Genomic DNA, 72,089 nt, shown 5'->3' with positions numbered 1-72,089 from the left:
TGAACGTAGAGATACATCAGGTGAAAAAGCATCAAGTAAAAGCACAGGAACATTACAAGATGTGATTCATCCAGAGATAGGAAATACAGATTAATTCCACAATGAAGTCTGAATGTTCAAAGATCCAAAGGATTACATAGACAGTGGCTTATTCTAGCTACTTCTGTTAGCTTTTACTATTCCAAGAAACAGAAAGACAATAAAATATTTGACTAGTTAAACTGTGCACTTATGCACCTATAATCTTTGACCACATCTTTTTAAATTATTCAGGAATAGTCCTAAAACGCTTAAGGCACTTTACCTGCAAAATCTTTGAAGGTGTTTCTACTGCTGTATGTAAAGGTTCTCATTGAGTTATCATTACATTCTTTTACCAATCCCACAGTTTCAGCTCCCAGCAGCAGCCTTAAGTGAGAGGCTCCAACAAGATATAAATTTTGATTTCCATCTATTTTTCCTCCATCTTCTTTTACCAAAGGTTTAACCAACAGCTGGGCACCTTTAATGAAAGGCAACATAAAGTAAGGAACATATAAAAGGCACATATTAAACATTATGATTGTAATACTTATCACTCAATAAGTTCCAATTCTGTGAAGTGCTGAGAACCGACAGTTCTCATTATAGAGACAAGGTGGGTGAGGTAGTATCTTTCATTGGACCAACTTCTGTTGGTGAGAGAGAGAAGCTTTTGAGCTAGGAAAAGGTGGCATGCACATTTGACTTTTCCAAGCTACTTCTGACCCAGAGCCCATTGCGACTATTTGCTCTGCTATACATAAATATAACTTTAAACCATTTTTATGCAATTGTATTTCTACTAAATTTATATAGTACAAGGGAAAGGGGTTGGAAACAGGGACTTTATTTTGCTTTTTTAACCACGTAGAAAATTCCAGCTCACATAGCTAGAACACTACTACATACAATTCTCATTATAGTCAGTGGAGGCTAAAGAGGCATAGCAACTCGTAAGAGGTGTTAACTACTTTGCAGGATTGGGCCCTGATTTAATTTAGTTTCTGTAAACACCTGATCCAGTAGGACTAGCAAGAGAATAAACACTGCAATTGACAGCCTGGCACATGGAGGACAGTTAGGAAGTTTCAGTCTACTCCTATAAAATGCATACACCTCTACCCCGATATAACGCAACCCGATATAACACGAATTTGGATATAACGCGGTAAAGCAGTGCTCCAGGGGGCGGGGCTGCACGCTCTGGCGGCTCAAAGCAAGTTCGATATAACGCGGTTTCACCTATAACACGGTAAGATTTTTTGGCTCCCGAGGACAGCGTTATATTGGGGTAGAGGTGTACTTACAACATAAGTAATCCTTATTTATGCAAATAGTTCCACTGACTTTAGCAGGCTACTCATAATAGTAAGGCTTGCATGATCAGGCCTTTTGACATAATCATCATCCACCTACATGTGACAGGCCTAGAAACTAGTTTGTGGCCACAATCCAACATCAACTCAAGTCTTAATGATCAATTGATTTTCTACCTGTGTCAATAGCAAAATAAAGTCCCTGTTTTCAACCTTTTTCCCCTGTACCATATACATTTAATAGAAATCCAATTGCATAAAAATGGCTTAAAGTTATATTTACGTATAGCAGAGCAAATAATCACAATGGGTCATGGGTCAAAAGGGAGGTTGGGAAATTCAAATCTTCATGTCACCTTTTCTAGCAATACAGAAGATAGATATTTCATACCATATCTAAAATCCTGTGAATACAAATTCTTTCAACTCATAACTTTATGAAAGAGCTATTACTATGCTACTGATAAATGTTTTAAAGTTGAAAAGTTAATGTTCCAAAAAAGATATTGACATAATTAGAGCATCATCCACAAGCTCTAGCTTAAATTTTGCTTTAATAATAGTTATAAAAATGATGCTAAGTGCAAATTACTTAGTCCCACATTACTTCACTAATTTTTATTTGCAAAATACACCACTTTTATCCATTGCTTAGAAAATGTTTCAGGGAAAGAAATGTCCTAATTTTAAGACGTTTACTAAAATTTCCATTCATTTCTGAAATCCTAATGATTCTGTTGCCTACCTTATATGTGTTTATAATAAACTACACCAGTTTTCCTAATATGGGGAAAGTAAGAGCAACAGACTTAAATGTTGAACTCTGGGAATAATATTTGCATCCTCAATTTTTAAAGCGACATGCTATCTACACTATTAATTTTGACTACAAAGAATTGTTATATCAAAATATTGGTTTACTGTCAGAGAATTATCTTAGTATTTGGTTACTTGTATTAGACAATCAAGATGCAAACCTTACCTAACATTCTAATACTTTCTTCCTCCATGTCTCATTCTTCTTCAGATTCTTACTGTTCCCTAACCTCTCTCTTCAATGACCCACTATGTTACCAACAACCATCTTATCTGTCTTAGCTCTACAGTGAAGTTTTGCAGTCTAAAATCAAGTGTTTGGGGGATTCTGTGGTCAGCCATGTCCCCAACCTATGTGATATGTTAATAATCCAATATGATGGACACATCATAAAAACTTCAAGAACTCATGAAAGGTAGGGGGTCCATCTGACCTGTAGTGTTATCACACACAAAAAAAAAAAAAAGGAGGAAGTGATCCCTCTCCAAAGGTACATTTATTTTTAATTTAAAAGTTTCTCGTTGGCATGGGCTTTCTTAAAAAAAAGGGCAATTCAATCACTGGAGTTTTTCAAGATGCGTTATCCTTGTGTGATTTCATTTGCAGGTGCACATGGGCCCAAATCCGAGATTATTTACTAGCAGTGTCTGTTTGGTCCAGGCATGTGCCCTAACTATCTTTGTGCCCTTTACCGAAGGTATAATCACCACTCCAGTTCCTTCTCTACTGCAGATCACAGAGAGTATAGCAGGAATCCAAAGGAGTGAGTAAGGGAAGCAGGGCATGGAATTCACACCAGGACAACACATCTCAATGAACTTCAGTTACTGTACAGACAAGTAACTTTCCTGTCTTCTTTTGAGAGCTTGTCCCTGTGTGTACGCCACACTAAGTGATTCGCAAGCTGCCATCTAACTATGGTGGTGGGTGTTTGGAGTCCTGTTTAAGCCAAAATGAACAACTACTCCACAAAACTGATGTCTGATGAAGATGCCTACATCAAAGCATAGTGTCTTGTAAAGGCATGTATTGAACTCCATGTGGCAGCCTTACAGACAACATTTTTCAGAGAGGTAACCGCAGTCATTTGAGCCCTTATTCAATGAGCATTAACGCTGGTTGGAGGAACTAATTTAGCTAATTCATAGCACAATCAAGTTGCAAACCTTACCTAACATTCTAATACTTTCTTCCTCCATGTCTCATTCTTCTTCAGATTCTTACTGTTCCCTAACCTCTCTCTTCAATGACCCACTATGCTACCAACAACCATTTTATCCGTCTTAGCTCTACAGTGAAGTTTAGCAGTCTAAAATCAAGTGCAAAATCCACTTTGCCAATTCTGTGTGGATATCTGAACTCCTTTCATTCTTTCAGCAAACAAAATGAATAATTTTGGGGACCTAGAGAATGATTTCATTCTTCGGAAGTAGGTTAGCGCCAATCTAAAGTATGTAACCTGACTTCATCAAAATGAATGGGGGGGGGGTGGATAAAATTCCAGTAAAATGTGTAATCCAATTCAGGTGGAATTTGGACATTATTTTGTGTAAGAGAAACTTTGTCCCAGTAAAAGACTGTGGGACTGGGGGTGGGGGGAGATCAGCCATGAGAGATTCTGACTCTCCCACCTCTTCTCACAGATGTTATTGTTAAAAAAAGGTTTTCACGGACAGATATAGAAAAAAACATGAAGCCAAGGGTTCATACAGACCTGCCAAAACAACATTAAGATCCCATATTAGGGTAGATTCTACTACAGGTGGAAATATTTTCATTAAACCTCTCAAGAACCTAGATGTGGAAAGGTAGAAAAATACTGGAGAGCTATCCAAGGTGAGGGGGAAGGCACTAATAGCTGCTAGATGTACCCTCAGAGAGCTGAGTGAAAGACTTGAGGTCTTCTGCTAAAAGATACAGTCTACAATGTCAGGTATCTGAGACTCTGGAGGTGCCAATTTATATTGCTCACACCAGATGGCAAATCTGTTTTATTTTGCACAGTACACTTTTCTTGTAGAATCTTTTCCACTGCTGCTCAGGATGGTTTGCACCTCTGAAGAACATGATTTTTCTAGCTCTGACATCTATTCAAAAACCAAGCAGTTAAATGGCAGGAGGACAGATCAGAATGATGGGTCATTCCCTCACTCTGAGACACAAGATCCAGCATGAGAAGCAATCAGATTAGGGTGTCCTGATAAAATCGGGACTGTCCTGATATTTAATCCTTTGTCCCGCATCCCAATCAATGTACAATCGGGATGCCATTTGTCCTGATATTCAGGTAAGGAGGCGAGCGGGAGGGAGGTGCCGACAGTATGCCAACATTTTTATGGCTGACTCCAGGGTTGGAGCACCCACGGAGAAAAATTGCAGCCAAGCTCCCCCACTCCTCGCCTCCTTCTCCCCCCCTCCCAGCGTGCCACGTCCCCGCTCCGCCCCCCTCCCCCGTGCTTCCTGCCACCTACCAGCTGTTTGCCAGCGCTTAGTGCTTTCCAGGAGGGAGGAGCGGGCACCCGGCGCACTCAGGGGAGGAGGCGGAGAAGAGGCAGGGCAGGGGTGGGGTAAGAGGCGAGCGGTCGGTGGGCAAGCAGTGGGTGGGAGTCCGAGGAGGGACGCAGCAAGCCAACGGCAGGCTGGGGGATGAGGAAGGCCGCAGTGGAGGGGCCGAGCGGGGAAGGGGCAGGACCTGGGGCAGAGTGGGAGCAGAGCCTGGGAGGAGCAGGGATGGACTGTGGGCGGGGCTGATGGCACCCCAATGTGTCCCGACATTTTAGTGTGGTGATCTGGTCACCCTAAATCAGATTGGAGGGCAAATGGACAAGTGAAAAAGTTGTGGGGAACAGTATTGCCTCAGCCATATAGAAGTTTATAATCTTTGCCTTGTCTTGTCTGATTTTCCTTAACACCCTCAGAAGCAATGGAATTGGAGGATAGGCATATGTGAATACGGGATTAGGAATGCATCTGCCAGGGAACCTGGGCTTTGACCTCCTCTGGCACAAAATATCCAACATCTCTTGTTCTTATCTATTCTAAACATTCCCCTGCTGCTGGCCCTTCTGGTGGAAAACGAACCAAATCACCAATTTGTGGATTTCCCATTCATGGAGAAGTGCATGTTGAGATTGCCTGCTAATGTGTTCTGGAGAACCGTTAACAGACTGCTGCAATTTAGTTTGCACCAGTTCCATAACTTTACTGTCTCTGCAACACACAAGGAATGATCTCACTCCACCCTGCTTGTTTATGTAAAAATCTGCAGTTGTATTATCTTGACATAATCTGAACAGACTCATGAATTACCAGCAAGAAATGCATTTTACATGGCTCTCAGCTCCCGGCCATCACCCTCTGACCCACTGAGGGTTACCAAAAGAAACTACACCATTTGCTCAAGAAACTCCCTGAAAAAGCACAGGAACAAATCTGCACAGACACACCCCGAGAACCCCAACCAGGGGTATTCTATCTGCTTCGCAAGATCCCTAAGCCTGGAAATCCTGAATGCCCCATCATCTCAGGCATTGGCACCCTGACAGCAAGACTGTCTGGCTATGTAGACTCTCTCCTCAGGCCCTACGCTACCAGCACTCCTACCTATCTTTGAGACACCACTGACTTCCTGAGGAAACAACAATCCATTGGTGATCTTCCAGAAAACACCATCCTGACCACTATGGATGTAGAAGCCCTCTACACCAACATTCCACACAAAGATGGACTACAAGCCATCAGGAAGAATATCCCCAATAATGTCACGGCAAACCTGGTGGCTGAACTTTGTCCTCACCCACAACTATTTCACATTTGGGGACAATGTATACCTTCAAGTCAGCGGCACTGCTAGGGGTACCCACATGGCTCCACAGTATGCCAACATTTTTATGGCTGACTTAGAACAACGTTTCCTCAGCTCTCGTCCCTTAACGCCCCTACTCTACTTGTGCTATATTGATGACATCTTCATCATCTGGACCCATGGAAAAGAAGCCCTTGAGGAATTCCACCATGATTGTAACAATTTCCATCCCACCATCACCCTCAGCCTGGACCAATCCACACAAGAGATCCACTTCCTGGACACTACAGTGCTAATAAACAATGGTCACATAAATACCATCCTATACCGGAAACCTACTGACCACTATACTTGCCTACATGCCTCCAGCTTTCATCCAGACCACAAGATCCATTGTCTACAGCCAAGCTATAAGAAACAACCGCATTTGCTCCAATCCCTCAGACAAACACCTATAAGATCTCTATTAAGCATTCTTACAACTACAATACCCACCTGCTGAAATGAAGAAACAGATTGACAGAGCCAGAAGAATACCCAGAAGTCACCTACTCCAGGACAGGCCCAACAAAGAAAGTAACAGAACGCCACTAGCTGTCACCTTCAGCTCCCAACTAAAACCTCTCCAGCACATCATCAAGGATCTACAACCTATCCTGAAGGACAATCCCTCACTCTCACAGATCTTGGGAGACAGGCCACTCCTCGCTTACAGACAGCCCCCCAACCTGAAGCAAATATTCACCAGCAACCACACACACACACACACCCCACACAACAAAAACACTAACCCAGGAACCTATCCTTGCAACAAAGCCCGTTGCCAACTCTGTCTACATATCTACTCAAGGGACACCATCATAGGACCTAATCTCATCAGCCACACCATCAGAGCTCGTTCACGTGCACATCTACCAATGTGATATATGCCATCAATGCCCCTCTGCCATGTACATTGGCCAAACCAGACAGTCTCTACGCAAAAGAATAAATGGACACAAATCAGACGTCAAGAATTATAACATTCAAAAATCAGCCAGAAAACACTTCAACCTCCCTGGTCACTCAATTACAGACCTCAAAGTCGCAATTCTCCCACAAAAAAACTTCAAAAACAGACTCTGGTGAGAAACTGCAGAAACTGGAATTAATTTGCAAACTGGACACTATTAAATTAGGCTTGAATAAAGACTGGGAGTGGATGGGTCATTACACAAAGTAAAAACTATTTCCCCATGCTGTTACTCACACCTTCTTGTCAACTGTTTGAAATGAGCCATCCTGATTATCACTACAAAAGTTTTTTTCTTCTGCTGCTAATAGCCCATCTTAATTGATTAGTCTCATTAGAGTTGGTATGGCAACACCCATTTTTTCATGTTCTCTGTGTATATATACACACACCTTCCTACTGTATTTTCCACTGCATGCATCCGATGAAGTGAGTTTTAGCTCACGAAAGTATATGCCCAAGTAAATTTGTTAGTCTCTAAGGTGCCACAAGTACTCCTCGTTCTTTTTGCTGATACAGACTAACACGGCTACCACCCTAAAAGATTCTTCTGGAGTCCATTTTCCCTAAGCTAAATGACCACCCAGATGAACTTCCCAAACCAGTAAGGATGCATCTATCACTATTGTTCCTATTGGAAGAGGGAAAGCCATCTTTCCACCAATCAAGGATGCAGAGGATGTTCTGTGGAATTTACACAAGTATGTCCAGACTTTGTATGATCAGGGTGTATGCCGTCTTCAACCCAACTTGCATACAGTGGAGATGTAGTTTGGCATGCTGCATCACAAAAGTGCAAAAGGCCATGTGACCCAGTAGACAGAGACAAGATCTTACTGTTATTCAACAGCTCACTTTAGGCTGATTTATCAGACTAGACATAACCAGGAACATCTTGAGGTAAGTACACTTTGGCTGTCCAGGAATTCAGTTTTTCTCCAATAAAATCCTGTATACTGTATTAGTATCAAACTTTTCTTAATTTAACCTATGATCAAGCGTCTGGAAGAGTTGAACCATTCTCATGGAATTTTGAACATCTTGCTAGGACATTCCTTTGACTAGCCAGTGGACCAGATATAGATAGACCACTATAATTTGTTGTCATAGGCATACGCTACCACTGCTAACAATGTCATAAATACCCTTGGTGCCACTGACAGACCAAAGGGAAGAATCCTGTATTGATAGTGATTTGGACTGACCACTAATCACAGGAATATCTTATGTGGAAATAAACATCCTTGAGGTCAAGAACAACAAACCTATCTCCCAGATACAGCAACTATATAGTAAAGGCCAGGGTAACCATCCTGAATCTCAAATGGCAAATGAAAGTGTTGAGCATTCTGAAATCCAGGATCAGCTTCTCATCTCCTTTTTTTCTTGGGTATAAAGAAATATATTGGGGATAAAAACCTTTCCCCTCCATATTGAGGAGGAAGAGGTTCTATTGTGCCCAGTTGAAGGAGAGAATCCATGTTCTGGATGAGAATCTTCTCATGAGAGAGATCCTTGAAAAGGGACAAGGAAGGTGGGTGGGGATGGATACAGTGTGAAACTGAATCACATAGCCAGTTGTAATAATTGCTAATACCCATTTGTCTGATGAAATAGCATTCCATACTCTCTGAAAATGGGAAAGAAAATTTACGAAGGAAATCAGGGAAGAATGGGGGAGTAAAATCTGGAGGGATGGTCATTCTGAACCTCTTGACAATCCCATAAAAAGGGATGCTTGCTGGTGACCACTGTGATGAGAAAGTAGAAGCATCAGGTGGTCTTCTCTTTTGCATCTTTTGACATTTCCTAGGATGCTGTGCATAAAAAGAGGGTGGAGTTAACCTCGGTCTTGGGTAAGATTGAGGCTCACTGCGTATTCTTTTCATTGCAGGGCTGTAAATACTTAGGGAACATCAAGTGGCCTAGAAGTCTTTAAAAGTGTGGAGAGACTCTTCCATTCTCTCACTGAAAAGATTAAGGCCCTCATATGGAAGGTCCTCCACTTTGGCCTGGACTTCTCTTGGAATGCCTGAAGATTGGAGCCAGGACAAACAACTCATTACAGTGGAAGTTGCCACAGAGCATGAAGCTGTATCTGCAGGGTCTAATGATGCTTGTAATGAGGATCTTGCCATTAATTATCTTTACGCTGTTAGTAATTAAAATTGTTTCCTATGCTCCTGCAACAACTTGTCAATAAAATCCATGAATGTATTATAATTGAGATCGTCATCATTTGCCATATGAGCTTGGTTATTAGATATATGGAACTGCAAACTTGCAGAACCGTTTTTCCATCTCAAATAGGCCTAAACATTTTGAATCATCAGAGGGGGTTGAATAAACAGCACCATTCTAACACCCCTCTTTAACTGCGCTACTACAAGGTACAGGGTGTGAGTACAAGTACCTGGCTCCTTTAACAGAAACATTTTTTTTCAGTCTTTTTTGAAGTCCGAGCAACAGCTGCAGGAGTCTGTCACAGTTTTTGTCCAAAAGAGCCTCATTAATAGGAACAGCAATCCTCTCTGGCATAGTGTTGTGAAGGACATCCAATAATTTATGAGCCTCTTGAACCTCCTCTAAAGGGATCTGAAGTGAAGCTGCTACTTTTTTCATTACCCCTGAAAGTTTTTAAAGTCATCAGGTCATGAAAGTGAAGCCAGTGTCACTGCCTCATCAGGAGAAAAGGAGAGAGGATATAACTATGCCTCTGTGGGTCACAAATGAGGATGCCTAATTCAGGATGAACTGCTGAGAAATGGGGCAGATACACTCCAAGACTGGTGGCTAATCCCCCATAGGACATACCAAACCAGCCACACAAATAAACTTCTGTTTCGCCACACTGGCTAACAAAAAGTCATAAAAGAAGTTTCCTTAGGCATTCCAGTCCTTGTATTACCACCAAAAACACCAGACTTAGAGATGAGTGGTTCCTTAAAACCAATCTCATCAAATAAAAGGTTCTTCTGATCCCAAAGGACCAACCACACATCCAGGTCAATATACAACTTAGATCTTACCCAAAAAAATCACACTGTTGCAAATCCTTTAGTATCTAAAATCTAAAGGTTTATTCATAAAAAAAGAGAGAAAGGTGACAGTTAAAATAGGTTAAAGGAATCAAATACATACAGTAATTGCAAATTGCAAATACATACAGGAATCAAGTACATACAGTAATTGGTTTAGGCTTGTAGCAGTGATGGAATAAACTGGTGGCTTAAGTCAAGTCTCTGGCTGTTTCCAAATCATTGGAAGGTCCTCAGTCCATTGGTTAGAATGCTTCCATTAGTATAAGTTCATAGTACAGAGGCTGGAGCAGGATAGAGGCAAAATGGATGGATTTCCAGAGCCTTTTATATTTTCTGCCATGTGGAGGGAAGCCTATTGTTTTAAACAAAAACCTCAGCACAGCTAGTGGAAAATTACAGGTGACAAGATAGTGTTTGGAGTCACATGGGCAAGTCACATGTCCATGCATGAAGGTTTAGACACAGTAGAAGCCATTACCTCAAACAGCATGTTTGCAGGACAGCTCATTCCATGTAGATGGGCGTCTCCCATAGTCCATTGTCAAGTCAAGTGTTTCTTGATGAGCCACTTAATTTGAATAGTCTCTCCAAGATGTGCTGGCTAACTACCTTGCAGGCGTTACCCCAGGAGCAAACATTTGAAATACAGGTATAGAGGCAATATTCATAACTTTAAGTACAAAACTACATGCATACATATAGCATAATCATATTCAGCAAATCATAACCTTTTCATAGACATCTTACATGCCACATTTTGTACAAGATATATAATAGAGGTTGCAACAATGATCTATATGGTCATACTTTAATCAGATAAAGTCACAGAGGACTATGAAAACTGAACTTTCTCAACAGGGTTGATCTTGCTCTTTTGAGGGCTCTTCCTTTTGTTAGATCTGCTCAGGAGACTCATAGGACCAGGCTGATGTCTCTCTCCTTTACTGTCTGGAAGGGTACCTGGGAAGTCATTGTATGAGTGGCGAGAAGGCTCTCGGGCCATATGGGAACTCTATCTCTAAATGACAGAACAACCTAGACACTCTAACTGAGCTTAAAGTTGGGGAATGAGCTCTAGGAGAGTATGTGGGTGAGTCACTCTTGCTTAGGGTTACCATTCGTCCGGATTCCCCCGGACATGTCCGGCTTTTTCGGGTTAAAAATAGCGTCCGGGGGGAATTTGTCAATGTCCGGACTTCCCCTCCCTCCCTCCCTCCCCCCATGCAGAGCGTGCGCACGGCTTACAAAGCAGCCGGTGCTCCAACAGCCAGAGTCAGAGCTGCACTTCCCCCCTCCTCCCTCCTGAAACTTGACACCCCCCCTCCTCTCCCTCCCTCCCTGCACTCACAGATCGCCGGCCCTTCGCCGTCTGGAGCTCCGACGCTGCTGCCCTCCCCCGCTGTCGAGCAGCACAGTAAGGGGGCAGGGGATCAGAGAAGCGGCAGGGAGGTTCTGGGGGGGGGGGAATCAAGAGACAGGGAGCAGGGGGGAGGGGTTGGATGGGTCAGGGAGTTCGGGGGGGGGGCTGTCTGGGGGTTGGGGGTGTAAGGTTTTGGGCAGAGTACAGGTGGGGGGTGGGTCCCAGGAGGGGGCAGTTAGGGGACAAGGCACAGGGAGGCTTAGGTAGGGGATGGGGTTCTGGAGGGCAGTTAGGAGCAGGGGTCCCGGGGGGGGGCGGCCGGGGACAAGGGGGGGGGGGGGGGTCGAGAGTTCGGGGCAGGCTTTCTGGATGGATAAGGTTTGGGGCAGTCAGGGTACAGGTAGGAGGTAGGGTCCTGGGGGGCAGTTAGGGAGAGGGGTCTTAGGAAGGGGCAGTTAGGGGATAAGGAACAGGGAGGCTTAGGTAGGGAGTGGGGTTCTGGAGGGCAGTTAGGAGCAGGGGTCCCAGGAGGGGGCAGTCAGGGGACAGGGAGCAGAGGGGTTTAGATGGGTCAGGAGTTCTGGGGGGGGGGGCTGTCAGGGGATGTGGGTGTGGATAAGGGTTGGGGCAGTCAGGGGACAGGAACCTAGGGGGCCAGTTAGGATGTGGGGAAGGTCTCAGGAGGAGGCAGTCAGGGGACAAGAGGCAGGGAGGCTTAGGGAGGGGGTGGAGTCCTGGGGGGCAGTGAGGGGACAAGGAGTGGGGGGTAGGGTTGGGGATTCTGAGGGGGCAGGAAGTGGGAGGGAGTGGAAGGGGCAGGGGCGGGGCTAGGACAGGACGGGGGCGGGGCTAGGGCAGGGGCGGGGCTAGGGCGGGGCTCCTCCCGTCCTCTTTTTTGATTGTTGAAATATGGTAACCCTACTCTTGCTATGTGATGGATATGATACATCAGACTCCAGAGAAGGATCAGCAGGGATAGGAGTGGTATGAGGCTGATCCTGTCTTACAGTCAGTACCAGAAAGGAAAACAGTACTAAGGAAGGCATTGATTCTAGTACCAGAGGGAAATTTAAGCCTCCAGATAATAAGGGGTATTCGGGTTCATTAGAAACCCTCAAATCAGTGTATCAAATCAGTACTGAAGGTTGGAGAGCATTATAACCATGGGGCATACTTGACACCATCAATGTAGTGCTCTGTACTAACCTGCCCTATACTGCAGAAACAGTCAGTGCCAATGATGAGGAAGCAATCAGTGCACACTGGGAGGGTGCCAAGGGGAGCTCCATACCAAAAGACTCAGTGCCAGGCACAATTACAGAGCCCTTTGACATCAAGCCAGTGCCCTGCTCCTTCAAAGCAACATCTGTACCTGTACCAGGATGTGGAGTCTTGCTTGACTTAGAGGAGAAAGGCAATTTTGACCTATTTTTTTAAAGAGGATTTATGAGGAGATGTATCCCTCTTTTCATTGGGAGGATGCTTAAATTTTCCTTAAACACTTTACAATGGCTCTTCTTACCAGATTCTTTCAATGAAGTCTTAATTGCATGCACCCTGGAGCTAACTAATTCAGGGCTCGAAGGGTCGCTCTTTGTTTTTTCTGGATTTTGTACAAGCATCAAAGGGAACAGAAGCTGAAGCAGCCCTCACAGAACGATCCAAAAGGAAAATGTTTAGTCTCCCTAGAATTCCTTATTCTCCTGAAGAACAACCTACAAAATGCTCACTTTGAGGGGGATGTACAATTCCCCCAAAATTTAGAGGCAACCAGTGTGATCTCCATTAATTGGGAAAACTCACAAGCTATACAATATTTAAAACTGGGGGACTTATGCATAATCATATCTCAGACACTAATCAAATATACAAGGTTGTAGGCGGAATGCTGAGGAAAAATAAATTCCCCCTGAGTCTCGTAACTATAACCAATGGACAAGTACACTAAAAACCATAAATTACTAATTAATCTAAACTGTCCTATATACAAGAATGAGAAGCTAAAGTAAAGCTGCTGACACTAAAGCACTCCAGGTCAGGCCAAGGGTGAAAAGAAGGAACTGAATTAGCAGTTGGTCCCACACTACTTTTTCTCCCTTGGGTATGGGACACAGGGATAGTCAGAGAACATGCACAGACCAAACAAACACACACTGCTTACCAAAAAGCCTCTAACCTAAGCACATGCACCCCTAGAGTGGAATATACAAAGGGACAAGCACTAAGAAAAGTTTATTCTTCCTTTGCTGCAAATCAAATATATTGCTAAACTTGTTTCTCAACACGTCACTTTAATTTTACTATAGCATCAAGACATTTATTTACAATAGACTACATCAACCAATACAATTTCAAAATCTCTGAAAAGGAACCATTGTATTCACCTCCATTTTTCTTTTTGTCCACAATTCTTTGAGTGAGCCATTCTTTGGTTTCCTCTTTGGTGTCTTTTGCAAGCTCAATAATTACCAGAGGCCTGAAATGAGGTTCAAACGTGTCGAATGCAGACCAGCTTTCTTTCATCCTTTTACAACTTGCTAAATACAAAAGACAACAAACATGCCAATGTTAAAAATATTAGAGGATACACTCTGCAGAAAAAGAAACTTTGCTACAATAAGTTACCCTTTGTTTGTAGTTAGCACGTGAATGGAGGCATACTGTGGGTAGCGCGTTCAGTGCCTGCTGGAGGGAAGTGCTACGCAGCACTTGAATAAACTCCACTGGTTGTCACCCAACGTAATGTTGCCTGCCTTTGGTTGAGCTATATCCCATTCTCTTTATCTAGGATGACTGTTGCCACCATGTATAGCACATTGCTTCCTCACCACCAAAAAAAAAATCAAAATAAATGGAAGAGAAAAATAAAGGAGGACGCCGAGGCCATCTCCCTTTCCCCAACAGAGTAAAATCAGTGACAATTGTTACTAAATGAAGAGACGTTATAAGAGCCTGAAAATGTTAATTTTGTACATTTGTCAGAGAATTTAAAAATGTTAATAAAAAGAACACTAATGCATTTATTCTGTAATACAATATATTTTGCCCTTAGACAATTGAGAAAAAAAAATTGACAGACAGGTGATGAATAACATCGCTTGATTTTTAATGATCTCGATAAGGGTGGGTAAACAGACTAGGAGCCTGAGGTGATAAGTTTTAATGAAAATTTTGCAAGCCTTCTTTACAAACACTAATTAAAACTTCACAGCACCTCTGTTAGGTAAGTAGGTAAATAGTATTCCCATTTTACAGATGGGTAAAGTAAGGCACAGTGATTAAGAGACAGCAAGATAGTGGCACAGACAGGAACCTAAAGTTAGGTTGCAAAAAATTAAACATGTGCATAGTTTTACATGAGTAGTCTCACTGACTTGAACTGAAGTTTTATGTTAACATTATTCCTTAAGCACTTGGATAAAATGTGCTACAAAAATAAATATATATTTTTTCTGTATGCTTCACAGAGCAACTTAGGAGTCACTGTCAAAAGAAAAATTGGTCAGTCATCTGCCTGCTCAGTACAAGAGAACAACAGACTAGATATAATCTCACTGGAGGAAATTTTGTTTTGCTACTGATTTGAATGGGGCCAGAATTTCATCCATTGTCTTTGACTGAAAGTATTGTTTCTCTCTCTCTCATTCAAAGTCAACAAGATTATATCAATCCTATGCAGAATGTCCATTTTTCACAATAGCTTCTCTGGATTTCTCCATGAAGTATATAGGAAAGGGTATTTCCAGTATAGGTAGGGCTACAAATTATAGAGATACAGTCAAAACAGCTCAATTTAAACAATAATTTCTTCCCTATCTTTTTAAAATATTAAAACTGAAATCATGTTTAAACATCTAATTTATCATTTATTAGTCGGGTCAGTTTCAATTGTGTTTGAAGTCAGTTTCACTTGCTAGTTCTCATGCATAGCACAATCCTGTTGCATTTGGCGTTCACAATGCTGAAATAAAATATGTACATTTTAAGTTAATATATTATGAATGATACTAGGTTCATAAAAATGTAAATCTACATTTTAGATGTAAATCTGTACAAACAGCATGATCTAGAACAGGGGTTCTCAAACTGTGAGTCAGGACCCCTCAGGGGTTACGAGGTTATTACATGGGGTCACAAGTCCTCAGCCTCCACCCCAAACCCTGCTTTGCATCCAGCATTTATAATGGTGTTAAACATATACAAAAGTGCTTTTTATTTATAAGGGGGTCGCACTCAGAGGCTTGCTATGTGAAAGGGGTCTCCAGTACAAAAGTTTGAGAACCACTGATCTAGAAGAATGAAAATAGGACTGGAAGTCAGGAATTTTAATCTTGGTTCTGTGACTAACTCAGTGTTGTTTTAGACAAGTTACTTCAACTCTCTGCCTCAGTGTTCCTATTTTTAAAATGGGGGTAATACTTGTCTGTCCCCAAGGGATGTTGTGAAAATTAGTCAATGTTTGTAAAAAGCTTTCAATATGATTAGCACTGGATAAATGGTAAATTTTATTAGGTGACAGTATCTTTTATTGAAAGACATATAGTTCTGCTCCAAAAGTGTCCTGCATAAAAATAGCAGCTTCTTATTCACAAAGATCTGCTCCTTTTATGTATTCAGAGTTGTATTTTCTCATTTTAGTCACAAAAAGGATTTCTTACTCCTGTTAGCACTACAGAACTGAGTAATTAGGAAGATTCTATTCCAGGGGTCGGCAACCTTTCAGACATGGTGTGCCAAGTCTTCATTTATTCACTTTAATTTAAGGTTTCGCGTGCCAGTAATACATTAACGTTTTTAGGTGGTCTCTTTCTATAAGTCTATAATATATAATTAAACTATTGTTGTATGTAAAGTAAATAAGGTTTTTAAAATGTTTAAGAAGCTTCATTTAAAATTAAATTAAAATGCAGAGCCCCCTGGACCGGTGGCCAGGACCTGGGCAGTGGGAGTGCCACTGAAAATCAGCTTGCATGCCGCCTTTGGCATGCGTGCCATAGGTTGCCTACCCCTGTTCTATTCCATATTGTGCTTTAACAAAACCATTGAATAAATTCCAGTCAGTTGCTCCTGTTTGAGATGGCACAAGTGTCACCAAAGATGTTATCTGGAAGCAATAGGGTTACACAGATGTCACAGAGTATAACCTGGCCTGCAAAACCTTTACTATTTGTGATGATGCACAACATAGGGGGAAAAAAAACATCATATTTGATCAAGAAACTAGGGACACACAAATATGGAACTCCCTTACATCCTTCCAAGCAGAATTGTACTCAGTTTGTGTGCAGAAGGTGTGTGTACAGCAACTGGCACACAAGTCTCAACACAAATAATGAACATCCTTCCTCTATCAACTACTTGATGGTCCAAGGGGTACATCTAGAATGTAGTATGGAGTACAGTTGATATGCCCCAGAAAGGCATGCCACATCCATTAAAACATATCACAAATAGCAGCACTCTACAGGTAACAGAAGTAGAAATGCAATTACTGGTTAGCTGTTACTGTTAGCGTACAGAAAGTATGCAGACCCTGTTATAAATCAACTCTTTCATGATACTTTGGAATTGAAGAAAATATAGAATACAGAATATTATTTTTATTAATGTAATACATTTTATTGAATATGTTGAATAGAAAGGTTTTCAGGCCAAAAAAAACCAGTATTTGTTTTCCAGTGAAAGGACTGTGTCCACATTATCTGCTTCATGTTTTTATTCATGAAGTGCCATCAGTATGCTCAGTTTTCAAACAAGGAGATGTAACTTTTGCTCCAAGGAGAAACGATGATCTAAATATTAATATTGTATTGTAATTCAGAAGATAGCATTGCACAGATAAAAGGCAGCTGTGAAGGGCATTAAAGTATATCTTTCACACTTCAACACACCTGTGAGTGATTCAGGCATAGAGGGGGGAAAAAGTGCTCTGGTTATCACAAAAACTAGCAAATCCGAGAATCAGTCTAATTCACTTGCTCACGTTCAAATTCCAATGAGCACAAACCAATTCTATGATGTGAAAAACCACGGGACCCACGTCGAAAGGAAGACATTTGATACTCATTAAATGTAGGTAACAACTAATAATCTACTTCCTTTGCAAATCTGCAAAATGCAATCCGGGCCGTCCCGCCCTGCCCCACCCCGCACACAGCTCTGAGAGGGACAGAGGAGAAGGCACAGTCGGTGCAACTCTGCAGGGCCCTAGACGAGAATAAGTGTACGCGCAGAATCCACCCACTACCAACGCCCCAGGACTCCTGTACCCCTGACGCCTCAGCCCCTTCCCCCTCCCCAGTGCCCAGCTTCTCTGGGGTCCCAGCCGTGAGCAGACCCCGGGCCACTCAGGGATGGGCGAGGGAGGCGCAGACACGCCGGGGCGGCAGGGACTAGCGGAGAGCAGGGGGCTCGCACTCACCCGCTGACTCTTTATTCCACGTCCGCAGGGAAGGGAGGGAGGGAAGGAGGGAGCAGAGCGGCTGTGGGTGACGGGAGGGGGCGTTAGACCCGCCGTAACAACAGGGAGCGCGCGCCGGTGATAGGGGCGCGGCTGCTCACGCCAAAAGGGCGGTCCCCAAAGAGACGCGAGGCGGGGCTTAGGTTAGGAGGAGCGCTCAGGAGAGACCGCTGGGGCAGCACGCGCCAGGAGGCGGGACTAGGAGGGAGAAGCGCGCTTGCGCGCGCTCAGAAACGAAAACGGAGGGGGGGAGAGAGCGGACTGTCCGAGCCAAAGGGCGGCGCTATAACGTTGTCTGAGAGCTGCCCCTCCCCCTTTCTCAAGAGCGGTTGGTCGGCGGTTGGCCCCAGCGGAGCTCGTTTATAGCTCCCCTCGAGGGCCTATTTCAGGCAGGGGCTTTACAGGCCTCACACATCCATGACCAATGGTCCTGCCTCTCCTCCCCCCATTACCCGTCACGCCATGGCTTGGCCTATCTGGCAGCCGTGTAGCTGGGCAGCTGCTGCTGCTAAAAATGGCAGTGCCGCAGGGAAGGCAAAGGCTTTGCTTGGGAGCGTAGAGAGCCTTGTATGGTACACCCCTCCCCTCCCCCCCGGGCTGCTGTGTGTCTGTACACGCCTAAGCAGTGCCGCCTCGCTAACCCGCGCTGCTAGTTGCACCCGTACTGGGGTGGGGAGTGCAGTGTATATGCCACACGCGGCCTCCAGCGTAGACCGGCTGCATGTTGCTCTTTAGCCTCAGAGTGTGGGGAAAGCACCAGGGTGACCAGATGTCCTGTTTTTATAGGGACAGTCCTGCTTTGGGGGTCTTTTTCTTATATAGGCTCTTATTTAGGGTTACCATACGTCTGGATTTCCCCAGACATGTCCGGCTTTTTGGTCCTCAAATCCCTGTCTAGGGGGAATTTCCAAAAAGCCAAACATGTCCAGGAAAATAGGGAGGCATAAGCCAGGGTTCGCCCGGCCCCGGCATGACCCGCCGGGTCCCCAGCCCAGCCGCCCCAGCTACATTGTAGCACGCTCAGGCAGGGGGAGGAGGGGGCGAAGCCCCAGAAGGCGGCAGAGGGGCCGCTGCTGCCCCCGCAGCCCGGGCAGACCGCACGCCCCACCCGAGCCCGCAGGACCATGGGGAGGCCGGGCCCAGCCGGCGGCTCGGGATTCCCTCGTGGGCGGGGACCCCCCCAGCCACTGGGGGACCCTTCCTGGAGCCCCATCGCCCCGGGAGCTGTTTCCAGAGGGGACAGACAGGCCAGGGATCTGTTCGGCAGCGGCAGGAAGGAGGCTGCGGGGCGGGGAGTGCGGCAAGTGCCGGGGCTGGAGGGACCCCTGCCGCCCCGGTCACCGCTGAGCGTCCAAAGCCCCCGCCAGGCAGAGGCTGCCGGGTGAGCAGGGCAGGCAGGGGGATTCATAGATTCTAGGACTGGAAGGGACCTCGAGAGGTCATCGAGTCCAGTCCCCTGCCCGCATGGCAGGACCAAATACTGTCTAGACCATCCCTGATAGACATTTATCTAACCTACTCTTAAATATCTCCAGAGATGGAGATTCCACAACCTCCCTAGCAATTTATTCCAGTGTTTAACCACCCTGACAGGATGCAGAGGCTGCAGGGCAAGGAGGAGCAGGGAAGGCAGGAGGCGCAGAGGCTTCAGGGCGAGGAGGAGCAGGGCAGGCAGGGGCATAGAGGCTGCAGGGGCAGGGGGGCGCAGAGGCTGCAGGGGCAGGGGGGTGCAGGGGCTGCAGGGCGAGTGGGGAGCTGGGGTCACAGAGGCTGCAGGGGCGGGGGGAGTGCAGGGGCTGCAGGGCGAGTGGGGAGCAGAGAAGCACTTAGCAACCCCCAACCAAGATCAGAGCGGGAGGGAAGAGGTAGCAGAGTTGGGGCAGAGACTTTGGGGAAGGGGTTGGAATGGGGGCAGAGCCGGGGGTGGGGAAGGGGCAGAGTTAGGGCAGGGCCAGGGCCCCCATGGAGTGTCCTCTTTTTTCAGTGTTGAAATATGGTAACCCTATCTTATTACCCCCCATCCCGATTTTTCACACTTGCTGTCTGGTCTCACTAGGCAGCACCTCCGGCTTGAAGTGGTTTTCATCAGATGGACTGTTTACAGTTTTGTTCAATGGCTTTCAGTATCCCCACTATACAAATTGTTCCAATGCCCCTGCTCCCCACACTGGCATCAGAGACCTACATAGTCATTTGTGCCCATCTCCCATGCCCACATGCACCGCTTCTGTCATGCTGCTCCCTGCCATCCACCATATCCTGCTTTTCACCCTGTAACTCCTTCTCAGATCTCATGGCTTCCAGCAGCAGTAGCTATTCTAGCCTCCTGTACTTTCAGCAGTATCCATTGTGCAATAAGAAGTTAAAGAAAACAAGCTACTTCCTAATACATACATGAGCCTCCCACTGGCCCACAAAATCTTATTTTCCCCTCCCTTATCCTACCTCTCCTTGCTTTGTTGTCTCCTGTTTGTTCTAGTCTTAATTTAAGGACTACCCCTGCAAACCTGTATTACACGGTGTAGTACATACAACCCATTGATTTCAGTGGGATTATTCACAATAGTAAATGCTAAATCCATTTTATTTACCTATTGTATAATTTCCTGCAATCTAGAGAGCAGTTTCTGTTTGTACAGGCATTTAAAGAGAACAGTACAGAATATAGTTAATTTTTTAATATTTCCAGTATCAGACTTCAAAAAAAAAAAAAAAGGAATTGTCACTCCCTTTTCTCCCCCAAATCCTCAGGAAATTAAAAAATTGCAAGGTCCTTGCCCAGAGAAAACTCTTTTCTGACCCCAAATTTGGCATTCAGTTTAACTCTGGACATATGAGAAAGAATCAGTCATTAAGCACGTAATTCTGCTGATACATCAAAATTACTACTTTTTTCCTTGAGTCCTAGTAAAAGGTGGATTCTGTCAATATGTCAAGGCTCAATTAAAAGAAAATGTAATATAAAGGCTGAACTGGCAAGAGTCACTCCATACAAGCAGGAATTGTTGCTGGTAGCTAAGGATAACAACAGTCATGTTTAAGCCATCTCAAACATGAGAGACACAGTTTAAATAGTTACAAAGAGGATTTTGGTTGCTACAATGTGGTAAACATTACAAGAGCCATTGACCCTAGGTCCTGCTGTGGGAGGGAAGGTTTAGCTTATCAAAACTTGTTCTGGTCCCAGTCTCTAAGTGGACCCCAGTGTGTTGAGCGTTATATAAGTACTTTTCATCTGTATATTTACAAAGGAAGGTAAACACTATTACTATCTTCATTCTACTGATGAGGAAACTGAGGCACAAATAGGTAAAGTGACTTGCCCAAGTCATACAGCAAGCCAGTAGAAGAGGAGGGGATAGAATCTACATTCATTATCACAGCATAGAGACCATTAGGTCAAATCTGAATCTTATTACAGCTGTAGAGGAAATTACTTTTCCAGTGATATGTAGCCCAATTTTCACATGCTAGCAGTTGTATTTTCCTTGATATTATAGGGGTTTGCAAGAAGCAGCTCCCATAGACAGACAGCAGTACAGAAACAAAGGCTGGGAAATGGGAAGTGGCTACCTATTCTGTGTGCATGAGACCCAGTGGGTTTTTAGCCAGAGAAGAGGGGAAGTTGCTGGGAGAGGAGAGTGACTGACATTCCTGGTCAACCAACTGCACCCAAAAATGTCTGCACATGGCTGAGACTCCCAGTTATGTGCATCCAGCCCAAACATTGTTTGGGAGGAAAGTAGGGGAGTTTACTTTCACAAGTAGAGACAGATGAAGTTGTTCAGTTGCTCTCTACATGGTAGAAGAGAGGTAAATCCCTTTTAACTCCTCAGTCAGCTATTCCCAAAACAGCTTGGCTATAGCAAGCATTGGGCAGAGAAAAGTCTGTCCCTCCACTCAAGCAATCACCAGCCAGAAAATAGAATCAGCAGAAAGAGGAGGCCAACATGCCCAGGTGTGGACAAAGGGGAGAGGAGGGAAGCAGCTCTCAGATTACTATCCAGAAGGAACAGATAGAATGCCAGTCTCACCTACGAGGCCTCCCTGGTGCAGGAAGTCAAGGGAGGATCAGTATTTGAGCAACACAGAGACCTGCTCTCCAGTCCAGAGAGTTATCTGTCTCACAGTATGTTACTGTACAAATACTGGGTGTGTCTATACTTTGGGCTGGAGGTGTAAATTCCATTTTGACTTTGAGGACATATACCTGGATGGGTACATACTTGGAATGGCTAGCCCATCATGCAGCTGCAGCTACATTCTATTTTTAGCATGGTAGCTCCATCAGACAGGTACATCTACTCAAGCTGGAATTTATACCTCCAGCTCCAGTGTAGATATACCCAGTGAGTATTTTCACTCTATTCTTAGGGAAATACGCAGAGGTCATTCAAGACCTTGTCAAAGGGCTGGTCTACACTTAGTCCGGACTTCGGACTAAGGTACGCAAATTCAGCTACGTTAATAACGTAGCTGAATTCGAAGTACCTTACTCCGGACTTACCGCGGTCCAGACGCGGCCGGAAGTCTCCCCCCGTCGACGCCGCGTACTCCTCTCGGCGAGCTGGAGTACCGGCGTCGATTGTGAGCACTTCTGGGATCGATCCCAGAACATCGATGGCGTGCCTCCGGACCAGCCGGTAAGTGAAGACTAGGCCTAAGAGACTCAATTAAGTTTGGTGTAAAGACAGGTGAAGGATTACAGAGAGTTGAAGGATAGTATCAGCACCCAAATGATGGTCAGGGCTCTGACATAAAAACAACTGCAAGTTTACTTTTCTTTAATCAATCCTAAAGAGCTCTAACACAAGTGACCGTGTGTACATACTGACCAACTGAGATCTCTGTGTAGACTTTAGGGTTGGACCCTCTTTTCTTTTATATTGTTTGTAGAATTCAGACTGTATTTAATTATTGGAAAATATGTGATTATTTGAGGGAAGGGGTGTTTGATTATTGTTGTGGAGTTAACACTTTGGTATCTCTGTTCCCCTTGATTTCCCTGACCTTTCCTTTTATCCATGGTTCCTACTTATCCCCCGTTCTTTTTATGTAACCCAAACCCCTTTCTTAAATGTTGGGAGGGATTTTCCTACAACTTTTTGTTTCTTGATTCCTATTAACATATATTGTTAATGTCCTAGGTATCAGAGGAATTGTATATAAGCATGTATTCACCTGACCACTAGATGGAGGCACTATGCATTCTATAGATGAACAACCTTAGGGTACATCTACACTACAGGGGGGAGTCGATTTAAGATACGCAAATTCAGCTACGTGAATAGCGTAGCTGAATTCGACGTATCGCAGCCGACTTACCCCGTTGTGAGGACGGCGGCAAAATCGACTTCTGCGGCTTTCTGTCGGCGGCGCTTACTGCCACCTCCGCTGGTGGAGTAAGAGCGCCGATTCGGGGATCGATTGTCGCGTCCCAACGGGACGCGATAAATCAATCCCCGAGAGGTCGATTTCTACCCGCCGATTCAGGCGGGTAGTATAGACCTAGCCTTAGGTGTGCCATTAACCCAATGCTCCTGGGACAGAGAGTTGCTTAGAAGGGAAAAGCACGTGGCCTCTTTGGGCATGTCTATACTGCAATTAAAAGCCCCTGGCTCAGGCTAAGGAGCTGTTTAATTGTGGTGTAGATGTTCAGACTCAGACCGGCGCTGGGGCTCTAGGACTCTGCAAGATGCGAGGGTCCCAAAGCGTGGGCTGTAGCCTGAGTCAAACATCTACACCACAATCAAACAGCCTCGTAGCCTGAGCCCCATGAGCCTGAGTCAGCTGGCATGGGCCAATCACAGGTTTCTCATTGCAGTGTAGACATAACGTACCCTTCTACTCTTAAGGACAAGGGGTGCACTTGGAGAGGGCTACACCAGGAGTTGAAATATTGTAACAAACCCATATACTGCAATCAAAAGATTATTATTATATAAATAATCCCCAGTGGTGAGCTGTGACTAGATCTCTCATTTTCCAGCTATAAAAAAAAAAAGAAAGCTTTACCATTTAAATCCTAATAGATTCCTTATCCGCTCTGTAAATTGGCCTCTAATGGGCAACATCTAATCGCCTTTAAGGGGCAACAAACCATGAAGTGCCTAATCCTGCAAAAAGGTGAGTACCTCCTAGAAGGTTCTGTGCTTTCTCACTTCTCACTGAGTTCAATGGAGTTGAGGATACTCTGCACCTCTTGGGTGGGACTCTATCTCGCAGGATTGGACCCAAAAAGCAAGTATATTATAGTCTGGCTATTCATACTGACTTACATCCAGAATTCCCCAAATTGTAATTCTCACTGGTTGTAATAAATCTTACTGGTGAAAGGAGATGGTTTGGTAAAGGTACCTTTATTTTATTCCTCTAGAGTAGACTTTTTTTTAAAACTGTATCAAAACTTGCAAGAAAATCTCACAGAAATGAGCACATCAAATTGGTTAAGTGTGGATAAAATAATGGGCAACTTTTAGCTAGTATTTATATAAAAGTTTTAAAACTTTTTGTACCAATTATCAATTCTATTTTAGAGTTATCAAGGAAAAAACAGAAATTTTATTTTCTACCAAACAGCACATGAACATTTTGCTTTCCAGACTTTCTTTCTCATTATCTTATTTTTGTTACTGTTGCAAAAAATGACTATAGAAGTTCTAGTTAGTGTAGAAGTATTTTGCAAAATAAGGAATTTTTTTCAAGGGTCTATTACATGCTGTGTGTGACTAAAGGAAGATCAGCTGCAATCAATAAAAGAAAAATTGAAACTTTAACTGACAGATCTTCAATAGCCATCAATTCAGAAATAGTAAAGACCACATATTTGTAGATTTAATTACATTTTCCATAAATTCTAATTTATCTTTCATACTGCTAAGTGGTCCTCTTAGAACATTTTTACTATCTTTCTGTACAGCAAAATCTTTAATATTGTCATTTGACTTTGTCTTCTACATCTGGAGTGTGTTAGTCTAAAATCTTATTTGAAACAGAGCATAATTTATACACAAATGTTTCAAACTTAGTTTGAGGAGCTTTTATTCCAAACTGTAAACCCTGTATATGATGGAAACCACTGTAAGCCAGGGGGTGTGGTAGCACCCTCAGCATCCCTAGTTCCAGTACCTATGGGGTCCCCCCAAGGATCTGTACTGGGACCTGTATTGTTTAACATTTTCATAAATGATCTGGAAAAGAGCGCAAACAGTAAGATGGCAAAGTTTACTGATGATAAAATGTTACTCAAGTCCAAAGCGGACTGTGAAGAGTTACAAAGGGATCTCACTAAACTGGATGACTAGGCAACAAAATAACTGATGAAATTGTCAAAAAAGCTAACAAAGTTAGGAATCATTAGGAAAGGGATAGATAATAAGACAAAAAAATCATAATGCCACTATATAAATTCATGTGACGCCCATGCCTTGAATACTGTGTGTAGTTCTAGTCCCCCCTCTTCCCCCTGCATCTCAAAAAACATATATTAGAATTGGAAGAAGTACAGAGAAGGGCAACAAAAATTAATAGGAGTATGGAACAGCTTCCATACAAGGAGAGATTTAAAAGACTTGGCCTGTTCATCTTAGAAAAGAGATGACTAAGGGAAGGGGAAATATGATAGAGGTCTATAAAATCATGAAGTATGTGGAGAAAGTGAATATGTGAAGGGGTAAATAACATTTGCCTAACACAAGAACCAGGGATCACACAACGAAGTTAATAGGCAGCAGGTTTAAAACAAACAAAAGGAAGTATTTCTTCACACAGTGCACAGTAAACCTGTGGAACTCATTGCCAGTGATACTGTGAAGGCCAACAGTAAGTGGGTTCCAAAAAATCTGCCTGCATCAGATGACTGACACCCTTTTGGAGGAAGAAATAACACAGGCAGGGATTCAGGTGGACTGCTGAGCTGCATGGAGAATGGGAGTGGGGGAGCATTGGAGGAAATCCACAAATCCCCTTTGTCTAACAGTAATGTAGCTAAATTTGACCCTTTATTTCTAGATATTAGTCAACAAATATTGTCATATGCTCAGTATTACATCATAAACAACTGAAGAGCAAGTGAGGGCTGTGGAATCAAACTCACAATTTATAGTGGTTACTGACCATCTCCAGAAATGTCAGTAACAAACAGTTCATGGAGCACATTTTGATAGGAAAATTTTCCAGTCCAAAAATTTAGACCAGTTTTAATCACTAAAGCACCGTAAGCATTTATAAGACCGTACTGTCCTTTAGAATAAGTCTCCTTTACATCACTCTGGCAACGTAAAGGAGCCTTTAAAACTTTTACACCTGTTTTATATTCATGGGGGAATTCATTAAGAATAATGTGAACAATTCACTAAGCAGGCAGGCTGATCCCTCAGCCAGAGCAGAATGTGACAGAGCTTGCCCCACGCCTACCTCCTCAGAAACATTCCAAAGCCCTGCCTCTCCATGCGGGGTGCACTGTGATAGCAAGCGAGAGGGCCAGAGTCTCTCTCACTTGCTCACCCAATCCCACTCCTCCAGTGATGATTTACATCTCCCCCATCTGCTCCAGATGCCCAAACCAATGTGCCCGCCCTGCCCGAGAGGGGCATGTGATCACTCTTGCAGCTTCCTTTTGCTTCCCTGTCAGAATTCATTTTTCTGCAGGGAAGCAAAAAAATCTGCAGCAGACATGAATTCTGTGCGTGTCCAGTGGCACACAGTTCCCCCAGGAGTACTGTATAGTCATTCTTATGGGGGGTTTTAATATATATGGTTACACTGAGAACTTGAGTTTCATGTGAGTGGAGTGAATTTTACCCAATATGAATGAGGCTGTGAGATGGTAAGGGCTTGATCCAAAACCAAGGGAAAGACTCCTTCTGACTTTCCTGATCCTTGGTTTAGTCCCAGATCTTCAAAAGCTTTTAGGCTTCTAACTAAAATCAGTGGGAGTGAGGCACCTAAATACCTTTGGAGAATTTGGGCCTACACCTGCTCCTACTCCTCCTTCTCCCACTACCATCAGTGACAAACCTCCCATCCACATCAATGATGTAGTATTGTGCCCTTAGTGAAGTGTGGATTGTGTTAAAATAATAGATTTTAAGGCCAAAAGGGACCACTAAAGCATCGAGTCTGCCCTCCTGTAGTCATAGGCCAACAACACCAAACCAGCACCAGCATATTAAACCCAACAACTGAAATGAGACCAAAGTATTAGAATGCTCAGGAGACTGGACTATTACATGCCACAGGACATACATGCCACTCAGTTCTATATTTGATTCATTAGCTCAAGTTGGTGCAGTTGAGTGACTTAATCACTGTGTGGAAGAGAAGGAGTTGATGAGGGCTAGGTGGCTGAGCCCCAGCCTTGTTAAGACTGAGTAATGCTTCTGTCCCGAGTGCAGGAACTAGGAGATATCTGATCCCTCTACTGAGGAAGTATGTCAACTAATTCTTACTTGTTGAATCTTCAGCTGCTCACATATGTCTAGATACTCATTTTAGTTATAGAACTTCTTAGGGCTGCTGCCATCTCTTCAGGTGGAGCAGCTTGCCCCATTCACAGCATAATGTAGGCATCCAATCAGAAAGGAAATATAAGAGATCAGATAGGAGCCCCTAAATGTGTATTTTAAACAAAGCATTAAAATAATGTATACACAATGTTATGCTAGAGGTTGGGCACCCCCATGAGGGTGTATATTTGATCTATGGGTCATCACAGATCTCAGTGAAACTGGTGGACATGATAGCACCTTCCATTCAGGCTAACTGTAGCAGCAGTTAAAATCCCTCTTTTTAAGTGATAGATGAAACAATAGAAGGTACAGTCTTTGTTTAAAATGGTTTCTCTTAGCAATCACTCTTTGTCCAGCATGGCTTACTGTCTCTCAGTCAGGACCTTCCACAGAAGCACATGAGGCTGATTCCTCTTGTCTTTCTAGGAGAAAGTTAACTTGTGGTTCTTTGCCCCTCTCATTTATAGTCCAGTGAACCTTTGAAATGGATTCTTCTGAGGGTTACCCCCCCAATAATAAAGTTCATTCAAGTTGTGAGGAAGGAGACATGGAGTCTGGTGGTGAAGGAAGTTCCATGCTGGTTTCTTCCCCACTGGTGTTTGCTAAAATGCCAATTGGTTTGTTCCTGCCCCTCCAATGCAAATGAATGGCCACTTGAAATGTGATTGCTAATCTATTCTGATGACACCTGGCTAGAGGCATGGGCTTGTCCTTTGTCTGAGAGAAACCTGTTTACCTGCTCCCCGGACTTGTCTGGTAAGCATATTTTAGTTCCACATTTCTTTTATATTTTTATGTTCACTTGGGTGTTTACTGAACATAAACCACACAAGAATATTAATCATCACTGTGTTATTAGTTTTCCAATGATACCTTTCATGACACATCAGATACAATTTATGACATCAATGAACCGGGTATGCTGAACTGGTCAGACCAGCTGACAGGCACTACTAGATACCAGTGAGCCCTTTGCCCTCTTGAATTTGGATGCTGTTAGGGTCACATCCACTCACCAATCCATAAAAATACAAACAAGCAGATAAATAACCAACACTATAAGTAGGCTTGTAAGGATTAAAATTTTATCAGTAAAAGTCAATCAACATGGATTTCATTGCACCCATGCAAACTGACAAAAAAATATTTCCATTGATAATTAAAATTTACAGATAGGCAAAGTAATAAATGCTACTTGAGAACTTTAGAGCTTGATTTAAGAATATTTACTTTGTGTATTTTGACATGTGATGTTGAAAATTTGTGTTAATAGTTTTAAAGCTTCAACATTTTGAATCTCAACATATACTGTCATTAAATAATTATTGCCTGATTCCCCCCCGTCTCAACTCCCCCCCCCATAATTTCCTACAACTATGGAAATTTAAATTTAAATAAAAATGCCCCAAAATAAACAAATATCAGTCAAAATGATAAAAAAATAAAAACTGAATTCTGCCAAGCCTAACTAATAAACTAATTAAGCTATTTCTCCTAGATCCCGGGAGAGACTAACACATGGAAGACACTCAGACACTATAGCAAGGGGGGGCTATCTAGAGAGCAATGAAATAGTTAACATTAACAATTAAGGCTCCAAACTAGTAAACACTTACATACATGCTTGACTTTAAGCATGAGTCATTCCACTGAAGTTCCTCTGTGTGCTTGTGTGTAGAAATTATTGAAGTCAATGAGATTACACATGTGTTGCAAGATCAGGACCTAAATCATCATAACTAGGCTTTAGATTTAATTTACCATTTAAGTTATGAGGAACAACTCACAGCACACAGAGCTATCATTTCTGATTGTCTGCAGATGCAGGCAGACATCACTGTGTCCATTTATACTCAGTTCACATATCTTCATAAATTGTAAAGTCTAGATACTTACTTTTTTTATTTAAATAAAAGTTTCCACAGCAGAAGCAGGTATCCTTCAAAGAAAAGTACTAAATTTGCCATGCCATTGTAAGGCACCCCAATTAAAACCTTGACTAAAACTATTCTGTGACCTGGACTACTGCATTTGCTACCAAGTACACACTATAAACTTGTGCTGTATAGCTGCTTTCATCCAATGATTTCAGAGTGCTATACAAACATTAATCTTTATTATAACCTGGTCCGATATTATCTGTTGTTACCAATACCAAGTAAAGTACAGACTTGCCCCATACCGTTTTAGCTGAAACTAGAAGCTAAGACTTATGAATCCTGCTTCCCTCATTGAATCATGCTGCCTGACTTCAATTACACTGTTTATATAAGTTTAATAATGATTAGGTTTAACATTAAACCTGTTGTTTTGCTTTTATGCGTGTGTAATGCCTAATATAAGTCTCTCCCTCCCCCTAATTACTCACCTCCACATGAGGAAGGTGAAACTTAGTGTACATATGTTGGATTAAATTAATGCTTGTGTGGCACTTTGAAAATGCAAAGCACAATATAAATGCTAGTTAATCATTATTATGGTCAGAGTTCAATACTGTTCCAATTACACATATAATAATCATCAGGGTTTACTTTAAAAAACAAAACTAGCCCAAAAATCTAATTCTAAGCTGCCAGGTTGCTGTTGCCTCTCCTGGCCTCTAGTAAACATGCTAAAACCTTATTTACTTTACATAAAACAATAGTTTAGTTATATATTATAGACTTATAGAAAGAGACCTTCTAAAAATGTTATAATGTATTACTGGCACACGAAACCTTAAATCAGAGTGAATAAATGAAGACTCGGCACACCACTTCTGAAAGGTTGCCGACCCCTGCTGTAGGTGCTTGGTTGACATAATTCTAGTTTAAATTATTTTAATACTGCCGGGGGCTTGCTGTAGTACTAATCAGTTATGTAAGGCTGCCTAGAGCCTTGTAATAGATATCTTATTATTTAAATCTAAATAAATATGCATATTTATATTTGCACATCTATGGTGCATGTGAGTGTATCATCTATACACACACATTGTTCAGTGTGTATGTATGCAGAACTATGGCCAAAGCATTTTGTGCAACCAATCCTTTTAAATACTTTTTCCTGAATATCTTTTTAGACATTTTCTCCCTGATTTAATGAGGCACTAATCCTCATCCATTTTCTTCTAATGGTCCCAAATGGAAGCAGAAGAATAGGGATGGTGGTTCTTAACAAAATGAAACCAGAAAATGCTATAACATCCACAGGGTTGGTAGAAGGATCAAGAAGATTTAGTAGTACTCCTTTAGTACTACTCAATGAGATTTTCTTTGGCGGCTGTTGTTTTAGAGGCTGTTAGATTATCAAAAATTAATCTGCTAGCGTAGAACCAGTTATTGCTAAAGCAGTGGTTCTCAACCAGGGGTACACGTACCCTGGGGGGTACGCAGAGATCTTCCAGGGGGTACATCAACTCGTCTGCCTAGTTTTAAAATAGTCTACATAAAAAGCACTAGCAAAGTCAGTACAAACTAAAATTTCATACAATTACTTGTTTATATTACTCTATCTATCATACACTGAAATGTAAGTATAATATTTATATTCTGATTTATTTTATAATTACATGGTAAAAATGAGAAAGGAATCAATTTTTCAGTAGTAGCGTGCTATATCACATCTGTATTTTATGTCTCATTTTGTAAGCAAGTAGTTTAAGTGAGGTTAAAGTTGGGGTACACAAGACAAATCAGACTCCTGAAAGGGGGACATAGTGTAGTCTGCAAAGGTTGAGAGACACTATACTTCTGACTGCCAGAAACTAGGATTGGATGACAAGGGATGGATCACTCAAATTCACTTCTTGTGTTCATTCCCTCTGAAGCATCTGGCGCTGGCCAGGTCAGAAGACTGGATACTAGATTAGAGGGACCATTGGTCTGAGCCAGTATGGCCATTCTTATGTTCCGTTTAGGATGTGTTTAAGTGTGCTGCCCCCCAAGCAACTCGGGACATTTGATGACTCTATTTCTGAGACAGCATTAATAGGATTGTTGACAGCCTCACACAACAGGCGCCTTTCTTCTTTTGTCCTGAACATTTTCATCAGACCCTTTTGATATGACATTAAAAAACCCTCTAGGAATCTCTTTCTCAAACGTGCCCTGTGCACTACAGTGGCGAATTCAGTGAGCTGGCTCTGGCCTAAGGCACGGAAGAAAGCATTGCTGGCGGCCCTGTTCGCGCATAACACAAAAATACATATAACCCTCCCTTCTTCTCGCCCCCTCCTCTCTGTGAATCTGCCCCTTCCGGCCCCCACAAAGAGCTCCCCGGGAAACAAACGAGCACTAGAGGGCGCTCGCGGGGCCCTCCGCCCACAGTGCGCGAGCTCCAGCTCAGCCGTGCGCAGCCCATTGCCCTGGCCCGCCCAGGGAGGGGCGGGTCCCCGGGACGCTCTAGCCGCGCGCTCTGTAGTGGGGCGGCCCGGCCGGGATGACGCGGCGGGCGGGTCCCGTGATGGCTGGTCGTGTCGCCCTCGCACTGTCACTCGCTGCCGCCTCCCCGGCACCAGCTCGCGGCCGCCGAGCCCCCGCCATGGCCGAGGACGGGCACTTGGAGGCCTCGAGCGAAGGGTGAGCGCAGGGGGGCGGGCGGACGGCGCCACGGGCGGGGGCAGCAGTTGGGGGACCCCCCCGCGGCCTGTGTACACCTGCCAACCCGCATACACCCCCGCCCCCTGCACCGCCCTAGAGCGGACCCTCACATCCCAGCTGCTGTAGGTTTTTCCTGTGTCATTTCCTCCATGTTTGTACTGCAAAACCACTGATGTCTTAATTGCTTCAACTACAGCAACTTCCTCCCTCCCGGTCTGCTCACATCTCTCGTCTCCTCCCGCCCATACAAACTGCTGTTGCTAAACAATAATTTTCCCCTTCTGTCCCTGGCGCGCCTGTCGCTCCATCTCTGCACTGACTTCCACTTCCCTTCAACATCAACTTAGAACACATCCCCTTTAAACCACTGTGCAAATTGGCCTGGCCCATATTTCTGCTTCTAGTCCTTCTCTTCCCAAGCAACCCTTCAGAATGACTTAATCGTTGCCTTCACACTTTTTATAATGCTGCACCTTGTGTTTGAAACTATCTTCCCCTCTATTGTAGTTTGTGTGCCAAACAAACCTCCCTCTCCTTTAGAGAGAGACAAGGTGGGTAAGGTAATCTTTTATTGGACTAACTTCTGTTGGAGAGGTTTTGAGTGAATAAAAGATATTACCTCACCCACCCTGTCTCCCTGATGCCCTGGGACCAACACAGCTATAACACCCTATAACATTCTTCTTAAAATACACAATCTATAAAGCCTCCAGTTGATGATTTTCCAAGGGAGTCTTAAAATATCTGTGCTTCATCATCTCAAACTTGTTCAGTACATTGGCTCTGCATTAGTTGCTTAACTTCATCCTTTGGCGTATTAAGTGCTTCTTTGGTAGTGCTGAGTGCCCTCAAGTTCTGTCGTCACACAGCACATTTCAGGATTGTGTTCCTAATATAAAGTCCTTGGGGTAGGAAAAAATGGTCTAAATTTTCATAAGGGATTATTGATTATGGGTGCCCAACATGACATCTTTTAAAGGGGGTGTGATTTTCAGAAAGTGCTCAGCATCCACCCTCTGAAAATCAAGCCCTTTTAAGGCCTTTCAGATTGGGCACCCAAAATCACTAGTCACTTTTGAAAATGAAAGCTTAAGTCTCCTTTTTGTACATCAAAAAGTGTATTGACAATGGTGAAATGCTAGTGCTTTGAACAGTTAGCACAGAGTATTTGCATTACTGCATTCTTAATATTGGCCAGTCTTAAAGCTTGGTCATCCTTTCAAGGTGAAAAAGTCTGATTAGAGCTAGAGAAAACTTAAATTGTACGAACCAGTGAAATACACCAATTACTTTCAGATTTAAAATTGGCTTGGTAGAGAAATACGTACAAGCTATTAAAATAGCAGACTAGATGCAGTTCTGAATGACAGGTGACATATTAGGTGTATATAAAGGAAAAATCTGAAGTTTACTCTTTTTAAAAACAAATACATCAGATAGTAATTCACCTAGTTACACAACAAGTTCAACTAGTTGAAATCTGGCAACATGAGCATTCTGTGGGAGTGTAGTGATGATAGCATAGTAAAATCACAACAAAATATATTAATCAAAACATGCTAAATCATATAGCTGTAATCCATAGTCTAATCTGAAGATAAAACTAAATATACACTTCTACCCCAATATAATGCTGTCCTCAGGAGCCAAAAAATCTTACCACGTTATAGGTGAAACTGCATTATATCGAACTTGCTTTGATCTGCCAGAGTGTGCAGCAAGCCCCCCCGCCCCAAGCACTGCTTTACTGCATTATATCCAAATTCATGTTATATCAGGTCATGTTATATCAGGGTAGAGGTGTATTTGAATCGTCAATATGGAACAAAGTATCTAGAAATAGTTTGTCAACGTTCTATATAAAATCACTAATTACTGCTCAGTTTGTATAAATGTGGGGAAAAGTTTCAAGGATTGAAAACTGTTTTGTCTTTAAGATAAGTGGTAACTTTCTCTAAAATAACTTTGGGTGGTTTTGGTGAATTTAGATGGAATGGCTTGCAGCAACTAGTTAAAACTAAGATTGCCTTGGAATAATATATAGAACTATTTTGTAGGAATCATTGCAACTTCAATAGTCATAACTGTTTTTCCATTATCCTTTGAGACTTTTCTGAGTTTGGGTTTTCACTCGTGAGGCATGTTGTTGGAGATGATAGACTTTTTACAGTCTCAGAGTGAATATAGTTTTAAAATCTGCATTGATGAATTCAGTAGGTTTGAACTCATGAAGCACTTCCAATAAGACACTCAGGGTACTATACTGCATAACATTCATAATAATTTACTTTCTCTTTAAAGAGACACTGTCAACTGCAGATTTGTTTGAGTGTTTGGCTGACTGTCACACCTTAACATTTAAAACAAAGCATAAGCAGGTACGGTAATGAAATCATGCTCCAAATATCTGCACAGTTTTAGTTCTTTTGCTCAGTTTTTCTTTAACTTAGGAATGAAGATTCAAAACAAATAGACTCAAAACAGTGTCACTGCCCTGTAGGGTCTTGTCTTAACCCTTGTCTCTCTTGTCGCTCACCATCAGCTGAAGCTTGCTCCCTCCCTCTCTCCCTTAAAATGTCTTCCTCTCAGGCCTTCTACCTGATAGTACAGAGCTCTATGCACCTCCATGACCCAGGGTCTCTCCTGTCTGCTCCCCTCCCTAAAAGGCTATAAGACTTATGTAGATTCTTGTAAGTCATATGACTAGCAGAGGCTTCCAGTTTTAAAGGGAACAAGGGCAAAAACAGATGCACTGGGATGTACACTTTTACCCCAATGCCCAGTGTGCTCTGTTACACACAGACTAAAGGAAATTTCCCACTTCTTTTCCAGTTTGGCCTTTTGCATTGATAGGAGTTTGTGTATAGGCAGTTGCCTTTCTATGTCGATCATCGCTTTCACTCTCTGGTCTCATGCACTTGCATCACATTCATGTATTGTCCTCAAAACTCAGAAATAAGCTTTATTTCAGACACTCTAGAAACGTGTATTTATGAAGTTTTCCTGCCCCTGCATAGATTTGGGAAGGGGAGCACTGTGGCTTTCACTGGGAAGGTGTCTTTTCTCCCCTCTCTTCTGGGTGGAGCCACAATGGAGACACTGTTAGGAGGCTGTCTCCTCACCCCTTCTGCTGCTGAGAGGAGAGTTGATCATGATAGTGTATTCCCCATCCCTGCAGATGGAGGCCTCCCATCTAGAAAGTTCCCTGGGAGGAATGATTAATGACAATAGGCACTAGAACAGTGATATCCAGCCTTCTCAGTCTGAGGGGTGAACAGATTATTTGCTGCAGTCAATACTGGAGTTGGAGTCTCTCTGTACTGCTCTCCTTGTACCTCTGAAGCCAGTGCTAGAGATTCTCCTTTTTGGGGGGAACTTCCTAGGCTGCTTTAGCCTATGCAGGGGTTGAGGCAGAGAACCAGGGATCCATAAGGAGTAGTTGATTCTTGGTTTCTCTTTTTCCTCTCTCCTGAGCTGCCCTGAATGGCAGTGTGGTGGAGGGGAACTGAGCCATCCTTGCTTAGATGTTCCTCTAGGCCAGGGGTGGCCAACCTGAGCCTGAGAAGGAGCCAGAATTTACCAATGTATGTTGCCAAAGAGCCACAGTAATACGGCAGCAGCTCCCCAACCCCGCTCCCAGTGCCTCCCACCCGCTGGCAGCCCTGCCGATCAGCGCCTCCCTGCACCTCCTGATCAGCTGTTTCGTGGCATGCAGGAGGCTCGGGGGGGGGGGGGGGGGGGGGGGGGGGAGCGAGGGCATGGCGGGCTCAGGGGATGGGGAGGGGTGGAGTGGGGGTAGGGTCTGTGGCAGAGCCAGGGGGTTGAGCAGTGAGCACCCCTCCCCCCCCCCACCCCATTGGAAAGTTGGCACCTGTAGCTCCAGCCCCAGAGTCAGTGCCTATACAAGGAGCCACATATTAACTTCTGAAGAGCTGTATGTGGCCCCGGAGCCACAAGTTGGCCATCCCTGCTCTAGGCTCAGGCAGAGCCAATCAAAATTCTTCTATCCTGCTATCCTTCAGGCTTGCAGAGAAGCAGTCAACAGAGCAGCTGAATTGCTCAGCAGTTACAGGAGGAAAGGGACAGCAGCTGCTAAGAGCATTCTGGGCTCACATCACAGCTCCTCCTTGAGCTGTAAAAGATGAACCAGTGGGAGGCAGTACTCAATATCTCCTCCTTATAGTGATGAGTTTAATTTGAACACCCAGTTTAAAAATTGCAGGGCATCTTACACTTTGAATTTGTAATCAAATATTCTATTCTTAAGTCTCCCTCAAGTACTGCAAGGTAGACACTGCTGGGCTAGACGTTTTCTCCTCCCTCCCTTCTCAAGCCCAATCATGAGCTTAGTGGACGAAGGGCAACCCCCAGACTCCCCCACAGGGTTGCAGGAGGCATAAAGAGTAGACTGCCCTTCTTCCCCCACGCTTCAGTAATTCTCTAGTGAGTGCAGTGGTAAAAAGAGAATATTCACATACTTTCAAAAATTTGTCTATTAAAAAAAAATCCAAGTCAAGTAGGTCTTTAATAATCAAACATACCACACTCAGTACTCCGTGCCAGCATGGTACATGCGTGCACAGAGCTATAAATTCAGGGTGTGGTTACAGGGATTGCATACTTTGAAAGTCCTACCCATTACTTCAGGTGGAGGACCCTGTTCTTCATGACTAGTTGGCTGAGTCCCAGCTGAGTTGTGGCAGAAATCCTCCACCAGCTTGCTAGGCCAGTCAATCATCTTGGCTCTAGTCCCTTTCTTCTCAATAAAGTGTCCGGGTGGGGAGAGGAAGATGATGATAGTCATCTGTTAACTCTTGAATCATATTTAAAATCTTTAATAACAGGGGTAATAGATATCTGGGAGATAATTTTGGGAAGTCTGCTACTGCCACCCATATTGTAGATAAAATGAAGATTTCTGTCCACAGGGCTATCGGCCTAACACAAACCTTTCACTGGTTCTACATTCACAATTCATTCTGTGCTCAGTAGGGCCATTTATGCAGTGAGGAGCTGCACTAGGAAGCATTGTGCCTTGGGTCCTTTTTGTGATGTAGTATATTCACTCTTGCAGACTGGTCCAACTCCCTGTTGCACTAGGAGGAACAGCATCTAGGCACTGTGAGCCCAAGAGGGTCACCACAATACAGGGCCTTGGGTGGGGGAACTAAAGGGTGGAAAACTGAAAACACAAATGAAGAACCTTCCCATTAAAAAAAAAAATCTGTAGTGTATCCTGATTATTCACTATGGTTAAATTTGCAACCTTATTTTCTGGCATTTCTTAACTTTTGAGTGCTTGACTTTGCAAATTTGACATCCTTTAGCATAGCTTTTTGGGGTGTCATTGGTATTGACAGCAAGAGAAAAGAGGGGGAGGAAAGGTGGATAGCTCAGTTTTTGCCATGTTGAGGTTGAGCAGGCAGTGGGAGCTCCAGATGAGAGATTTTGATAACAGGAGAGAAGTCAGAGGAAGAGAGGTAGATTTGTGAGTCACTGAAGCTGTGTAAGGGGATGAGGTCACACTGGGCTAAAGTTAGAGGGAAAAGAGGAGGGATTTAAAGACAAAGTCCTGAGTGACTGACAGTGTGGGGGGAGGAGAAGCAGGAACCCGTGGTGGTTAGTGATAAGAAAATCTGGATAGCATGAGGTTACAGAAGTGAAGGAAGGATATAGTTCAGTCCTGTCTAATAAGTGACTTTCTCTTGCTAGTATAACTTTTTCGTTAATGTTCTTGGTTAGGTTTGTTTGGATTTCAGTGTTGAAATACAAATGTAAAATAATGTTTTATTAGACAAGATGGGCAGAAAACACAAAGTCTTTATTTCTTTACTGCTAATGCTGTGACTGCTTTGTAAATTATTTTTTTTTGAAGGAGAAGTGTCTGATCTTGAACCTTGTATGTTTCTGCTCCTCCAGAGTTGATCAAATCAGAGCAGGAAAGGACTGGTTTTCTAACCTGTTAGCATTAATTATCCTCCATGTCTTTGTAGTACTTTGACATGTCTTTTAGAAGATGAAATGTGAGGCAATAGGACAGTATTTCACAAGCTTGGGGGTGGGGAGAAAAGGGATACCAAGCTTGTCTGGGGATTTGGAGCACAGGCAAAGGAGAGTGGTGGTGGTCAGGAAAAGCTGAATGATCCCAGATATGTAGGGCCCTACCAAATTCACAGCCATGAAAAACATGTCACGGACTGTGAAATCTGGCCTTTTGTGTACTTTTACCCTATACTGTACAGATTTCACGGGGTAGACCAGCATTTCTCAAATTGGGGGTCCTGACCCAAAAGAGATTTGTAGGGGGGTTGCAGTATTGCCACCCTTACTTTTGCACTGCCTTCAGAGCTGGGTGGCTGCCTGGCGGCAGCTGTTAACCAAATACCCAGCTCTGAAGGTAGCGCCCCGCCAGCACCAGTGCAGAAGTAAGGGTGGCAATACCATACCATGCTATCCTTACTTCTGCCCTGCTACTGTCTTCAGAGCTGGGCTCCTGGCTAGCAGCCACCGCTTTCCAGCTGCCCAGTTCTGAAGGCAGCACAGCCGCCAGCAGCAGAGCAAAAGTAAGAGTAGCAGTACCGCAACCCCTCCCAACAATAACCTTGCGACTGCCCCCCAACTCATTTTTGGGTCAGGACCCCTACAATTACAACACCATGAATTTTCAGATTTAAAATAGCTGAAATCATGACATTTATGATTTTTTAAAATCCTGTGGCCATGAAATTTACCAATATGGACCCTGAATTTGGTAAGGCCCTACAGATATGCCTCTCTCATGACTGCAAATGTGCTTAGTGATCTCCTGTTCTCTTATGGCAGCCTGTAGTATTGTACGGCCAGTTCTGGAAGCAGCCTGAGTGTACTCGGATGCAGGCTCAGGCAGCAGTCTGATCATTTAAACTTTGCACTTGTACTCATCTCAGCTGCAAGAGCACATAATGCTTGACCCCACGTGCATCAGTGAATGCCCTCTCACACACCCTGGAATGGGGGGAGGGGGAAGTGGTAAAAGGAGGCATCAAAATTAAACAAAAATTAGAAAACAAAAAATACACAAGGGGCAGAAAAGGATGTGAGGAATTGCTGGGAGACAGAAGAGAAGAGGGCTAGGAACATGGTAGGAGGAGTGAGCTAGTACCCATCTGCTGCTTTATTTCAGGTAGGGGAGCTGCACCAAAATTGAGTACCAGTATAATGTTGATCTTCTCTCCTGCCTGAATTTGCAGCTTGTTCCAACTATTCCTAATGTCATGATATACTAGAATATCACTATACTAATCAGAAGAGATTCATTGTGTATGACTTACCTTGTTTACAATCTCTTCTTAGTATCCGGGAAGTCAGGGGCCAATGTAACATGCTGTTTATATGTACAGGAAACTTCAAGTGGCAAAATGCAATGTTTCCAAATAATTTAACATTGATAAAGTAGGTGCTGACTGTTCTAAATACAAAGTTCAAGATACAATAAATATACAAGGAAGGCGTTTTTACCTCTGACCTAATGTGGCAATATTCTGTAATAAACTACCAAGAGCCTCTTGTTGAAATCAGGAGGTATGATGTACAGAACACTTCCTAGAAATATTGTGCAGTAGTTTTCAAAATATTACGCAGTACTTTAAATGTTGCAAAACAGTTGGATAATTCAGTAACACCAAAGTAATCACAGAACGTTTTGGATTGAAATTCTTCTAAACAGCTTTATAAGTAGGGTGATAATCCAATTGGAAGGGGAGAAAATTGGCTTCAAAGTTAACCATGAAGCAGCTCCATAAAACTGTTGGATCTTGTGGAAAATGCCAAACTGGTATTTGCAAAGGATATCATCCACCAGGGTTCTCACTTTGTGTTTTAAGCTTTCTAGTGTGTTCTCCAAGGCCCCACACTCTTGAAGATTTGTAGTCTCTGAGGGTAGTGATAGTGGGGTAGAACGTGAGCTGTATTCCTTCTATCAACATTCATGTGCCACTTCTGGAGCTTATCTCCTGTCCTTGGAATCTCCCATCCAAATTGCATCTGTGGTCACTACATCTAACTTCCAGTCCACATGGAGAAACTCTTCACCCAAATAGCTTGGTCTCTTCAGAAATAACTACTGCTCATAAAGCATCTGGACTTGTGATCTTAAATGCACTCCTCGTCTTTAGAGACCTGGTATCCCAAAAGGTCGCCTTGATTCAAACAAAGTTGAACTACCATGGTTATAGAAACAATGAGGGAGGAATCAGTTTGTGCCTCTTGTGTTGGAAAGCTCTACAAGCCTGGGAATGGATTCTGCCCCCAAGACATTCATAAAATCATTTTAGCCAGTCCCCATCGGTCTGAGGCCTGGTCTTGCACTGGGACACCCTGCTCTATTCCAACCCAGGTTAGAGATCTGTAGGTGTGGTGTTTCTGAGTAGCTGACTTGTTTCCTTCAGCCTTCTTGGAATCAGTCTTCTAGATGAAATTCCAAGTGGAAAAGATTCACAGTATAGTGTAAATGGACTCTTGTGGACCCATTTACTTTCCTCACATAAAAAAACTATTTCCTTGACTTGTCTAACTTTGAAGACTAGCCTGTTTAATTTGGCAACTCTTTCAACCTATTGTGAATTTGTCTGCAGTTCCTTGTCACCATTTTTCATGCAGGGCATGTTTCTTACATATTACAAATACAAACTCTTTTTTTATTAAGTTATTAAATATGTTACTTATGAAATGGGTCAACATTCAAATCTGACAATGTATTCACTCATTTTAGATCCAAATGTATTGTATTTCAAATCTCTTTTCATCTTACTCATTGTAAAAATGAGTCTCACAATTTAACTATATTATACATACAGGTTTCTCACTCTAACTGTAAAAGGAGAAGGTTTCATCATGCATTCATCTTGGTCCTCTCTAATTATTTCATGCATTTTCTTAGGGTATGTCTATACTACCCGCCGGATCGGAGGGCAGCGATCGATCCAGCAGGGGTCAATTTATCGCGTCTAGTCTAGACGCAGTAAATCGACCCCCAAGCACTTTCCTGTAGACTCTTGTATGCCGGTGGAGAGGCACAGGCAGGGTTGACGGGGGAGCATCAGCTGTTGACTCACCGCAGTGAAGACGCCGCCGTGAGTAGATCTAAGTACGTCGACTTCAGCTACATTATTCACATAGTTGAAGTCACGTAACTTAGACTGATTCCCTCCCCCCCTCTGCCCCCCCCGGTGTAGACCAGGCCATACATGAAAACCTCTGCATCCCCACAAGCTTTTTTCCCTTTCACAGCAAGATTTCAACTTTGCCTGAAATACTACCCCAAATAAAATGTAAATTTGCTTTGCTTTAAAATGTCTCCTGTTTTGAGGTCCAATGTTCTGATTAGTCTATTAGCTCTGTTGGCTTATCGAAAATCTTATGTGTATGAGGAGGAAAAAGAACCCAGACATACTAGTGAAATTAAACTCTCATCTGTTAAAACTAGACCCTGTTTTTTAAGATTTGTGCTTCATTTTGAGTCTATTGTATTTTAAAGGCCTGTATCCCAATTTGGTCTTTCAGTACTATGTAACCAAATAGCAAGATGGTATCAGATTTGATTCAAGGAGTTAGCAACTTAAAATCATTTAATTTGAATTTTTTTAAAGTAGTTTCTAGTACTATACCTGTCCATGTCGTCTTTCCAATTTCTTGTAGTTTTACAATCATGTGCTCATATCCTTTTAAAAGTAATTTTCTCCTCTGGTGCTGTGTGAAAGATCCATATAGTCAACGGAAACGGACTAAATGTTTTAATAGGACAAACAGTGAAACTTGAAGATACAAAATACTGTCAATGCACAAAGTAAACAAACTGAAAAGAGAAATACTCTAGCACATTTCAATTATAGCACTTTATTTTGTATGTAGTAATAGTAGTGGATAAAAATGTTCAGAGAAATGTGCTTTGTTGTTTGTTTTTTAAATTGATGGGGTCCTTTTTAATAGGTGGCGGGCAAATAGTTTGTTATAGAAACTTAACATCCTGCCGTGAGCACCCATGTAAGCTATGTTCAGTTTTCAGATTGTCTCAAATAACTAAACTATCAAAGCGGGAAATGAGATGCTAATAAGAACTTTTCTCTAAATTAGCCTGGTGTAACCTGTAGTTGCTGTCTGCCTTCTTTCCATACTAACTGCTTGTGTCATCCTTGACAGAGTCTTTCCCTTTGTCCTATTATGGGTCAACAACCTTAAAAGGAACTCAAAATTTTGTAACTGAAGTAGAATTTGTACTGCAAACTCTTATTACTGATTGTGATGCATAAGGCAAAAAACAAATAAACCCACAGCTTGAGTCTCAGATCCTAGGTTGAGTTTAAAGAGTTGACAGAATAAACGTCTTGTAAATGGAATAAATTTTGATATGGAGTAGTTTAGACACAAACATGGGATTACACAATGCCACGTCATTTTTCAGAGTAGAATTGTCTTTAAGAGCCTTTTTTAATTTGAAAAAGCACGATGGAACAGAAAAGTGGATGCTTTATTGGTGTAGTCAGTTTTCTTTGCTTTTATAGCATGAAGGCACATGAATTCAGTGATGCTGAGTGAAATGCACAAAACCGAACATGTGTAAATTCAGTGGAAGAGACTAATTTATTGGCCATTCCTCCCCAAAGTTCAAAAAAGTGGTGTAGCTCATCATTTATCTTTAACTTGTATATTATCCATATTTAAATATCAGCCACTTGATGACTATTGATGTTTCCTCTGTGAAATTGTACTTGCTTAATCTTCATTGTTTTCATGACTCTATGCAGGTTAGAAAGTAGTCATATGTACAGACTGAAATCCACTCCCTTTTCAGCTAGTTGCTTTCCACTTCAGTTCAAAATTATATACACCTCTACCCCAATATAATGCGACCTGATATAACACGGGTTTGCATATAGCATGGTAACCCCGGGGCTCTGCCAACGGGGCTCCAGCGGCGCTTTAAAGGGCTTGGAGCTCTGGCCGCTGTGGAGAGTCCTGGGCCCTTTAAATCACCGTCGGAACCCTGCCGCCGCTACCCCGGGGCTCTGGCAGCGGGGCTCAGGTGGCGATTTAAAGGGCCCGGGGCTCCCCGTGGCCGGAGTCTCGGGCTCTTTAAATCACCACTGGAGCCCTGCTGCCGTTACCCCGATATAATGGGGTTTCACCTATAACGCAGTAGGGATTTTTGGCTCCCGAGGACTGCGTTATATCCGGGTAGAGGTGTAATAATGTTTTAATTTAAAGATTTTTTTTAATGTAATTTTTTAACCAGATTTCTCTAGGACAGTATTTGCCCAGCCCTCCCATTTGCTTTTCCTTTTGTCAATTTATTTTGTTATTATTTATGCAATAATGATAATCTGTAGCTTTTTAGGGCTTGATCCAGCTAAGTGATGAGCATTCTGGCCCTGATCGAGTAAAGCACGTAAGCACATGAGCAGTGTGAGTTAAGTCAAACACTTAAATGTTTTTCTGGATTGTAGCCATTGTGCTCAGAATTTTGCTGGATTGAGCCTTACAGTATTCTTCATATCGAAATTTCAAAATACCTACAATTCTGAATTCTCATGCTGGCAAAAGAGTGGGTTGTTTATTTAGACATTGCCTGCAGAAGGCAGTGGAGGAAGGCATCTGTAATTCCCTTTCGATATTGGTTTGTACTTCTATATCTGCTCCACTGTTAATGTGTCTCAGTTTTGTACCAGTGCAATCCAACTGAAGTCCACAGAGGCCATCTCATTAATTCATTGGGTCTGGAAACAACCACCTCTGTTCATCTTGGTGCTTAGGCAGCAAAGTTCAATAGATTCTCTACCCTTTCCATGATAATCCAGTAGTGCACCTAATCTATAGACATCCAGCACCAGTTGGAAGTCTGGTGAGGGGAAAGGTTATTGTTTAGGTTGTACAACCAAAAAACATTTGGATTTAAACAGGAAATTCAGGGCAATAGTCAGGTTATCGATTTCATTTTATACAAAGTTAGAGTTGTGTAAGTGTCAGTATTCTGACCTGACCTTAAGAGTGAGAAGGATGAGTTTTAACAGGCTTTATTGTCAGTTGGCATTTATCTGACACTCAGATATTCTGTACATTTTTGTACAAAGTTGCACTAACCAATTTAATATTTGTTACACTGCATTAAAAGCAGACTGTGAAGAACTTCAAAAAGATCTCACAAAACTAAGTGATTAGGCAACAAAATGGCAAATGAAATTTAATATGGATAAAGGTAAAATAAAGCACATTGGGAAAAATAACCCCAACTATGCATAAAATATGATGGGGGCTAATTTAGCTACAACGAATCAGGAAAAAGATCTTGGAGTCATCGTAGATAGTTCTCTGAAGACGTCCACGTAGTGTGCAGCGGCGGTCAAAAAAGCAAACAGGATGTTAGGAATCATTAAAAAGGGGATAGAAAAGAAGATGGAGAGTATCTTATTGCCCTTGTATAAATCCATGCTACGCCCACATCTTGAATATTATGTACAGATGTGGTCTCCTCATCTCAAAAAAAGATATACTGGCATTAGAAAAAGTTCAGAGAAGGGCAACTAAAATGATTAAGGGTTTGGAACGGGTCCCATATGCGGAGAGATTAAAGAGGCGAGGACTTTTCAGCTTGAAAAAGAGGAGACTAAGGGGGGATATGATAGAGGTATATAAAATCGTGAGCGATGTGGAGAAAGTAGATAAGGAAAAGTTATTTACTTATTCCCATAATACAAGAACTAGGGGCCACCAAATGAAATTAATGGGCAGCAGGTTTAAAACAAATAAAAGGAAGTTCTTCTTCACACAGTGCACAGTCAACTTGTGGAACACCTTGCCTGAGGAGGTTGTGAAGGCTAGGACTATAACAGCGTTTAAAAGAGAACTGGATAAATTCATGGAGGTTAAGTCCGTTAATGGATATTAGCCAGGATGGGTAAGGAAGGATGTCCCTAGCCTCTGTTTGTCAGAGGGTGGAGATGGATGGCAGGAGAGAGATCACTTGATCATTGCCAGGTATCTCCTGTTTCAAGTGGTTCAAACTACCAACCTCACCTGTATTTTACAGCATGCATACTGACAGGTGCACCTAATTTGGGAGGGTGTCTCAGACAGTGATTTTTTCCACACTGCTCCATTCTTAGGTGGTTCCACCTCTGTGGTTTATTAGATGATATGAAGAACTTTTTGGTTTTGATGCCAGGAAAGATGTTAAACCAAAGATTGGATTGGCAATTAACTTTTCTTAGAGATGAGCTAGATAAGGGAGCTGTTTGAGCTTTCTCTGGGTTCAGGTTTGTATTCTCTTGAATGAGGCCTACTTGTGCTGTGGTTAATGGGGTTCCCATGCACTTAATTTGCTTCTTTATGGCAATCTAGTTACGTTTCCTCTGACTCATGCTCTGAACATAGTTTTGAAAGCTCTCATGCCTTTTAAGCCCTTAGAGACTTCCTCAAGTTATTTTAAGGTGGTTGCTGGTAAACTTTCACTTGCTTGGAAATTGTGTGAACTGTAAATTCTGTCCTACATGGAACTATATCAGTGTTCTATCAAGTCCAAGATGTCATTAAAAGGACATTGTCTACTTAAAAAAAATACTTCACTGAAATTCTTTTTGCCTGTTGGTGTTACAAGGGTCATCAAAAATGAATACAACTGAAAGATTAGAGAGGTTATTTTCTCTCTTTCTTTTTTTGTTTACTTAGTGTATTTGATAGCATTTAGTATAGTGAGTGTCTGTTTCTCCTTGTATAGTCAATATCAGGTGATTTTTTTTGTTTTGTTTGGTAGCTTCACACAGCAATTGAGGAATGAAACCACTTAAAAAAAAAAACAGAAAATGTGATTGTAAAACTATATAAATTGACAGGAAGATTCTGGGGAAAGTGTAGGATCTGAAACCACTTTAAGCTTTGACTAGTTTTCAAATTGATTGTATTCTTTTAATACATGCTCACTGTTGCCCTCTGCCTATTGCAGTCAGGATTACATACTCTACATGTCAAATCCCTTGTGTGCATCGCTTCTCAACCCCAGCAGTGTGTAAGCTTGTTATGTAGATGATGAAGCTACCCTGGCCATTTACCTGCCTGATCTTGGTCACCTTTTACTGCTCTGCAGTTAGCTGCTTGTCATATCAAAGACTTATTCGCTCTTTAAAAAAAAAAAAAAAAGATTTTTGACGGCATGAAACTAAGAATCTGGAATGAAAAATATGAAAAACCTTTAATTCAGATAACTTAGCGAGTATATCTTTGTATTTATGAGAACTCTAAACCTTCAGTTTCCTTTAATAATTCATCCACCGATTGTAGGTTGCAAATTTATTTAACAGAAATTAAAATAGGCAATACAAAAATAAAGCTACTTTTAGTCATTTAAATATGACAGATTTAGCACAGATAGAGGAAACTAAATACTTGTTTTCAGAAGACTGAAGTTTGCCCATCCCAAAGAAAAGATACAAGTAACAATGTGCCGGGTGTACCAACCCAGCACTGGGCCACTGGGGCCTGACCAATCAGGGAACTAACACTGAAATCTATCAGTTGGGACAGGAGATCACACCCCTTTACCCTTGCTGCGCATGCTTCAGGTGGAAGGGACAGATAAAAGGAGGCAGCCCAGCTCAGTCTGGGCTGGCTGAGGAGGGGGAAGGACATGTGCTGCAGGCCCCTGTAGAGGTGACTGCGACTCTCCAAACTGTGGGAACTGTGGACCTGGACAACTCTAGGGATGGCCAGCAGACCTGCGCTGCCACCATTTTGACATGTTTGTTACAGCTGTCTTTAACAGTAGAGAAATTTCCTTATTGCTAAAATGTTTTTCCCCTTTTAAAGAAATTTTGAGGGTTTTTTTTTTAATCAAGATATGGCTTAGACATTTATACAGTATCAGTTTGAGGGTGTGGGAAGAAAAGCGATTGGGTGTTAAACTGCTGATCTCAGGATCATGTGGTAATATTCTTCAGCTTAGTATATCACTAGAAGAGACATTTGACTTAACACAGTGGCCCAGATGATACCAAGGTGTTGTTATAATCAGTTTTTAAGACAGTAATTAATTAAAACTAAATTGATTATATCAATTGATAATTTTCATTAAACTGTTTTAAATTTCATGGTACAAGTTGATGGTTAATAGTTGGCCAAATTGCTTTGTGCTGATGCCAAATATACTTCTTCAAAAAAAAAAATCTAAATTTTAGATAGCTAGACTTGTCGATCAGCTTGGAAACCAACTGTATTCAAATACTCTATCTCTTGGGACTTGATCCAGATCCCATTAAAAGTCAGTGTAAAGACTTCCATTGACTTCAATGGCCTTTGGAAGAGAGCCTTGGGGTCAGATGCAACTCCCGTGACTTAGAATGAGAATCTTTCCATTGACTTTTAAGGGGAATTGGATGGGTCCCTCATACAGCATTAAGGTGATCCTTGAGTGCAATGTTCTACAGTCTTTAGCATTGGTAGAAGCAAATATTTAATTGCTTTATTTTCTTTCACAAATGCCAAGAGACTGGGCAAACAAAAAGGTGGAAACATAAAGGGCGGAAAAGCATAATTGAGGCAAAATGATGTAAAAAAACCCCCAAAAAACCTGACAAGAAAAAGAGTTTTAAGAGTATTATAAGAAAAAAAAAGTTTTTGAAAATGTGTAACCTTTAGTTTGATTTGAAATTCTAATTTAGCTGTCTTGTGTTGTCTATCTTCCTCTACTGTTAGTATTTAAAAAAAATCAACATGAGAATGTATGGTAGACATGTTTGGACATAGGCACGAACTCCATGGGTGCTCCAGGGTTGGAGCACCCAAAAATGATGGATGCTGAGCCACAGCCCCCATATCAACTCCCCTCTCAGCACCTCCCGCCTGCTGGTGGACCTCGCGGATCAGCGCCTCCCACCCACCATGATCAGCTGTTTCATGGCGTGCAGGAAGTTGTGGGGGGAAGAAGCGAGGGGGCATAATGGGGTGGGGACAAGGCCTGGGGCAGTGCCAGAGGTTGAGCACCCCCCAGCACATTGGAAAGTTGGTGCCTGTGTGTTGGGATGCCAATGCCTAATGAGCTGACTTAAGAGGTAGAATTTGAAAAGTCCACTTGGCATAGGGAGTTTGGGAATTTTCCCAGGAGGGTGCCATCACTTTCTGCAGACTTTGACCTTATTTTAAAATCAGTTAATTAATTCATTGAAACCCTGGAAGTTTCTAACCCTTACGGGTGTAAAGAGACTCTTCCAAACAAAAATTGTAGTTAAAGCAATGCAGTGCAGTCTTCCTAAATCTACAAACTTATGCCATTGCCTCTGCTGCTGTTCAGAACTTCCACAATATGAAACTTGGGATGTGGGATGCATGTTTTACTTTTATTTAACATTTTTTTTAATGTTCTTAAGAGCCTGCTCCTGCAAGATGCTGAGTGCCTTCAGTTCACTGATTGATCTGAGCACCTGAGAGGATAATGTAGTATTTGTTTTTAAACATGTTTATTGAGAAATTGAACACAGCTCCTAAATTCTGATGGTTTAAACAAATCACTTTTTTACACAGAAAGGTCATGATTCAGAGTGACTGTTGTAAAGGTAACTAAATATTATTGAATGGCAATGGACCCAGATTATGAAATGCTGAATTCTGATTGACTGTCTTTCTTCTATAATCACCTGCTCTATGTGTATGTGTATCTGATCTGTGCTATCTGCAGCTTCACTGGGCACGCTCATCAGACTTTCCCTGTTGTGTTACTGCTTAAGCTTATGATACAAACCAACAAGTAAGAAGAAGTAAAGGCTGAAACTCCATGTCATGCTCGTGGTCCTTGTACATAATGGTCTGGTGTACTTGTGTGCTCTACTTGGGGCAATACTTGAAGATCATTAAAGCTTCAGCTAATGCAGAATGAAGGTAGCTTGTTTATATACCGTATATTCCAATTTATTTATAAACCTATTTATTTTGTGTTTACTGCTACTGTAGGTCAGGATGGCTATCTAGTTGGCTTCCTGCATGGTGCCCCACATCACTGCCACATCTTAAAGAAGCTGAAGAGAAAATACTAAAGTGTAAGTATTTTTTACACATCTGGAGTATACCCAGATCTCATGTAACTTTTCATGAGAAACAATCATTGCTATTTTTAATGCATTGCAATGAAACAAACATGACTGTAGTATAGATTCTCAGTGTTCCCTTGTTTAGGATCTTTGACCCTGATCTGAAAGATACCTGATATTCCTGCCCTAGACTTCCACTGAACAGACTGCTAGATATGATTAACAAAATAAAAAGTATCTGAACTGTTTTTTTTTTCTTCAGGTATCACAAGCACGTACAGTAAACAATATGTCTTCATATCCAATGGAAATAAAATATGGACGCTAACATTCTCTCAGGACCTCTCATATAAAACTCCACTTGTTCTCCTCCATGGGTTTGGAGGAGGTGTTGGACTTTGGGCTCTCAATTTTGAAGAGCTTTGCGAAAATAGGACCGTTTATGCATTTGACCTCTTGGGATTTGGGCGTAGTAGTAGACCACAGTTTGACACTGATGCAGAAGAAGCAGAAAATCAGTTTGTAGAAGCTGTAGAAGAATGGAGACAGGAGGTAGGACTGGACAGAATGATTTTACTTGGCCATAATCTGGGTGGATTCCTGGCTGCTGCTTACTCACTGAAGTACCCATCAAGGTATGTGAAAATAAAGGGATAAAGGAAATCTTTGCTGTCTCTTACTAATGTTAATACTACACATCTGTATTCATTTGAAGTGCAGCAGAATGTAAAACCAAGTTCTTTCTGAATTAGTTTTAGTTGTAAAAATTGGCTCAAGACTTGATTTAAAGAGACACTGTCATCTAGTTTACACCCCAAATGCAAATTGTTTTTTTTCTGAGTAGAAAAATATGAATACAGTATGAGTAGAAATTCTTTGTTTATGTTCTAACCATCAACCATTTTTGTTAAACATCCTCTTGCAGTGCTCTGAACCTGAACAGAAGAATCAGTTAATGCATGAGAATCACAAAGTAAAACAGCCATCCTGGAGCATGTGTAGTTAGTTAAATATTGTACTATTAATAATCTGCCTTAACATAACTTTTAAAGTATATATTTACAAATTGTTCAGACATCATAAGCTGCAGATGCATTTGCATAATAAAAACATTAATAACATAACTCCCATAGTAGGCAGGATGAACCAACAAATTAATGACCTCTAGGTGATTTTTCTGATTTTAGGAGTCCATTGCTGTCTCCTGTTCCCCGACCCTTATTTATACAAGGATGTCATAATGTCTCTTTTTTCTGTTTTTAATCATACTGTGACATTACAGTCAAATAAATTATATTTGAGTATTATGTGTCCTTTTAAAAGTAAAATTTCTGTTTTAGTATTTTTCCCTCTCCCCACCCTGGTAGGTTAACATTAAGGTATAAGTATGGCTGCATTTTTCTCTCCAACTTATCATTAGAAATCAGAGATTCTTAGCCAATAGGAGATAAATACTTGCTTGGTTTAAACTAAAAATAATTTTCTTGTTAAATCTGTGTATTTGAATGAAAATACAGTATATTGTTTTACCCCTTCCAATGAGTGAATCTCTTATAAGGGGGATCTTAGTAGGGATGAATCTAGGAAGACAGACCCCACACTGAATTGTTTATACTATTCTATATACTATACACTGAAGTGTAAGTACAATATTTATATTCCATTTGATTTATTTTATAATTGTATGGTAAAAATAAGAATATCATTTTTTTCAGTAATAGTGTGCAGTGACACTTTTTTGTATTTTATTTCTGATTTTGTAAGCAAGTAGTTTTTAAGTGAGGTGAAACTTGGGGAAGAAAAATCGGACTCCTGAAAGGGGTAAAATAGACTGGAAAGGTTGAGAGCCACTGCTCTAATGCATATCTGGTGCTGCGGAAACCTGTACTTAAAAAAAGAAAAAAAAAATGCTACCGAAATTATTCCAGAGCTGCAGTTATTAATGTTTGGGCAGGGGGACTCTGAAATATTCCTTAGATTAATGTTTTGAGTGGAGCTTTTTTGTGGTTATTCTCTAGCATCTTTGGTCTCTCCTGGGTTTGTCAGGTGACTTATTTAAAAGTAGGCAAGTTATTATGTTATCAAACCCCTTAAACACCAGATCATAGGGTTAGAAGGGACCACAAGGGTCATTTAGTGTAACCCTTGCCAAAATACAGGATTTGTGGTAGCTAAACCATCCAAGACAGATGGCTATCCAGCCTCCCTTTGAAAGCCTGCAGTGGAAGAACTTCACAGCCTCCCTAGTCAGTCTGTTTCATTGTCCTACTGTTCATACAGTTAAGAAGCTTTTCCTGAGATTTAATCCAAATCTGCTATGCTGTAGTTTGAACCCATTGCCTCTTGTCCTGCCCTCTCTGTCAAGAGAACTTTTCTCCATAATTTTTTATGGCAGCCTTTCAAATATTTGAAGACCACTTTCATGTCCCCCCTTAGTGTCTCCTTTTCCTAATTAAACATACACAGTTCCTTCAGTCTTTGTTTATATGTATTCCATCACTTTGATAATCTTTGTCGCTCACGTCTGAATCCTTTCCAGTTTCTTTACCTTCTTTCTATACCGGGGTAGGCAACCTATGGCACGCGTGCCAAAGGCAGCACGCAAGCTGATTTTCAGTGGCACTCACACTGTCCGGGTCCTGGCCACTGGTCTGGGGGCTCTGCATTTTAATTTAATTTTAAATGAAGCTTCTTAAACATTTTAAAAACCTTATTTACTTTACATACAACAATAGTTTAGTTATATATTATAGACTTATAGAAAGAGACCTTCTAAAAACTTTAAAATGTATTACTGGCACGCGAAACCTTAAATTAGAGTGAATAAATGAAGACTCGGCACACCACTTATGAAAGGTTGCCGACCCCTGTTCTATACATTGGTGACTAAAATTGGACACAGTACTCCAGTTAAGGCAGGGGTTCTCAAACTGGGGGTCGGGTCCCCTCAGGGGGTCACGAGGTTATTATATGGGGGTCGCAAGCTGTCAGCCTCCACCTCCAAACCCCACTTTGCATCCAGCATTTATAATGGCACTAAATGTATAAAAAAGTGTGTTTTAATTTATAAGGTGGGTCGCACTCAGAGGCTTGCTATGTGAAAGGGGTCACCAGTACAAAAGTTTGAGAACCACTGAGCTAAGGCCTAACCAGTGCTGAGTAGAGTGGTACTGTCACCTTGTATGACTTGCATGCTGTGCCTTTGTTAATGCAACCTAAAATTGCATTTGCGTTTTTTGCACTGCTGACTCATGTTTAGGTTGTGATCCACCACAACTCCCAGATCCTTCTCAGTAATGCTGCTGCCAAGCTAGTTATCCCCTGTTCTGTATTTGTGCATTTGGTTTTTCTTCACCAAGTGTAGCACCTTACATTTGTCTTTGTTGAATTTCATTTTGTTGTCTATAGCCCAGTTCTCCAATTTATCAAGAGCCCTTTGAATTTTAGCTCTGCCCTCCAAAGTGTTGGCAACCCTCCACCCCCCCGCCAGTTTTGTGTCATCTGCAAATTTGATCAATATGCTCTCTATTCCTACATTCAGGTTATTAATAAAGATGTTAAAGAACACTGCACCCACCACAGATCCTTTTGGAACCCCACTTGAGACCTCCAGTCTGACATCATTTCATTAACAGTTACTCTTTGTGATTGTTTAACCAATTGTGTATCTACTTAATGGTAGTTCTGCTAAGCACGCATTTCTCCAGCTTACGTACCAGAATGTCATGTGGGACTGAGTCAGAAGCCTTGCTGAAGTCCAGATGCATTATGTCCACTGCATTTCCCCTATCCACCAAGCCAGTTAGCCTGTCACAGAAGGAAATCAAGCTGGTTTGGCATAATTTGTTCTTGGTAAAATCCATGCTGGCTGCTAGTGATTACCCCTTCTGCTATACCCTCTACTTGATTTACAAGGACAAATCTCATCTTTCTAGCTCACAGAATACAGTGCCTAACAGCTGGTTTTGTGTTGATTCTTCTCTTCGATTTTACTTTCTTATGCTAATGAGGGATCAGAAATTTGATCATAGGATATGACAGTGATGGTGAATAACATAGATTATTTAATTTTCAGATAGCTAGCTTTAATATTTCTCATTTCACAATAAATTGTGAGAGACTTCAAACCATTTTATATACACTAAACCTCCCAAACCTTTTTTGCCAACAGGGTAAAGCACCTTATCTTAGTGGAGCCATGGGGTTTTCCAGAGAGGCCTGACAATGCTGAACAAGAAAGACCAATTCCAATCTGGATTAAAGCACTAGGAGCTATGTTGAGTCCATTTAATCCATTAGCTGGGCTCAGGTTAGCAGGACCCTTTGGTGAGTGCTAATTAATATTTGTTAAAATACTATTTCTATTTATTTTAAATATGAATACAGAGCAAACACTTCATTAAGATGTTGCCTTCTTATAATTGCTAATTGCCTTCTTATAAATAGTTTTTGGCCCATCATTTATTTCATAAAGCATCTGGAGCCACATCACCCATCTATCATGAGTTTAAAAAAAAAAAAGTGGAATATCTAGCCTTTGTTTACATTTGAACTACCTGTATTCTTTAAAATATATATAATATAATTTAATATGCAAATTGGAAAGAGGCTTTTGTGTGTTTTAAAAGCTTGACTAAGGTAATTAGCCTTTTGGACATATTAATTTGTTACTTTGCAAACAAGATTACTCTTTGAAGTAGAGGCTTTTCTAATTTACATAATAGGACTATTCGATTATCAAGTGGTTGCACAGAAATAAAGCTAACAGATGATGCCTCTAACTTAAAAATTCAGTTTAGTTATTCTTAACAGTATTCCACTCTTTTTGGGGAATGTGGAAATTCTAATTTAAAAATAGATTGCTGTGCCAAAGAAAATTTTCTCTAAAATGCAACCGTTGTTCATAGTCTTTCATAGATTTAAAAACCCCCAACAATCCTAGCTTCTGTTGTAATTCTTCATGAACATCTGTTCAATTTTTTCACATAAGGAAGGGGTTCCTTTCTTCCTATTCTGTTGTGGATTAACTGTAGATTCTGACTTTCCGATGAGGGGGTGAGATTCTTTCTGGTGACGGGATGAGAATAATTAAATCCATTTATAAGTTAGAAACTCTATTACTTGATTTAATGTGGAGTATTCATTTTTTAAATTATCTAGACAACACGCACAAAAAAACCTATCCAAAGGTTCAAGTTGTCTTTGATAAACATTAAAAATACAAGCTGACTTGATCAACAAAAGCAAATACAGAAGTAGTCTTAAAACTGAAAAGGGAGATGACCCTCACACTCACCAATATATCGCAGCCCTTTGCTTCCTTCTCTCACCCTACATTCCAGGAAAAATATTTGGCAATGTCGCCTTAAGATCAATAAACTTGGACTTATGACAGAGTGGAAAGTGCATTCCAAAATGGGGCCACCCACGGAAAATGCCCTGCTGGTAGTCTCCACTTTATTGAAGTGCAGGCACTTCATTTGTAGCAGGATGGTACATAGAAATAAGCAGTCTCTCAAATACTAGGTCCAAAGCCAGTTTTGGGGTTGTAAATCTAAAACGGCATTTTAAACTCTATGTAGAATATACGAAAAGCCAGTGCAAATAACCTAGCATTGGTGTCATGCTCATGACTAAAACCTCCACTTAATAAGTGAGTTGCAACCTATTGCATTAGGTTCAGTTTCTGAACTGATTTAAAGTGTAACCCTACATAAAGTATATTGCAATAGTTTGATCTCAAGATTATAACAACATGGATCATGGTGACAAGGTCTACATAAATGGTCATAGCCCTTTGCCAGAAACTGGTGGGGGAAGCAGCATTATGATCCTTGCTGTTGCTGTGACTGTTTACCAGCATTTGAGGATTGAACCTTACCTCCAGATTATAAACCCAAGTCATAAATGGTGAGGTCACATCTTCAATTAAAGATGGAGATATAGTCTTCAACATGTCTTCCGTTTGCTACCCCCTTTTACTAGCACCGATTCTGTCTTATCTGGGTTGACCTTCAGCCAGCAATCCCTCATTCATGCCCCAGATACTGGAAAAGGCATTTAATAGTGGATTATGGATAGGATTTTCAAAACAACTCAGTGGTGTCCTAACTTTACTATCATTGAAGCCAATGGTAAAACGGTTATTGGCGTCACTGAGAGTAGAGTTAGACTAACTCTGAGTTGTATGATTACATATACAAAATATGTTAAATAACGTTCTTTTAAGGTTGCAAAGTTAACCACTTGAAAATGAAAAGAAAGCTACGAACAATATCTTAATGTGTACAAAAGGACAGAATGAGGATTGCATGGACAACTTTAATTGTGACATTCCCTAATTTTCAAGTGCTTGGTTTTGCAACCAAAATAATGTTGTTCTTATAATGTAGTTTTTATATGTAATTTCCTAGAGAATTTTTTTTAAGAAAAAGGTTTTAAAAAACCCCTTAAATTCAATTACACCTCTACCTCGATATAACGCTGTCCTCGGAAGCCAAAAAAACTTACCGCATTATAGGTGAAACCGCGTTATATCAAGCTTGCTTTGATCCACCGGAGTGCGCAGCCACGCCCCCCCGTAGCACTGCTTTACCGCGTTATATCCAAATTTGTGTTATATCGGGTCGCGTTATATTGGGGTAGAGGTGTACTATAGTTCCCACATCATCAGTAGGGTTCAGCCAGCAAACCTCCAGCCCAGACGTCTACCTCTTGAGCTACAGGACTAAGTAAATCAGCTGGCAACAGGAGAAGGCTGTTCCTCCAAGAGGGGGTTATGAGCCACTCAGGCCATATGCAAGGTCCAGGAGTTAAAGGACTGGCTATCTCCTCCAGCACATCCTCCCTGCCAGGAGTTGGGGTGCTCCTACCCCATGTAGAGTCCTCAGGGTGGGGAATGGTTTGTTGGAGCCAAGTGCTGGGTCTGGAGAGTTGGCTTAGTGGAGCCTGGCCCAGCCCAGTTCCTCTATCTTGACCCCTTTACTCCCTCTCTGCTGCAGCTGCTCTCAGGCCTTCGCCATACAGCATGTGTGTGTGTGGGGGGGGGTTGGGGGGGTTGCGGCTGCTGCTCTGATGCAGTGTGGTGCCCATTCTTTTTAGAATGTTTGTGTCCATTTGTTTTGATATCATACATGGTGCCAGAATTTTCCTAAGGAACGCAAATGATGGAAGGGGAGATGGTGACTTGTCCAAAATTATCTCAGCCACAACCTCCGGGACCTTTTTATAATGGGAAAGTGTTAGTCAACCTAAATAAAGGAAGTTACTACCAGCTCTCCCATAATTATTTTTTAAACTTTTTTTTTTTTAACAGGATTAAGCCTTGTACAGCGTTTAAGACCAGACTTTAAGCGAAAATATTCCTCTATGTTTGATGATAACACTGTGACTGAATATATCTACCACTGCAACGTACAGTCACCCAGGTGATAAGTTTGCCAAAATATTTTTGAAATTAATCTGTTTCATAATTCAACAGCCACCCTTCTCCTCCTTTAGTGCCCCCAGTAATGCACGCACACTGGTTTTTTATTGTAAGGTTGTTTGTTAGGCTGCTAGCATTTAATGTGTTAATTTTAAAAGCAAAACAATATTGAACTTTGCTTGTTCATTTATCTCTTTGCAATCCTAATTTTAGGTCCACCAAGTTTGAGTTTGTTTCTCTCTCTCTCTTTTTTTTTTTTTTTTTTTTTTAACTTTGGCTGAACACTTGGGAGCTAAGTTTCAATGGAAAGGATGTTCTTATAAGAATGCCCCCACTGGGTCAGACCAATGGTCTAACTAGTATCCTGTCTTCCAACAGTGGCCAGTATCAGATGCTTCAAAGGGAATGACCAGAACAGGGCAATTTTGAATGACCATCCTCTGTTGTATAGGCCCACCCACTCAGAGGTTTAGGGACATCCAGAGATGGGGTTGCATCTCTGACCATCTTGGCTAATAGCCATTAATGGACCTATCCTCCATGAACTTACCTAATTCATTTTGAACCCAGAATCTCATATTGCCAACTTCACATAGCAGGAAGTCACCAGACAGACCCTGAAAAGTCGCTAGATGTAGCTGTTTAAGCACTCAAAAGGAGTCAAAAATGTCACTAAATAAAATTTCCAGAGAATTGATTTTGTGTGTGTGTGTGTTTATTTATATTAAAAATGTGTGCTCAGGCGTGAGTACAGTCACAAAATCATTCACAAGCAGCTCAGTAGTGTTGCACACCAACTCAATGTCCTTATGTCTCAGTTGAGCATGTCATCGGAGGGAATCGCATTCCAGGGCTATTTGGGCTGCGATCACTATAATCTGCAAGTGAGGAAAAGAAGTTTATGGAAGCTAATTAAATATTTTGCTAAAGCCAGGCACAATTTGGAGAGAGCAGCCCATTAGCCAGGGCTTGTTTTTACCCAAATGTATTCTTTCTCGCTGCTCCGTAGTAGGTAGTGCACCCTGTGATGCAGGGGAAGATCGCTAATAAAGCGGGCAGGGCGCGGGAGGCAGGTTAGCCAGTGAGGAAAGCCACACGGATGGAAGATGGGGTGGGATGAGACAGGACCATGTGCCCCAATGGGGCGGGGGGCACTGTATCTCCAGGGATGAAGCTCTTACTACAGGATCGAAGGTGGAGCTTGCATGATTTTGGCTCGCTTTTACTCCTTCCCTGGCTTGGCCTGGGGTTAGCAGCCCAGCTGTTTTCAAAAATCAAACCCTGGAAGCGGTGGGATTGGGAAGGGGTCCGGTTAGCAGATTTGTTTTTAAATCTACTTTCTTGGCTCCCTGAGGCATCGAGCTCAGGTCAGGTGAATGCCTCTTCCCTCTGGCTCTGGGCTCTTCCTTTCATTAACCTGTCAACTCAAATCCAGGCTGGCAAGAAAGGGAGACTTAGCTGAAATTAATCAACCCCAGCTGACCTGGGATGTGCTACCTACTACAGAGCAGCAACAAAGAACACATTTGGGTAAAAACAAGTCTGGCTAATGGGCTGCTCTCTCCAAAGTGTGCCTGGCTTTAGCAAATTATTTAATTAGCCTCCACAAACTTTGTTTCCTCACCTGCAGATTATAGTAATCTCAGCCCAAGAAGCCCTGGAATGCGATTCCCTCCGAGGACATGCTCAATTGAGACATAACAACATTGACTTGGTGTGCAACAGAATGTAGTAGTTAAATTTATTAATCTTATTTGGGTTATTGCTAATTATGTACTATATATATTGTATTACTTTTAAACCAACATTTGTACTTTTTGATAATTTAAGCATTATACCCAGATGTACAGACACTCTTTCATAACCGATGTATTATATAATTTTAACATTAGCTTTAATAAAATGTTTAACTCTGTAAATAATAATAATAATAATAATAGCATGGATTGGATTTTATTAACACTATTGAGCTGCTTGTGAATGATTTTGTGACTATACATATTGGTGACTTCTTTGAATGTCACTGTAATTGGCAGTGAAAGTCACTAGATTTGTCACTGGTCACTTTGAAACTTATTTTCTCGCTAAGAAAACTAAAAAGTCGCCAAATCTAGTGACAAAGTAGCTAAGTTGGCAACAACACTGGTTATACTTTTGGCCTTCACAACATCCCCTAGCAATGAGTTCCACGGGTTCAATGTGCATGAGTGAAGAAGTACTTCCTTATGTTTGTTTTAAACCTGCTGCCTGTTAATTTCATTTGGTGACCCCTGGTTGTTGTGTTATGTAAAGGGCTAAATAACACTTCTCTATTCATTTTCTCCACACCACTCATGATTTTTATAGATCTCTATCATATATCTCCCTCTCTTTTTAAAGTGGAGCAGTCCCAGTCTTTTTAATTTCTCCTCATATGGAAGCTGTTCCATGCCACTAATCATTTTGTCGTCCTTCTCTTGTACCGTTTCCAATTCTATTATCTTTTTTCAGATAAGACTACCATGACCTACATGCAGTATTCCAAGTGTGGGTGTGCCATAGATTTATATAGTGGCATTATGATATTTTCTGTTTTATTATCTATCCCTTTCCTAATGGTTGCTAACATTCTGTTAGCTTTTTTCACTGCTATTTCACATTGAGCAGATGATTTTCAGAGAACTCTCCACGATGACTTGAGATCTTTCTTGAGTGGTAACAGCTAATTTAGACTCCATAATTTTGTATGTATAGTTGAGTTTGTTTCTAATGTGCGTTACTTTGCACTTATTTCATTTGACATTTTAAGTGGTGAAACTGCTTTCAAGAACATGACTGTTCCTTATGGATGGGCAAAAAGACCAATGTTACAGCGGATCGCTCGCATGCATCAAGATATTCCTATCACTGTGATTTATGGAGCACGTTCTTGTATAGACGGCAATTCTGGTAGTACCATCCAGTCTCTGCGACCAAATTCATACGTAAAGACAATAGTAAGTGAATTTTTCTAGCCCTTGTTTTTTCTTTTTATGGGTTTGTGTAGATTGTATCCATTCTTCGTCCTGTTTGGTGCCAGCCCTGGAATGGTAGTCTTATAGTTTAAAACTCTGGATAGGATATCTGATCTGATTTCTATACCAGAACAAGGGTGGGAGAAAATAAGTATTCTTCGAGTGCTTGCACATGTTCATTCCAATGTAGGTGTGTGCACGCCCCAAGCAAAGTTGCCAGTAATCTTTCCCTTCGTGGTATCTGTTGGGTCGGCTCTAGCACCCTCTGGTGTCGCACACTCATAGCACCGGGATAAGGGGCTCTACCCTGCTTCAGTTCCTTCTTACCGCCCGTGACGGTTGCTGAAACCTCTCGTTGCTTAGGCAATCTCCTCTCTTTCCTAACCTTTTAGTGTAAATAATGCTCATAATTTTTAGTAGTTAGTTTTTACATAGATTGGACGACTCTGCTCTTAGATAGCAGAGTTGTCATTTGTCCCAGTGCTGAGGCATGCCTCAGTCACTGGGGTTTAAGCCTTGTGCGTCATGCAGGAAGTCTGTGCCTTTGAGCGACCCACACTCGAGCTGTCTGACGTGCTTAGGGGTAGCTCATAGGAAAGACCATTGCCAAATTTGTAAAGAGTTCAAGCCCCGGACCCAGAAGGACTGCTCTTTCGAATGTCCTCCTTATGGAGGCAGCTTAAGAACAGATTCAGAGCTGCGCTGAGACTTGGCACCGATCATCTTTGCCAGTGCCAGGAGAAGAGCCGGTCTCTGGTGCAAAAGGATAAAAGAGACAGGGAGAGGGCGAGACATGTGCTGGGCCTCTCTCCATCCCTGGTGCCACATTGCCAGTTGCCCACAGTCCCAGTATTGGCATGTCCTACGACACCCACTCAGGACCACAGTACCGGATAGTTTACTGTCCCGTCAACCCCCGAAGCCTTCGCAGCTGCAAAGGATCTTCTAACTCTGCCAGTACTAGGCTCCCTGGAGGGTCAAGACTTGGCACCATCAGTGCCCCCAAGCAGCAGGGAATCGACGCCAGCACCTCAACCAGAACTGTGTCAAATGTCCAAGGGGGAACCCTTGCTGAGATCCTCAAGGGCCCCTAAGCAGCCTTCTCTGGCACCCAGTGGCATGGCACCGCCCTGGTCTCTGCAGCACACCTCAGTCCTCAGCAGACTCGGAGGCAGAAGTGTACTACCCCGCCAAAGCAGCCAACCCCGCTGCTCCCTGGGCCATTTCCACTCCATCATGGCAGTAGGTTAATCGGGGCCTCCGGGTGCATGGCCACCATATCCAGGGGACCCAACTACCATGCAGTGGCTTTATTGGAACTGTTGGGGGTTTCACCCACTTCAAAGTGCCTTTCAAGACGCTCTTATTCGGTCATCTCGGAGGCTAGAGCACCCTGATACTGCACAGAGATACTCTGGTACCAAACACTGCACCAAACCCCAAGAGGAAGCCCTGCAAGCTCCTGCAGACACTGAGGCCTGCAGACACTGAGACCAATTGAGGCTCCCCATCAGGCTTTAGCCTCCTCCTCCTCTTCTCTGGGTGAGGCCACAGTGGCACCTGGGGTCTCTCCACCTCCAGATGACCATAAGGTGTATTAGCACCTGCTAAAACAGGTAGCCTCAAGCCTAGAGTCCAAACAGATGGTTAAGGAGGTGACACACAGCCTCCTGGATATTCTGTCGCAAGCAGGCCCATCCAGAATGGCTCTGCTGCTACACGATGCCACCATGGACTCTATTAAAGCCCTGTGGCAAACCCCTGCCTCCCTTCCACTGATGGCGAAATGATCAGGACGTAAATACTTTGTTCCGGCCAAGGGGTGTTGGTTCCTCTTCTCCGCCCCCATCCCTCCCGGGATCATTGATGGTTGTGGCACCCAATGAGCAAGACCACCAGGGACAGCAGAGCTCTGTGCCAAAGGCTAGGACCTAAAAAGCTAGACCTCTTGGAGTGCAAGGCTTACCCATCAGGGGGCCTGCAACTTTGTATAGCAAACCAGCAGGCCCCGTTGGGGCACTACAACTTCAACATGTGGGAATCCTTGATTAAATTCAAGGATCTTCTCCCCCAGACAGGCGTTTTCCTCCCTAACTGAGGAAGGGAAAACTGTAGCTCAGGCCTCCCTGCAAGCAGCCCTGGATGCCGCTGACTCCACAGCCAGATCGAGGGTGACTGCAGTGACAATGCATAGGAACTCCTGGTTTCAATCCTCGGGTCTCCCTCAGGAGGTACACCCAGAGCATCCAGGACCTCCCATTTGAGGGATTGTCGCTCTTCTCGGAGGACTCCCATGTGACCTTGAAATCCCCAGGGCTCTGCATACTAGCAGGTGCCAGGAAGCAATACAGGCCTCAGCAGCCAAGCCGTTACTTCCCTCAAATAGCCTGTCAGGGCCACCAGAAGAGAAGGAACAAAGGGTTTAGGTGAAAGCCCCATCCCCAGTCATCCTGAACAGGCCCTATTCAGTCAGCCCCCAGGCACCCCAGGTTGTCAAAGCATTCCTTTTGATGAGACGATCGAGGCTGACATCACAATCTCTTCTACACCGCATCCAGCTTACCCCCCCCCCACCCCCCCCTTTTCTGACCAGCTTTCCTATTTCCTGGATGCCTGGACCCAGATTACTTCAGACGGATGGGTCCTCAGCACCATAGAACTGGGTTACACCATCCAATTCTTGCCCACCCCACCTGCCCACCCCTCCTCTCTGTCCCTCTTCAGGGACCCTTCTCATGAGCTCCTATTGGAACAAGAAGCCCAGTCCATCCTTTGGGTGGGAGCTGTGTAACAAGTTCCCTCTCGCTTGAGAGGAAAGGGGTTCTATTCCCACTATTTCCTAATTCCGAAAGCCATGTGGGGGTGTCTCAGACCCATTTTAGACCTGCGCAGTCTCAACCGATTTCTAAAGAACCTGAAGTTCTGCATGGTCTCCTTGGCCTACATCATCTCTTCACTGGATCCCAGGAATTAGTATTTCACCCTCAATCTAAAGGACGCTTACTTCCACATTTCAATCTTCTCTGGTCACAAACGTTTCTTAAGATTTGTAGTGAACCAAAGTCACTTCCAGTTCACAGTGCTCCCTTTTGGCCACTCTGCAAGTTTTCACAAAATGTCTGGCAGTAGAATCCATATATTTCCATACCTGGACGACTGGCTGATCAAGGGTTGGTCCAGAACTCAAGTAGAGGCCGACATCCATCTCCTTCAATTAACTTTCTATGTATTGGGCCTTCTGTTGAACTTTCCTGGTCCAAAGGGTAGAGTTCATAGGGGCAAAACTCGACTCAATGCAAGCGAGGGCTCTGCTTCCAAACAACCGGTTCCTCATGATTGCATCCCTGATACGATCTTTCCGAAGCTATCCAATCACGACCGTACGAAAGTGCCTGAGTCTCCTGGGCCACATGGCGTTGTGCGCACATGTAGTGCAGCACGCAAGGCTAAGACTCAGACCCCTGCAAGCCTGGCTAGCCCTGGTCTATTCCCTCTCTCACCATCACCTGGACTCAGTTCTCACGGGCTCAGCCTCATCTCATCACTGGACAAATGCTGACTGGACAGCCCCACGGTATGCACGGGGGTACCCTTCTCGAGACCTCACCCATCCCTGTCCCTTGAATGTGACACATCAACCCTCTGTTGAGCAGTCCACTTAAGACCCATCAGAACCCAAGGCCTTTGGACCCAAGAAGAGCTCTCCCTGCACATCAATGTCAGGGAATTCAGGGCAGTATGTCTAGCATGCCAGGTGTTTCTACCTCACTTGACAGGCAAATCTCTTTCAGTCCTCACGGACAATACGATGGCTATGTTCTACATAAACAGGTAAGATGGTGCACGTTCTTCCCTCCCATACCAGGAAGCATTCTGCCTGTGGATACTCTGCATCACACTCTAGAAGCAGCCTACCTTCCTGGGACTCAGAACCAGCTAGCAGATCGCCTCAGCTGGTCTTTCTCCTCTCACCACGAATGGTCTCTTCATCCAGACGTTGTAAGGGACATCTTCTGACAGCAGGGGATTCCCCTTATAGACCTGTTTGCCACCCGATCCAACAGGAAATACTATCAGTTCTGTTCCCTGAGGGGCCACAGCCTGGGGTCTCTCGGAGATGCGTTCCTGTTACCATGGACGAGGCACCTGTACTATGCTTTCACTCCTTTATCCTTCACACTTTTATCCCGTTGATTTACAAGTTTCTGATGAAGATCAAGTGGGACTGAGCATGGGTTATCCTCCTGGCCCTGGCAGCATTGGTTCTTCATCCTGCTAGGCATGTCCATAGAGACACCCCTGCAATTCCTGTCGCACACAGATGTAATATCCCAGGATCCTGGTCGACTGCTGCACCCAAACCTCACATCGCTGCACCTGTCTGACTGGAAGCTCCATGGCTGAATCCAGAGGAGCAAGTTTGGTCAGAGCAAGTCCACAAGGTCCTAATGAGCAGTAGAAAGCCTTCCACCAGAGCTACCTACCTGTCAAAATGGAAGAGGTTCTCCAGCTAGTGTTCACAACGACAGGCCCTGCCTCTGTAGTTCTCTCTGCATCTCATTCTAGACTACCCGCTTTTGCTAAGATAGCAAGGGCTAGCCTTTTCCTCAGTAAAGGTTCGTCTAGCGGCCATCTCGGCCTTTCATTCCAAGATCGACAACTGTTCTATCTTTTCACATGACATGGTACTCTGGTTCCTCAAAGGCCTGGAGATGATATTCCTCCAAGTTAGGAATCCCACCCCCCATGGGACCTAAACCTAGTCCTGTCAAAACTCACGGGACCCCCGTTTGAACCACTGACAATATTCTCACTGTTTTTACCCAAATGTGTTCTTTGTTGCTGCTCTGTAGTAGGTAGCACATCCCAGGTCAGCTGGGGTTGATTAATTTCAGCTAAGTCTCCCTTTCTTGCCAGCCTGGATTTGAGTTGACAGGTTAATGAAAGGAAGAGCCCAGAGCCAGAGGGAGAGTCATTCACCTGACCTGAGCTCGATGCTTCAGGGAGCCAAGAAAGTAGATTTAAAAACAAATCTGCTAGCCGGACCCCTTCTCAACATTCTCAGTTACTCCTCTCTTGGAAAGTAGCCTTTCTGGTGGCCATCGCTTCAGTCAGACGGGTTTCAGAGAAATGAGCTCTTACTTCAGAGCCCCATACACTTTTTTTTAAGGATACAGCCCAGCTGCAACTGCACCTATCACTGATCCTGAAAGTTGTATCACAGTTTTTCATTGGAGTCAAACAATTTTCCTGCCAGTGTTCTACCCTAAAACACATGATAACAGGGAGGAACAGCGCCTCCACTCATTAGATGTTGGGTGTGCCCTGGCCTTCTACAATACAAAGTACCAAACCATTCTGCAGATACATTCAGCTGTTCATAGCAATAGCAGAAAGAATGAAATGTCTCCCCATTTCTGAACAGCGAACCTTATCGTGGATCACTTAGTGTATCAAGGCATGTTACACCCTCATGAACATTTTGCCCCCAGCTGACTTAACGGCTCACTTTACAAGTTCTCAAGCCTCTTCCGCTGCTTTTTTTTAGCACATGATCCACTTCAGGACATCTGGTCATCAGTTCATACCTTCACAATGTACTAGGTCATTACACAACAGGCTTGAGGCGATGCCAGTTTCGGCTGGGCTGTGTTACAGTCAGCCTGCACTTGATCTCCAAACCCACCTATGGGACAACTGTTTGTGAGTCACCTACATTGGAATGGACATGTGCAAGCTTACTAACTTTTCTGTAACTGTTGTTCTTCGAGATGTGTTGCACATGTCAATTCCAAAACCCACCCTCACTCCCCTCTTCAGAGGCGGTTGGCAAGAAGAAACTGAAGGAGGGCAGGGTTGGCAGGGCCCCTTATACCAGCACTTTGAGCACCTGATACCAGAGGGTGTTAGAGCCGACCCAATGGATACCACTAAGGGAAAAATTTCAAGTAACTGTGTTTGGAGTGCACACACACCTACATTTGAATGGATATGTGCAACACATCTCAAAGACAAACAGTTACAGAAAGGTTAATAACTCTCTTTTTATCTCAATTTTTTTCATGTGGGGGAACTGGGGCTCAAGAGAGAGTAAGTGACTTGTTTCAAGTCAAAAGGAAATTTGGTTGTGGCATTCAGAACTGAGCCACATTTCTTCCTAATTTCCAGTCCAGGAATTTAAACGTAAGGTCATCTTTTCTGTCTAAAAAAGTATGAACTCCACAGTGTTCTAATGAAATGTATTTTGTAAAGAAAAAATACTTAGTCTAAATTTACATACTACTTAATCAAGGAATCTTCAATGTGATAATTGTTCCAATCATTTTGTGTAGTGCGTACATTTTTTATAAGTGGTAACTGTTTTCTGCTGAAGTTTTGGAAGTGCCCTCATTTCAATCATTGCAGAAATCTTCAATTTTGTCTTTCCAGCCAATGTGGCTTTATTTATATATGTGAGGAGAGCTACTCTTTCAGATGTGTGTGCTTACATCCTAGATTAATATTTACACACACACACTGGCCACTTTTCTAAGGAACTAAATGAAATTTACTATTACCATTCATATTCAAAATCATACTAGACAGCTGTGACGGTTGAATATGGATGTACGAATTACTTTTTTGAGTTGGTCAGATCTTGGAATGTGTTGGATATCATATTACTGCTACGTGGTCTTCCGGATGTGACTGACCAGTAACTTGCCCAAACATGCTCTGGACATAATATATTGTAGGTCATTAAGTTGAACAAAAGATGGTAATGACTATGCATGTGTATCAGAAGTAGGTACAGGGAGAAAGGAGTGTGGACAAGATGAGATTTTTCTCTTAATTTCCTGGTTTTATAATTGACTCAAAAATACCGCCCAATACAGCATAGGAGGATTAGGGAAAGTCAAATCCTTCTATAGAGCATTTCTCCTCTTCCTGAAATGGTGACACATGTTTGTGAATAAAAATATATTTATCAAAAGTTATCTGTTATTGCTTAACAAGCAGACTTCCTATAACAGAAGTTACAGTTAGGGAGTCAAGTATCAGGGGGTAGCCGTGTTAGTCTGTATCTACAAAAACAACAAGGAGTCTGGTGGCACCTTAAAGACTAACAGATTTATTTGGGCATAAGCTTTCGTGAGTAAAAACCTCACTTCTTCGGAAGTTAGGGAGTGGGGAGTAGAAGAGTAGGACATGCATGAGTCATTCAAACAGTTATAACCAATCTGGTCTGGGTTTTCTGAGGGACAGGAGAGCTAATTTAATGTCCTATTCTAATTCAGGTTAACATTTTGTCAGCCAAGAGGTGGGTTATAAAAGGCAAATGCAACACAGAAAGAAAAATGGGGACACTGAAAGGCATCCTTTAGGGTGAGAGAGAGGCTTCTTCCAATGTCTCCTTGTAGGTAGTATTCCCGTTCTTGGTAAAGTGTCTCCCTAGCAATGCTTATTTTAGTATCTAACTAGATCTCTTTATTTCTAATTAAATTTTATTTTGTGACTTTCTGTAGCTTCCTAGTATTTCTCTTCTCTTAAGATAACTTGTCTCGATTCCTAGAGAGTTAGAAATTCCAAAACAGTAATTGTCCCTCCGAAGTGCAAGTGAATTGTAATTTCAGGGAAGGGAGGCTCAAAAGAGGATAATGGCTTCAATATAAAATTAAGTGGAAATTATTCAGGTGCCTTTCCCATAGAGTACTGTAAAATGGCCTGCTTTACCAGTCTGGGCATGGAGAGAACTAAATTACAGAAATATCAGGTGTGGTTGCAATGGCCCTTAGATAATTTTACCAAAACAAAAAACAAAACAAAAAAACTATTCAGGAGGGTGCCAGCAGATGTGATTTTCAGCATCTGACTTGACTTTTCCCTGATTATCATAGCAGTTAATTTAGAGGGTTGAAATGACAAACAAGCTATTGCCACAGTCTAGAGTTTCCTCAGCAATTAAAGCCCTCAGTCAGTTCTTAATCATCTATTGTAGTGCTCTTTCAGTCTTTCCCGGAGCATACGTTTCATAAGAGATGAAAAACATTCAGACATTCTGTAAGTATTTAGATGGGAAGGAGCCAAAGAACCACTGTCCAGATTTTCTTGGGGAGAGTTGGAGCTGCATTTTGGTAGCAAGCTTAACATGTAAAGCTTGTTTACATGTAATGATTGTTCTTTCTATTGAGGAACCAACTTTCTCCCTATCCCCCCCCCCCCCCAGTTTGCTTGTTACCTCCTTATGCTGGAAGCCAGTCTCACAGCTGAATCAATATGGATTGAGTGCAATAGGCTGTCAGTTTTTTAATCAATGTTCTCATCTAATGCACATTCTAACACTTGTTAGATTTGTCTGATTTTAATACACCTCTACCCCAATATAACGCTGTCCTTGGGAGCCAAAAAATCTAACCGCATTATAGGTGAAACCGTGTTATATTGAACTTGCTTTGATCCGCTGGAGTGCGCAGCCCCGCCTCCCCCAGGCGCTGTTTTACTGTGTTGTATCCAAATTCGGGTTATATCGGGTCGGGTTATATCGGGGTAGAGGTGTATTAGCACTTGTAATGTAATGTACAGGAGTTGGCGCCAAGATTTAAAATAAAGGAACCTAAAGTTTGATATAAGCTTCTACATCCACATTTAGACATCTTAAGTAGATGTTAGAAATTTTCAAAAGAAATGAGCAACTACCAGCTCCCATTGATCTCAGTCCTTTTGAAAATCAAGTGTCTGATTTAGGTGTAAAAACCTGTTTGGAAATCCTGGCCTGGCGTTTTTGTTCAGGTGACCAAAGGAACTTACTGTCCCCCATGTCTGGTCATACTGCCTGTCCTTCTCACTATGTAATAACAGACTCATGATTATGTGTGAAGGTTTGGATATTTATTTATTTTTATTTTTCCTAATGTATGTTTTTCCCATGTTCAAATGTTTCAGGATTTGTTGACATTCTTGTTATTCTGACTTCTCTTTTTCTACTTCCTCCTCCCAGGCTATCCTTGGGGCTGGTCATTATGTGTATGCTGATCAACCTGAAGACTTCAATCAGAAAGTAAAAGAGATATGTGATTCTGTGCACTGACTGAATTCAGCTCTTTATAAAGTCTGATCATACATACCATTTACTAGCAATACTTTGTAGAACATTACAAAAATTTAAAGCCTGTAGAGCTAGTTAAGCAGGCTCTGTTTGCACACAGTTTCTTCCAAGAAGTCACTTGCACACTTAAACCACTTAGTGCCTTTTGAGTGGGGAATATTTTAAATGGAAACCTTGTACAGTTTACTTTGAGACTTGTCTTTAAATATTTAGAGATGTTGTTTGCCTGTCTGATATAGTGAAAATATAAATAACTAGTTTTTAAACTGAAAAAAAAATTTAGTTGATTTGAAATTTGCAAAATTTTGAACACTTTAAATTATGTTGCATTCTAAAACTACCATAAGAATATCTATACTCAGCCATTATATAAATAATATACTGTATAAAGGTATGACTTGGTTACTTTATAAACATTCATACTTGGTAGGCCAATGCATTCATAGTAAGAATGTGAAATTAAAATATTTCTTCTCTTTCAATCCCAAGACTTTATGTACAGTATTTTAACATTGTATTTTGGCATGATGACAGGTTATGAAGCGGGTGTTTGGAGAGTGGCAGGGCCAAAATAATTAGCACAGCTTGTCTTTGGGCATAAGGTGCGTTGAAGCTTACGGTACTTTTTTGCCTATTAGATTCTATTATATTCTTCACAAGACATTCTTTCATGTGTCTAATCTCCTAGGGAACTTCAGTTTTAAGAGACAATGGCGTTGCTGACACTCATGCTTCCATGAACATATTTTATCTATAGAATTCAATGGCTTGAAATACAGAAGTGGCCTGCTAGTTGCACAACCTATTTTTATGTTGATACAATTATCACAAGGCCTGTTGCCAGCCCAAATCTAATGGTTTTAGAATTACCCATTTTGATTAATGCCAGGAAATAACTGTCTGACTAATGAGATTAATCCTGATCTTTCGCTTTCGAGATTAAGACTACCATTTTCTCATAAATACAAATTTTTGGAATACTGAAACTAGTCTGGAAATACTGGAAATGCAACAGAATATTGGATCTTAATAGCACCCTTATAGGAAGGGATATTACTGGAATAAATAATATCAATGAAGTAAACGGTAGCTTGTTTTAGGAATTCCTTCTGCAGTGTTTGAACAATTCAGTATTTCGCAATTGGAGCAAATCTACTCTGGTTCTTTACAAAAGTGTAGTTTGACATTAGTTTTCAGGTGCTCAGTAAAATACTTTGAACAAAGTACTTTGACACTTTAAAGCCAAATTATGTGGTGGTTTATTTTTTAAAAAGCAAGTTTACATAAAACTTTTTGATTTCCATTTGATTGTTGGAATAACTACTGAAAGTATCTTGATTTGTTATATAAAATATTTAACTAATGTTATCACTTTCTAAAGGTTTAAAAAGAATTTCTGGATAGCTTTGCTTTCCATATTATGATTATGAGAAGATTTATTATATGTAGATTGTATTTCAGTAGAGCAGTCTTTCTCCTCAAGGAGATGTTTACTTACATGGTGCTATGAGAACATCAAACAGTCCTTGTGATTGCCTTGACTGGTGGTACTTAATACTATACATCTAAATTATTTAATTGCAATAAATTAGTAAATAAAATAGCATCTTTAATTAGCAAATCCAGATTTATATAAAACAGAACAGTATTTTCTAAAATTTGGTGTTCAAAATGGAGATACAGAACACCACATACATTTTTGTACATAGGTCATAAATTAAATGGCAGCATGACTGATTGGTTAATGAATGCCTTGTTAGTGAATAGTTTTTTTCCTTAATTATCAGTCTAATTTGCATTGATTAACTGAACTCAGCTGAACATTTGCAATTACGTACAGAATGTGACACCAAAATATATGGTGTCTCTTTTCTAACCAGTAAAAGGTGGAACAAATTGTTAATACTTTCAGATAGCATTAATGTAGGGCACTCCAGTTTGTCACATCTAAGGATGCAAGGAAGGGGAGAAAAGTTTTATGCCAAACATGAAAATTTCTCTAAATAGCCCTCGTTTTTCCTACTCAATGTGCTAGTAAAAATCACTGTTTATGTACGTTTTGCACTATTAAAAAAAATTACATTAAACGCTTGTGTGTGTTTTCTGCTAAGAATATTTCTATTGGCAGTTGCTTTTCTAAAGATACTTGTGTGACTGCTTTTGAGTCCTAGAGGTTAATTACAGAAATTGAGCTAAAATGTGTAAAGAGGAGATGTAAAGGATGTGTTAATTTTTTACACGTCTCAAACTTCTTAGCGTTACTTGGTGCTGAACTGGAGACTTGAGTATAGGTTAACAGGTAACTGAAAGGTTTCAGAACTTTGGCTATGCATACAAAGAAAATGTTTTTGTTTGTGTTTGTTTGTTCTAAGATGAAAAGAAATGTTAGATCTCCTCCTCCTCCTGAAGGTTAATACTGCAGTTTTGAATGTAATCCTATTCTGATAATATCTTACCACACATTGAGACAGTACAACATAATCTATTAAAGTACTGTAATATGAACCTTAAAGAGAAGCTTTTTAGATTATGAATAGCTCATATTTTGGATGATTAGGAGCTAAAACACTTGTAATGGGTTTCTCTCTCGTCCCCTTACAAAGTGTGAAGCTCACCTCCTTCAAAAATAGACTTTGCTTCAATATCTTGAGTAGAGGTTACGCAGTAGCTTAAAGTATGCTGTGTGGGAATACTGTACAGTGATTATGCTATTTTTATAAGTGCTTTAAAGTAGCACAAGCGCCACAGGGACAAACACAGACTTTTCTCCTGTAATAGCATCAAAATTAGCACAGACTGCTTACAGCAGGGTATAACATAACAAAAGTAATCTAAAGTATTAATCTGATAAAACTAAGATTTAGAGACAATCTCCAAAACATGTTCTACCTTCAAAGGTTGACATGATACATTTTATTACAGTAACTTACTAATGTTTTGTTTGCATGATCTACTTCATTTTTCTTGCTTATTGAAGCACATCTACTTAATCTTAAACCCCAAATGTGATATTTTGGAGAAGTAATTGATTTTTCTATAACAGTGTCGTAGTATGCAACTTACAAAAATCACAGTAAAGCAGCAGTTTGTTTCTGATCATGAAATGGAACATAAGCATGTGACTTGATAGGTACTGAGGGTGGAAATGGATCCAAGCAGATTAAATGTTGCCTCCTTGTTCCATTGTGGTTAGAATGATGCCAACATTTCTATTATAAACCCTGTTTTACAAGGTTATGTAACATAGTTATAACCATTCACTCTAAACTGAAATGGTCTCCCAGCCTGAAGCCCTCACTGCTGTCCCCTGCCAAAAAAGTGTAACTGACTTCTCAAGTACAATTTAAATTGAAGAGTATGAAACTTGTCTGGATTTATAGTGTGGTGCAATAAATATACAAGGAGTCCATTTCACTTGTATCAATCAAAATTTGAACCTCCAGAAGTGAGAGGCTAGCTTATTTAGCTTCATAGTTAGCTGTTAAATACATTTTTCCCAAGTGTATTAAAAGAGATTAGACCCTACAATGGTGTATTCACTTATCAAATTAGATTTATAGAACTGTCATCTTTTAGTATGAGTACCTTTATTAAACCCACATGAAATACAATGTGTTGG

At 42.0% G+C, this 72,089-nt stretch overlaps 2 protein-coding genes across 4 annotated transcripts in view; one reads left to right on the top strand and one right to left on the bottom strand.

The window, feature by feature from the left end:
- The window catches only part of ANO10 (anoctamin 10), a 233,773-nt gene extending 215,821 nt beyond the window's left edge, over nt 1–17,952 (bottom strand). For 2 of the 3 annotated variants that reach the window (XM_034760861.1, XM_034760862.1), the window contains exons 1-3: nt 17,794–17,952; nt 13,757–13,909; nt 305–502 (exon numbers count right to left, since the gene is read on the bottom strand). In XM_034760861.1, the coding sequence (XP_034616752.1) occupies nt 305–502; nt 13,757–13,895 (337 nt within the window). In that variant the 5' untranslated portion in view covers nt 13,896–13,909; nt 17,794–17,952. The remainder of the gene's footprint in view (nt 1–304; nt 503–13,756; nt 13,910–17,793) is intronic. The other variant, XM_034760863.1, reaches the window with a different exon arrangement.
- A 13,785-nt stretch (nt 17,953–31,737) lies between these two features.
- Nucleotides 31,738–70,557, top strand: ABHD5 (abhydrolase domain containing 5, lysophosphatidic acid acyltransferase). Its single transcript, XM_034760860.1, has 7 exons — nt 31,738–31,900; nt 48,890–48,975; nt 49,229–49,601; nt 53,138–53,292; nt 56,282–56,393; nt 59,181–59,367; nt 68,363–70,557. Exons 1-7 carry the CDS (start codon nt 31,761–31,763, stop codon nt 68,450–68,452), a joined length of 1,143 nt encoding a protein of 380 aa, XP_034616751.1. The 5' UTR covers nt 31,738–31,760; the 3' UTR covers nt 68,453–70,557.
- Nucleotides 70,558–72,089: the final 1,532 nt, after the last annotated feature.

The sequence above is a fragment of the Trachemys scripta genome, chromosome 2 (assembly GCF_013100865.1).
Source record: "Trachemys scripta elegans isolate TJP31775 chromosome 2, CAS_Tse_1.0, whole genome shotgun sequence".
Taxonomy (NCBI): Eukaryota; Metazoa; Chordata; order Testudines; family Emydidae; genus Trachemys; species Trachemys scripta.
Note: the sequence above shows the minus strand (reverse complement) of the source record. Positions and strands in the feature narration are given on the sequence as shown.

What these genes read in the sequence shown, in the direction of transcription:
- ABHD5 (XM_034760860.1), top strand. Translation starts at nt 31,761, where the DNA reads ATGACGCGGCGGGCGGGTCCCGTGATGGCTGGTCGTGTCGCCCTCGCA. An exon ending in TTGGAGGCCTCGAGCGAAGG is followed by an intron (nt 31,901 to 48,889) that starts GTGAGCGCAGGG and finishes CTGCTACTGTAG; the next exon opens with GTCAGGATGGCTATCTAGTT. An exon ending in CAGGTTAGCAGGACCCTTTG is followed by an intron (nt 53,293 to 56,281) that starts GTGAGTGCTAAT and finishes TTTTTTTAACAG; the next exon opens with GATTAAGCCTTGTACAGCGT.